Source organism: Rattus rattus, chromosome 1 (genome assembly GCF_011064425.1).
Source record: "Rattus rattus isolate New Zealand chromosome 1, Rrattus_CSIRO_v1, whole genome shotgun sequence".
In the NCBI taxonomy this organism is placed as follows: domain Eukaryota; kingdom Metazoa; phylum Chordata; class Mammalia; order Rodentia; family Muridae; genus Rattus; species Rattus rattus.
In genome coordinates this window covers 35,507,623-35,579,711 of record NC_046154.1, presented here as the reverse complement: position 1 = coordinate 35,579,711, position 72,089 = coordinate 35,507,623, and the positions used below count along the sequence as shown (strand labels likewise).

Here is a 72,089-nt window from a genome sequence, read left to right as displayed (position 1 = left end):
AGAGGTTCATCTCCTTTAACAGATGCTTCAGCCTTGCATCAAAGCTTGCAGAGAGTAATGAGTGCAGGTTGTGTTGTGGTATCTCTTGCACCAGAGCCTGACAGCATGATAACTGCAACTTCTCCCATGAACAGTATGATTACAAAGCACACTGGAAAGAGCTAGGCATCCTATGGGAAAACAGCATTCCAGTGCAGGTCCACAAGGGTGAAAGCTTGAAGTTGTGTAGAAACTCAGTGTGTTGGAGAAATCTATTGAGGCTCTGAGGTATCTGAATGCCTGAGGTGGAGCTAAAGTCAGCATGAGACAAACAGAAAACCCCTGTGTGTCTGAACTGGTGAGGTATTGGGCTTGAAAACGGTAAAAGAGAAAAGAAACTGGGAATACAACAAATTCATAGGAAGAAATATATGTATATTTGAAAATAACAGTCCAAAGTCTCCAAAAAAGGACAGAGTTAGAGATTGAAAAGAGTGTTTTCTGTCTTAAAATGGAGAGAAAAACAATGGTTCAATGCATCTGGACTCCATGTAATATTGTTTTCACTGTCAACATAAAAACAGTAATATGTTCAATAATAATTGTGATTCTTTATATCCCCTTCAATAGAGATCAGAAAAAGATAGACTTGAAGAAGATTGGAGGCCATAAAACAGGGATTAGTAGATACTTCAAATCAGAATAAGGAACCTTTGGAGTAGTTCAATCTGGAACCTATAATAAGAGCAGAAAGAATAGTTTCAGATGAGAGAAGTACACAGAGTTATCCATAATTAGAGTGACAACCCATAGATATGCAATATATTGAGTTAAGAACCCAGATTCTCATTATTGAAAATACCTTAGAACAATGTCATACAATAGATTACATGTTTCATTTTATAGAGATTAGAAAATTAAGATAGGTACATATGTTGATAGGTATTCAAATTCCAGTGGAATTTTGCTCTGAATCCTAAAAAACATGCTTCTGAGTTTGTACATTTATCAGAGATGATGTTTATAATAAAGATACCCTTGAAGATTGGAACTGACAATGCTCATACATATCAATCCATCAGAATGAAACAATATTTTTAGATATCATGGCAAGAAATTTGTTACAGATACAGCTTACAATACTAAAGATTAAGAAATTGTGGAGACTGGCAGAACCTGAAGGGACCAGATCAACAGTTCTCTGTACCCAAATCCCGTGGGAGGGAGAGCTAAACCTTCAGAGAGGCAGACACGCCTGGGAAGCCAGAAGAGACTACACTCTGCCCACATTTCTGACTCCAGAGGAAAACACCTAATGCCATCTGGGACCCCAGTGCACAGGGGCTCCTGGAAAAGGTGGCGCACGCCCTCCTGCTTGCTGCCCTCACGGAGAGCTCAAAAGCAAAACCCACGAGCAAACTTGAGCTGCGGAACCGCAAGTAAGACCAACTTTTCTGCTCCAAGTGACCTGACTGGTGGCCTCAGGACACACAGAGGCAAAATTCCTCTGGGACCAGACACTTCTGGTTTATAGCTGGATTCCCAACGTCGCTGATCCCCGCCCACAGCTCACTGCTCCCAAACCCTGTGGGAGAGAGAGCTCATTGCCCAGACAGGTGGGCACTCCTGAGACTGCAGAGTGGAAGAGACCACCAATACTGCCCACCCCTGCCCACATCCCTGGCCCAAGAGGAAACTGTATATGGCCTCTGGAAACCGGAAGATGGGAGCATTGGAGCTGCAGGTCCCCTGTGCTCCAGACACCACCAGAACCTGAAGGGACCAGATCAACAGTTCTCTGTACCCAAATCCCGTGGGAGGGAGAGCTAAACCTTCAGAGAGGCAGACACGCCTGGGAAGCCAGAAGAGACTACACTCTGCCCACATTTCTGACTCCAGAGGAAAACACCTAATGCCATCTGGGACCCCACTGCCATGCCTTCCTGATTGCTGCCCTCACGGAGAGCTCATAAGCAACACCCCATAAGCAAACGTGAGCCTCGGGACCACAGGTAAGACAAACCTTCCTGCTCTAAGTGACCTGCCTGGTGAACTCAAGACACAGGCCCACAGGAACAGCTGAAGACCTGAAGACAGGAAAAACTACACGCCCAAAAGCAGAACACTCTATTCCCAACTGGATGAAAGAAAACAGGAAAACAGGTCTACAGCACTCCTGAAACACAGGCTTATAAGACAGTCTAGCCACTGTCAGAAATAGCAGAACAAAGTAACACTAGAGATAATCTGATGGCAAGAGGCAAGGGCAGTCACCCAAGCAACAGAAACCAAGACTACATGGCATCATCGGAGCCCAGTTCTCCCACCAAAGCAAACACTGAATATCCAAACACACCAAAAGAGCAAAATCTAGATTTAAAATAATATTTGATCATGATGCTGGAGGACTTCAAGAAAGACGTGAAGAACTCCCTTAGAGAAATGCAGGAAAAATAAATAAACAAGTAGAAGCCTATAGAGAGGAATTACAAAAATCCCTGAAAGAATTCCAGGAAAACACAATCAAACAGTTGAAGGAATTAAAAATAGAACAAGAAGCAATGAAGAAAGAACACAGGGAAACAACCCTTCATATAGAAAACCAAAGGAAGAGACAGGGAGCCGCACATACAAGCATCACCAACAGAATATAAGAGATAGAAGAGAGAATTTCAGGAACAGAAGATTCCATAGAAATCATCGACACAACTGTCAAAGATAATGTAAAACAGAAAACGCTGCTGGTCCAAAACATACAGGAAATCCAGGACTCAATGAGAAGATCAAACCACAGGATAATAGATATAGAAGACAGTGAGGACTCTCAGCTCAAAGGACCAGTAAATATCTTCAACAAAATCATAGAAAAAACTTCCCTAACCTAAAGAAAGAGATGCCCATGAGCATACAAGAAGCCTACAGAACTCCAAATAGATTGGACCAGAAAAGAAACACCTCCCGTCACATAATAGTCAAAACACCAAATGCACAAAATAAAGAAAGAATATTAAAAGCAGTAAGGGAAAAAGGACAAGTAACATATAAAGGCAGACCTATCAGAATCACACCAGACTTCTCACCAGAGACTATGAAAGCCAGAAGATCCTGGACAGATGTCATACAGACCCTAAGAGAACACAATAGCCAGCCCAGGTTACTGTATCCTGCAAAACTCTCAATTAACATAGATGGAGAAACCAAGATATTCCATGACAAAACCAAATTTACACAATATCTTTCTACAAATCCAGCCCTACAAAGGATAATAAATGGTAAAGCCCAACATAAGGAGGCAAGCTACACCCTAGAAGAAGCAAGAAACTAATCATCTTGGCAACAAAACAAAGAGAAGAAAAGCACACAAACATAACCTCATATCCAAATATGAATATAACAGGAAGCAATAATCACTATTCCTTAATAACTCTCAACATCAATGGTCTCAACTCCTGAATAAGAAGACATAGATTAAAAAACTGATTACGCAATGAGGACCCTGCATTCTGCTGCCTACAGGAAACACACCTCAGAGACAAAGACAGACACTACCTCAGAGTGAAAGGCTGGAAAACAACTTTCAAGCAAATGGTTGGAAGAAGCAAGCTGGAGTAGCCATTCTAATATTGAATGAAATCAATTTTCAACTAAAAGTCATCAAAAAAGATAAGGAAGGACACTTCATATCCATCAAAGGAAAAATCCAACAAGATGAACTCTCAATCCTAAATATCTATGCTCCAATAAAAGGGCACCTACATATACAAACGAAACCTTACTAAAGCTCAAAACACACACTGCACCTCACACAATAATAGTAGGAGATTTCAACACCCCACTCTCATCAATGGACAGGACATGGAAACAGAAATTAAACAGAGATGTAGACAGACTAAGAGAAGTCATGAAACAAATGGACTTAACAGATATTTATAGAACATTCTATCCTAAAGCAAAAGGATATACATTCTTCTTACCACCTCGTGGTACTTTCTCCAAAATTGAACATATAATTAGTCATAAAACAGACCTCAACAGACACAGAAAGATAGAAATAATGCCATGCATCCTATCAGACCACCACGGGCTAAAGCTGGTCTTCAATAACAAGAAGGGAAGAACGCCCACATATACATGGAAGTTGAACAATGCTCTACTCAATGATAACCAGGTCAAGGAAGAAATAAAGAAAGAAATTAAAGACTTCTTAGAATTTAATGAAAATGAAGGTACAATATACCCAAACTTATGGGACACAATGAAAGCTATGCTAAGAGGAAAACTCATAGCTCTGAGTACCTGCAGAAAGAAACAGGAGAAAGCATATGTCAGCAGCTTGACAGCACACCTAAAACAAAAAGAACAAAAAGAAGAAAATACACCCAGGAGGCATAAAAGGCTGGAAATAATCAAACTCAGAGCTGAAATCAACCAAGTAGAAACAAAAAGGACCATAGAAAGAATCAACAGAACCAAAAGTTGGTTCTTTGAGAAAATCAACAAGATAGATAAACCCTTAGCCAAACTAATGAGAGGACACAGAGAGTGTGTCCAAATTAACAAAATCAGAAATGAAAAGGGAGACATAACTACAGAATCAGAGGAAATTCAAAAAATCATCAGATCCTACTACAAAAGCCTATATTCAACAAAACTTGAAAATCTGCAGGAAATGAAACATTTCCTAGACAGATACCAGGTACCAAAGTTAAATCCAGAATAGATAAACCATTTAAACAACCCCATAACTCCTAAGGAAATAGAAGCAGTCATTAAAGGTCTCCCAAGTAAAAAGAGCCCAGGTCCACATGGGTTCAGTGCAGAATTCTATGAGACCTTCATAAAAGACTTCAAACCAATACTGTCCAAATATTCCACAAAATTGAAACAGATGGAACGCTACCGAATTCCTTCTATGAAGCCACAATTACTCTTATACCTGAACCACACAAAGACCCAACAAAGAAAGAGAACTTCAGACCTATTATCCTTCTGAATATTGACGCAAAAATACTCAATAAAATTCTTGCAAACTGAATACAAGAAAACATCAAAACAATCATCCACCATGATCAAGTAGGCTTCATCCCAGGTATGCAGGGATGGTTTAATATATGGAAAACCATCAACATAATCCACTATATAAACAAAATGAAAGATAAAAACCACATGATCATTTCAATAGATGCTGGGAAAGCATTTGACAAAATTCAACACCCCTTCATGATAAAAGTCCTGGAAAGAACAGGAATTTAAGGACCATACCTAAACATAGTAAAAGCCATATACACAAACCAGAAGCTAACAACAAACTAAATGAAGAGAAACTTGAAACAATCCCACTAAAATTAGGGACTAGACAAGGCTGCCCATTCTCTTCCTACTTATTCAATATAGTTCTTGAAGTTCTAAGAGCAATCACACAACAAAAGGAGATCAAGGGGATACAGATTGGAAAAGAAGAAGTCAAAATATCACTATTTGCAGATGATATGATAGTATATTTAAGTGATCCCAAAAGTTCCACCAGAGAACTACTAAAGCTGATAAACAACTTCAGCAAAGTGGCTGGGTATAAAATTAACTCAAATTAATCAGTAGCCTTCCTCTACACAAAAGAGAAACAAGTCGAGAAAGAAATTAGGGAAACGACACCCTTCATAATAGTCTCAAATAATATAAAGTGCCTCGGTGTGACTTTAACCAAGCAAGTAAAAGATCTGTACAATAAGAACTTTAAGCCTCTGAAGAAAGAAACTGAAGAAGACCTCAGAAGGTGGAAAGATCTCCCATGCTCATGGATTGGCAGGATTAATATAGTAAAAATGGCCATTTTACCAAAAGCGATGTACAGATTCAATGCAATCCCCATCAAAATACCAATCCAATTCTTCAAACAGTTAGACAGAACAATTTGCCAATTCATCTGGAATAACAAAAAAACCTAGGATAGCTAAAACTATCCTCAACAATAAAAGGACTTCAGGGGGAAATCACTATCCCTGAACTCAAGCAGTATTACAGAGCAATAGTGATAAAAACTGCATGGTATTGGTACAGAGACAGACAGATAAACCAATGGAATAGAATTGAAGACCCAGAAATGATCCTACACACCTATGGGCACTTGATTTTTGACAAAGGAGCCAAAACCATCCAATAGAAAAAAGATAGCATTTTCAGCAAATGGTGCTGGTTCAACTGGAGGTCAACATGTAGAAGAATGCAGATCGATCCATGCTTATCACCCTGTACAAAGCTTAAGTCCAAGTGGATCAAGGACCTCCACATCAAACCTGATACACTCAAACTAATGGAAGAAAAATTGGGGAAGAATCTCGAACACATGGGCACTGGAGAAAATTTCCTGAACAAAACACCAATGGCTTATGCTCTAAGATCAAGAATCGACAAATGGGATCTCATAAAACTGCAAAGCTTCTGTAAGGCAAAAGGACACTGTTGTTAGGACAAAAGCGGCAACCAACAGATTGGGAAAAAGATCTTTACCAATCCTACAACTGATAGAGGGCTTATATCCAAAATATACAAAGAACTCACAAAGTTAGACTGCAGGGAGACAAATAACCCTATTAAAAATGGGGTTCAGAGCTAAACAAATAATTCACAGCTGAGGAATATCCAATGGCTGAGAAGCACCTAAAGAATTGTTCAACATCTTTAGTCAACAGGGAAATGCAAATCAAAACACCCCTGAGATTCCTCCTCATACCAGACAGAATAGCTAAGATCAAAAACTCAGGTGACAACAGATGCTGGTGAGGATGCGGAGAAAGAGGAACACTCCTCCATTGTTGGTGGGATTGCAGACTGGTACAACCATTCTGGAAATCAGTCTGGAGGTTCCTCAGAAGAGGACATTGCACTACCGGAGGACCCAGATATACCTCTTTCGGGGATATACCCAAAAGATATTCCAACATACAACCAAGCCACATTCTCCACTATGTTCACAGCAGCCTTATTTTATAATAGCCTGAAGCTGGAAAGATCCCAGATGCCCTTCAACAGAGAAATGGATACAGAAAATGTGGTTCATCTACACAGTGGGTTATTATGCAGCTATCAAAATCAATGACTTCATGAAATTCATAGGCAAATGGATAGACCTAGAAAATATCATCCTGAGTGAGGTAACCCAATCACAGAAAAACACACATGATATGCACTGATTGGTAAGTGGATATTAGCCCAAATGCTCAAATTACCCAAGATGCACAGACTACATGAAACTCAAGAAGATGACCAAAATGTGGATGTTTCACTCCTTCTTTAAAGGTGGAACAAGAATACCCTTAGGAGGGAATATGGAGGCAAAGTTTAGAACAAAGACTGAAGGATCACCCATTCAGAGCTTGCCCCCTTGTGGCCCATCCATATACAGTCACCAAACTAGATAGGATGGATGAAGCAAAGAAGTGCAGGCTGACAGGAATTGGATGTATATCTCTCCTGAGAGACACAGACAGAATATGGCAAATACACGGTGAATGCCAGCAGCAAACCACTGAACTGAGAATGGGACCCCCATTAAAGGAATCAGAGAAAGGAGTGAAAGAGCTGAAGGTGCCTGAGACCCCATATGAAAAACAATGCCAACCAACCAGAGCTTCCAGGGACTAAGCCACTACCCAAAGACTATACATGGACTGACCCCAGGCTCCAACCACATAGGTGGCAATGAATAGCCTAGTAGGGACAGCAGTGGATGTGAAACCCTTGGACCTGCCAAGGCTGGACCCCCAGTGCACGTTGTTGGGGGAAGGGCAGTAATGGGGGGAGGATGGGGAGGGTAACACCAATATAGAAGGGGATGTGGAGGGACTAGGGGGATGTTGGCCTGGAAACTGGGAAAGGGAATAACATTTGAAATGTAAATAAGAAATACCTAATTTAATAAAGATGGGGGAAAAATCAATGATTCCTCTGTTTGTGTGTGGTGTTTGGTGTGGTGTGGTGTGTGTGTGTGTGTGTGTGTGTGTGTGTGTGTGTGTGTGTGTGTGTGTGTGTGTAAGTTTGAGTGTGTATATGTTTTCTACAGTAGACTGAAAACATGATTAAGTGGTTAAGAGTGTGTGCTATATTACCTGAATATATAAGTTTAAGCCCTGAGGTTCACCTCTGGGGGTTTAACTATATCTTTTAGCCTTTGTAGCCTTTGAACATAAGACATTTACACAAATGTCTACAAATATATATATATATATATATATATATATGCATCTGCACTATGTGTGTGCATGATGCCTGAAGAGAAAAGAAGAGGGTGCTTAATCCTCTGAAGCTGGAGGTATGAGTGGTTCTGAGTAGACCTATGGGATTTGCAAGAGTATCTAATGGTCTTCACCACTCAATAATCCTGCCAGTGCTAGTTAAAAAATTATAAACTTCAATCTGGCGTTGTGGTGTATGCCTTCCTTCCAACATTCTGACTAGTCCAATCTACAGATAAAGTTCCAGGCCAACAGGGTTAGAAAATGAGATGAAGGGGAGGGAAGGGGATGTTTGCCGGAAACCGGGAAAGGGAATAACACTCGAAATGTATATAAGAAATACTCAAGTTAATAAAAAAAAAAAAAGAAAATGAGATGAAATCTCAAAATAAATAAATAGTGTAAGAGAAATTGCTCAGCCTTTAAAAGCATGGAGTGCTCTTCTCAGAAGCTTCTTGGTGGCTCATAGCTATCTGTAACCTCAATTCCAGGGGACCCTTCTCTGCCCTCTGTGGTAACTGATACCCATGGTACATATACATATATTCAGACAAAACGAAAGTTCTTACACATAAAGTAAAAAACAAATGGATCCCAAAAATCATCAGAATAAATAAACAAAATCATTATAAAGGAAATGGGAAAGAATGAAAAACACCTGTATGCAAGAAAATAGGAGATGGCCAACAGCACCTTTGTTCTTTACTGAAATGCAAGGTAAAGCAACAATGTTCTGACTCATGCCCAGGTAGACTTTGAGGACATGGGGCTATTGGGACACTTGTACCCTAATGGTAGAAATGTAGCAACATAACACCTTGTAAAAAGTGTATGGCAGTGTCTAAAACTAAAATTATGTTTATAATTATCAAATGACCCAGAAATTCTGCTCCTACATTTACAATTTAGAAAAATAGAAATATATGTCCAGATAAAACCTTTCACAAATGTTTACAGTAGTATTGTTGGTAGTAGCAAAAGGTTAAAATTATGTGTCTTACTGGATAAGTAACCCGTGGTATATTCATACAATGGAATACTATTCACCCATACATAGAAATGAAGTGCTAGAGTGTGCTTCAATTTGGATGACCCTCAAAACAAGGAAAATAGCATTATACCAAGACAGGTTATCAGATAACTGTCCAAAACCAAATATACCAGAAGAATGGAAAATAGGCTGGAGGTTATCAGGAGTGAGAGGGGTGGGAACAAAAATAATGACTTAAACCATATGGAGAGTTTCCTGGGTGCTGACAAGTCCTGAAACGGGACAGAAGTTGTCAATGCCTCAGCTTGTAATAAGGCTCAAAACCACTGAACTGTGTACTGAAAACAGTAAACCTGATGTTCCAAGAATTTTACCTCAATAGTAACGGACAAAAGAAAATTCATTGTTCTGTACTGCGTATCAGGGTCTAACAATAGTAAGAAGTTCGTGTAGGTTGAAAGAAGTGGCCCCGTTAATAGAGACTTGCCCAGCATGCTCCAGATATTGGATATTGTTAATAGAGTACTTGTCCAGCACGCTCCAGATATTGGATATTGTTAATAGAGACTTGCCCAGCATGCTCCAGATATTGGATATTGTTAATAGAGTACTTGCCCAGCATGCTCCAGATATTGGATATTGTTTATAGAGTACTTGCCCAGCATGCTCCAGATATTGGATATTGTTTATAGAGTACTTGCCCAGCATATTGGATATTGTTTATAGAGTACTTGCCCAGCATGTTCCAGATATTGGATATTGTTTATAGAGTACTTGCCCAGCATGCTCCAGATATTGGATATTGTTTATAGAGTACTTGCCCAGCATGCTCCAGATATTGGATATTGTTAATAGAGTACTTGCCTAGAACACTCCAGATATTGGATATTGTTTTTTTTATTATTATTATTAACTTGAGTATTTCTTATATACATTTGAATGTTATTCCCTTTCGGTTTCGGGCAAACATCCCCTCCCCTCCCCTTCCTTATGGGTGTTCCCCTCCCAACCCTCCCCCTTGCTGCCCTCTCCCCAACAGTCTAGTTCACTAGGGGTTCAGTCTTAGCAGAACCCAGTGCTTCCCCTTCCACTGGTGCTCTTACTAGGATATTCATTGCAACCTACGAGGTCAGAGTCCAGGGTCAGTCCATGTATAGTCTTTGGGTAGTGGCTTAGTCCCTGGAAGCTCTGGTTGGTTGGCATTGCTGTACATATGGGGTCTCGAGCTCCTTCAAGCTCTTCCAGTTCTTTCTCTGATTCCTTCAACAGGGAATTGAAGGAATCTGTCCCGTTCTCAGTTCAGTGGTTTCCTGCTGGCATACGCCTCTGTATTTGCTGTATTCTGGCTGTGTCTCTCATGAGCGATCTGCACTCACATTTTGATCATCCGTCTTGAGTTTCATTTGTTCTAGGCATCTAGGGTAACTCAAGCCTTTGGGCTAATAGCCACTTATCAATGAGTACATACCATGTATGTCTTTCTGTGATTAGGTTAGCTCACTCAGGATGATATTTTCCAGTTCCAACCATTTGCCTACAATTTCATAAAGTCATTGTTTTTGATAGCTGAGTAATATTCCATTGTGTAGATGTACCACATTTTCTGTATCCATTCCTCTGTTGAAGGGCATCTGGGTTCTTTCCAGCTTCTGGCTATTATAAATAAGGCTGCGATGAACATAGTGGAGCACGTGTCTTTTTTATATGTTGGGGCATCTTTTTTGGGTATATGCCCAAGAGAGGTATAGCTGGATCCTCAGGCAGTTCAATGTCCAATTTTCTGAGGAACCTCCAGACTGATTTCCAGAATGGTTGTACCAGTCTGCAACCCCACCAACAATGGAGGAGTGTTCCCTTTCTCCACATCCTCGCCAGCATTTGCTGTCACCTGAGTTTTGATCTTAGCCATTCTCACTGGTGTGAGGTGAAATCTCAGGGTTGTTTTGATTTGCATTTCCCTTATGACTAACGATGTTGAACATTTCTTTAGGTGTTTCTCAGCCATTTGGCATTCCTCAGCTGTGAATTCTCTGTTTAGCTCTGAACCCCATTTTTTAATAGGGTTATTTGTCTCCTTGCTGTCTAACTTCTTCAGTTCTTTGTATATTTTGGATATAAGCCCTCTATCTGTTGTAGGATTGGTAAAGATCTTTTCCCAATCTGTTGGTTGCCGTTTTGTCCTAACCACAGTGTCCTTTGCCTTACAGAAGCTTTGCAGTTTTATGAGATCCCATTTGTCGATTCTTGATCTTAGAGCATAAGCCATTGGTGTTTTGTTCAGGAAATTTTTTCCAGTGCCCATGTGTTCCAGATGCTTCCCTAGTTTTTCTTCTATTAGTTTGAGTGTGTCTGGTTTGATGTGGAGGTCCTTGATCCACTTGGACTTAAGCTTTGTACAGGGTGATAAGCATGGATCGATCTGCATTCTTCTACATGTTGACCTCCAGTTGAACCAGCACCATTTGCTGAAAATGCTATCTTTTTTCCATTGGATGGATTTGGCTCCTTTGTCAAAAATCAAGTGACCATAGGTGTGTGGGTTCATTTCTGGGTCTTCAATTCTGTTCCATTGGTCTATCTGTCTGTCTCTGTACCAATACCATGCAGTTTTTATCACTATTGCTCTGTAATACTGCTTGAGTTCAGGGATAGTGATTCCCCCTGAAGTCCTTTTATTGTTGAGGATAGTTTTAGCTATCCTGGGTTTTTTGTTATTCCAGATGAATTTGCAAATTGTTCTGTCTAACTGTTTGAAGAATTGGATTGGTATTTTGATGGGGATTGCATTGAATCTGTACATCGCTTTTGGTAAAATGGCCATTTTTACTATATTAATCCTGCCAATCCATGAGCATGGGAGATCTTTCCACCTTCTGAGGTCTTCTTCAATTTCTTTCTTCAGTGTCTTGAAGTTCTTATTGTACAGATCTTTTACTTGCTTGGTTAAAGTCACACCGAGGTATTTTATATTATTTGGGTCTATTATGAAGGGTGTCGTTTCCCTAATTTCTTTCTCGGCTTGTTTCTCTTTTGTGTAGAGGAAGGCTACTGATTTATTTGAGTTAATTTTATACCCAGCCACTTTGCTGAAGTTGTTTATCAGCTTTAGTAGTTCTCTGGTGGAACTTTTGGGCATCACTTAAATATACTATCATATCATCTGCAAATAGTGATATTTTGACTTCTTCTTTTCCGATCTGTATATTGTTAATAGAGTACTTGCCTAGCACGCTCCAGATATTGGATATTGTTAATAGAGTACTTGCCTAGCACGCTCCAGATATTGGATATTGTTAATAGAGTACTTGCCTAGCACGCTCCAGATATTGGATATTGTTAGTAGAGTACTTGTCCAGCATGCTCCAGATATTGGATATTGTTTATAGAGTACTTGCCCAGCATGCTCCAGATATTGGATATTGTTTATAGAGTACTTGCCCAGCATGCTCCAGATATTGGATATTGTTAATAGAGTACTTGCCCAGCATGCTCCAGATATTGGATATTGTTAATAGAGTACTTGCCTAGCACGCTCCAGATATTGGATATTGTTAATAGAGTACTTGCCCAGCATGTTCCAGATATTGGATACTGTTTATAGAGTACTTGCCCAGCATGCTCCAGATATTGGATATTGTTAATAGAGTACTTGCCCAGAATGCTCCAGATATTGGATATTGTTAATAGAGTACTTGCCCAGCATGCTCCAGATATTGGATATTGTTAATAGAGTACTTGCCTAGCACACTCCAGATATTGGATATTGTTAATAGAGTACTTGCCTAGCACGCTCCAGATATTGGATATTGTTAATAGAGTACTTGCCTCCCAGATATTGGATATTGTTAATAGAGTACTTGCCCAGCATGCTCCAGATATTGGATATTGTTAATAGAGTACTTGTCCAGCATGCTCCAGATATTGGATATTGTTAATAGAGTACTTGCCCAGCATGCTCCAGATATTGGGTAGGACCACAGGACTGCATAACCTAAGGAAGGTTATACAGATATGGTTCCAGCACTTGGAAGACAGCAAAAGGAGAATTATAAGTTCAATGTTATTCTTGGCTCCTTAGCAAATTAAAATAAATAAATGTTGAAGGGAGGACAGGGGAAGCCAGTTGTGGTGACAAAAGTCTGTATTGTCACCACTGGGAACTGAAGCAGGAGAAATGCAGGAGCAGGGACAGGATCATGAACTGCCTGAGGGACACATCACCAAAGGCTAAAAATGAAAAATAAAATCCCCTGCTTTTCAGATCTGGACAGAGTGACCCATGACACTTTACAAACAGCTAGAGCTTAAAGAGTCTTTCCCTCAAATGGTCAGACTCATGGAAAATAAATGTTGTTATACAACTTGCTACTTAGCCAATAATGAAACCCCTATCCCCTGGACTCTATTTTCTGGCCCACAATTCTGCCTACTTTCCTGGAAGCCACAGAGGCACTGGGGAGCCCAAGTAAGATCCTGCCCTATGCCTGCCATCCCCCCTAAAAACCAACCCAACAGTTGTAAACTACACCTCATCCCCTCACCTCCATATTGCAGCACAAAATTTTGGGAAACCTCTGCATTCCTATAGGCCATTGCCAATTCTAGACCCCAGATGCAACATTGGAACCAAAAGCCCCAAAGATCACATATGTGTACAAAAATAACCTGCACAGACAATGTACTAGATCTGCAACCTCACTAGTGACCAGAACACTGGGACCCTCAGGGCATAAGACCAGAAAGAAGACAGAAACTAAAAATAAAATTCAGAAAACTCCCAGAGTTTAGGCATATCTGAAACTTTTACAGCTCCTCTTGCCTTGGTCTCCTATATTGTGCAGAGTGGAGTGGAGGATACTTTCCTAAACTAGATTTCTACAGGAATTAGCTACAAAAATGGGATTAGAGCAATTTGTTACAAATATAAAATAGGGATATGTTGTTACCCATCTCCTCGCAGGTACCTAGTCCAATTCTAAGTCCATACAATAGTCTTAAAAGTCTCAGCAAATGTGTTCTGTTTCTCTTTCCTTGCTCCCTCTATGTCTCCTTTACTAATCTGGACATTGATAGACCAATTTCAGGGCCCTTCCATCTGCTGCTCCTTTGACCGCACACGCATATGGCCTCTTTTCTCATTCACATCAACTCTGATCAATTTTGTCTCTCTTGTGTGAATCCTGTCCTAGCCTTGCAGTCTACAAGCACGAGCTCACCCCTCAAGCGCTATCTTCTTCCACATGTTACGTTTCTTTCCACTGCACCCATCACCATTTGCCATGATTCCCTCATTTCCTTATAGTATGTTTCCTCAGTGGAAAGCTTGTGCCAAAAGGGCAAAGAATTCAGTCTGCCCCATGCTCAGGTGTAGTGGGTGATGTGAGGTAACTGAAGGAATAAAAGCTTGAGTGTGCTGTTCAGCTCTGTAAGGACAGGCTGGCCTGACTGTGAGATTCTACAGGTTGATTCTATATCTGCTAGGACTTTAACAAAGACAGCATAAATCCCAATAGTACATAACTCTCCCTGAGGACTCAACAAAGACACGGGGCTGCCTTTCCTTCCTTTACAGAGTAGCCCCAAATCCCAAATACTCAAGATAACAGATCTGGTTTTGCTGCTGTGAATCCAGGTGCAAAAGGAAGAGGGTCACTTGCCCTGTGTATGTCTACTGCTCACTCACCTTTCCCATACAAGAGCACAACAGGTAGTTGCCATAATTCTGACTGAAGGTCCTGACATCCTAGGAGCTAGCATTTCAATACCAGGAGAGAAGACAATCAGACAGGAACCATGTTTCACTGTCATAGCTCTGTGAGATGAACAAATGCTTACATCCCTGGCTGGCAATCAGGGTAACTTGCAGGGACCCAGGTGAACATGCCCTGGACCTGGTGCCACAACCCAAGCATTCCCTGCAGCAAAACGATTGCTGATATGTATTTTATTCTGTTCTTACCACAGACCAGGAGCTGTTTTTCTGTTCTTCTGCAATGCTCCCATTTTATACATAAGAACATGAAGGTGACAAGGTTAGTGTCCTCAAGGAACTGAACTCTGCCTTTTCTCTCAGCTGTATCCAACAGAGAAGAGCTATCTGTTCTTTGACAATTGTCTCAAAAGGTCGAATCATTTATATTCCATTAGGTTTTGCTTCCTCCTAATAGAACACCTAAAATTTTGCCCGTAGACCTATGGTCCTTTTCATCCAAAGTAATCCCTACCATAATTGCTGCTACATTGGCATCATTTAGAATCTTCCTTTAAAACAGATTCTAACTCTCCACTCAAGACTATGATATAACCCTCATCCCCCTACACACCTACTTGACCTAGGTCTGACAGATTCCAGAAACCTCACATGACTAAGAGGTAACAAAATGGTATCCAACATGAAGCATAACCTCAACACTCCTCTCCCCTCTCTCTCTCTCTCTCTCTCTCTCTCTCTCTCTCTCTCTCTCTCTCTCTCTCTGTGTGTGTGTGTGTGTGTGTGTGTGTGTGTGTGTGTGTGTGTCTGTAGCAGTTCTGATTGGCCTGCAACTGATCTTGTACATAGGCTGGTCTCAAATTCATAGAGATCCACCTGCATGACTCAGGAGAGTGTGCTTGGATCACACATAACTTCTAAATTGACACTTTAAAACATCTTATATTTTGGCCACTTCTCAGCCTAATAACTGGGATCCTTGTCTTTATCCTTACACTGGATCCCTATATCCTCCCCCATTTACTTTGCCATCTACCACTGACTAGAGACCCACTCTGGCAGCCAGCACCTCTAAATAGAGTACACCACCCAGGTGAGTCCTAAATATCTCTCCTTGTCTTTTCCATGCATACTTCACAGAACTCTGACAGCTTGATGTAACTCCTTAGTCTTACTATAAGTTCTTTAGTCATACAAATTAAGAGATGGTCTTAGTTGCTTTGCTACAAAGATGTTATAATGCTAGAATCAAGAACAGAATATGCCCACTCCTCATATTAGGCAAAGGCTGCATAATAAGAAATACAATGAGCTTTCATGACATACACTAAAAAGAGATATAGAAATGGGACAACTTTGTGTTCAAGGAAAAGCATTAAAGTCCAAAGACAAAGCCACAGTTGTACACTATGATGAAGGAAGGTCAGGAAAAATTGCTTTGAACTCATAATGATCAGTTAGAAGGAAACCCTACTTTGAGCTTACTATCAACATCCTTCTGTAACTCCCACTTTATGTAACATTTTATGCCTCTGAGGTAATTTTCTAAATAACTTTTTGTCTAAGAACTTATAAAAAGAGAAAAGAAATAAAGTTAGTTGGATGGCTTGGCATTCATCCACCCATCCATTCATCCATCCAAATCTATGTCTCTCTAAATGTACATGTATAGATATGTGTGTGTGTGTGTGTGTGTGTGTGTGTGTGTGTGTGTGTGTGTGTGTGTGTGTGTGCAGGCATGCATGAATACTAGTTTTGTGCATGAGACAGGTAGTTTGGCCCAACAATAATGTGAATGTGTTACTATTCCAATAAGAATGTGAATGAAAATGTAAATGTATATATGAATGTTTCAGTGCATATTTGCTTGTGTTAAAGATTTCTGTTCTTTTCCTTTTCTGCCTTTCTGGTTCACAAGGAGTTAAGTAGCCTACTCAGAAAGGCTTCTGGCTGCTTATCAAAGAAAGAAGTCATAGCAATAAATCCTTTACCTAATCCCTCTGCTGTTAGCAACAAATGTCAATAGGTCCAGAGACCTGTAACTTCTGGTTTCAGAGTAACTTAAAGTCAAAAGTATGCCTTATTATAAAGAGCAAACCTAATCTCTCCCAAGACCAAGTCTTGTCTGCACTGACAACTCCTCCTGACCCCATGCTCACTGCCCAGCTAGCAGTTACCTTTAAGAGAGAACCCGAACTCTGGTAATATCCTTCTATTTAAAGGTCAAAAATGTCCAGGCAGCTGCCCTGAGCTCTGCAAAAAAAAAAAAAAAAAAAATGGAGAACTCCATTTCCCAGCAGGGCTTCCTATTCTCTACGTTATCTGCAGAACTAGACCCTTATACTGTAGCTGATGAATATCATGTAATCCTTGCTGAAATTACAGGTCCATCTTCCTGGAATGCACCTCCATGAAAATGAGATGCCCCAGTACCTTAAGCCTTGGCCAATGAAACTTCACACTAAGAAGAAACCCTTCCCACTTTCCAAGGTTTATATAGTCCTTGTTCACCCTCAATAAAGATTGCAAGCCGTTTTGTTGAATATCATCTAAGAGCTGTTTCATTGAATACCATCTAAAAGAGCTGTAATAATAAAGTCTCTGGAGAAGATCTTCTCCTCCTGGCATTCGCTGGACCAGGATCCTGCTAACCGATCCATTCAGGACTTCAACCCATACTTTCCTGCTCAGTATGCATCAACGCTCAGACACCCTGACTGAAGAAGCCAAAAATGTAACCACACTAGTATGGTGATCCAGGCCTATAACCCAGGCACTTTCCAAGCAGAGGCAGGAGAAACAAGAGTTCAACATCAGTCATAGCTACACAGAAAGTTTCAGAACAACCCAAACTACCGAGGCTTATGCAGTTTCTTCCTGAATCTCCCTGTTCTTATTTTTAGAGAAAGCATTTCCAATTAATCCTGGAATTCCCTGTTTTGGTTAGAGTCTGGCAATCATACCTCAGGGATTCCCACGTCTTGGCCTGTGACAATTCAGAAGCCAGGAGTGGTGAGAAATTAGGGCATTTGCTAGAAAATAGGATGTCCCCAGACTTTAACAGACACCTGTGATCCCCTCCTGGAGAGAAGGATTGAACACCAAGCAGAGGAGGGAGTCTCAAAGCAGTCTTCCAGACAGAAGACACTCATTACCTCACATGTTAGAAAATGGCCTCCTCTAAAGATTTAAAAAGCCAAAGATTCCCTCAAGACACAAGTTGTATAATAAAGATGTATGTTTTGTGTATGTGCATGAGACTTGGTAAATGTTGAATTCTAGGCTCCAACAATCATTGTAGTGCAGATCAGACTGCAAGTATTTATGTTTTAAATTTAAAATATAAACTAGGTAAGTCTTTCTAACAACTAGTTTTAATGTTCATGAGCAGATTTGCCTACACTACCTTTTCAAGATGTTGAGAAAGATGCTTTGCAAGCACATGTTGGATGCTGGGATGGTTGGTTTTTAATAAGAGGTTTTGTGGATTCTTCATTGCAAAGGAAAACAATGCCTTATAGTGCTCGACTATGATTTTAATTTAGTCTTTAAAATTAGAAGTAAAAAAAAAAACAAAACTACAAAGGAAATTAAAACCTCAGTAAATTAGTTTTTATAAACATTGTTACCCGAAATTGAGTGGGACTTTTGTGGACTTTCTTCCAGGAAACAAGGACTCCAACCTCAGGCCTATATTAGGCCTGACCCTTGGTGCCCTGTATTTGTACCTAAAATCATTTTTGTGGAAAGTATATTAGTGATTGAAACTTCTAGTACAGTTGGGAGTTCTTTGATTTGAAAACTGTGATATTTGCATGAGATTGTTTGAATAGCCTAGTAAGAGCACCAGTGGAAGGGGAAGCCCTTGGTCCCACCAAGGCTGGACCCCCAGTGAACGGGACTGTTGTTGGAGGTGGGTAATGGGGATGGGGAGGATGGAGAGGGGAACACCCATATATAAGGTAGGGGTTAGGGGGATGTTGGCCTGGAAACCAGGAAAGGGAGTAGCATTTGAAATGTAAATAAGAAATACCCAACTTAATAAAGATGGAAAAATATATTTTATATAAAAAAAATATCAAGAGTGGCTGGGGAGATGTCTCAGTCTTTAAATTGTTTAGTGCAAGTATGCAGAAGTAAGCCTAGAATGCATGCTCCTCCTTTTTTTCAAAAGAAACAATTCCAAGTGGAGCAGTAAACTGGAATATCAGCAGTGAGGAGGTAGAGACAGTAGGGTCTCTGGAGAGATAGCTCAGTGGTGAAGAGTGTTTGCTTCTCTTACAGAGCACTCAAGTCATTCCTAGCCTCACCAATGGGTGACTTACAATCTCCTGTAACTCAAGCTTGAGGTGATGTGATGCCCCTCCTCTGCCCTCTGGGGGCACTGAACTCACATGCATTCATGCCAACTCCAACACACACACACACACACACACACACACACACACACACACACACACACACACACACATAACTAATTTTTTTTAAATTTGCAGCAAGTGGACTGTGCCACCAGACAGAAGAACTGGTAATGTTGAATCAGGTTCAAAACCCTGATAAATCTCATAATTGGGAAAGGCAGGTGTAGCCCAGTTCCCAGCCAGGCTGTACATATCCTGGGAAACATGACCATGACACCCTACCTGGAGGACCATACCTACTAGTCATGTAGGGCAGCACCGGATGCTCTTCCCTATGCAAATAAAGTATCCGTAATATTCAGACTGAGTCAATGGGAAGCATCTACCTCTGGTTCCCACTCACCCCAAAATATACTGATAAGGTCCTTGTCCACAAGGAATAAAGTGCACGTTATTTCACCAAGAATCATCTGAGGGTGCTTGTCTCTCTGAACTGAAACACTCCAGGGAAGAGTTTTCTCTCCTAAAGCATTCATTTATGGACCCTGGCACTGGCCATCAGTCTAGCGACAGATGTGTGCTGCTGTGGTTACAGGATGCCTTTTGTGGCTGATTGTTTGATCGCAGCCACCTCCCACCACTCACCTTGTGGCTCTGGCTAAGGCTTCTAACTGACTGCCATCATTAGCTCTAGGGCTGCCAACTGAGCAGAGATATGGATGGATACAAGCACTGCCCCGGCTTCCCCTTAGAGAACTATAACACTTTGGCCATTCCAGCCAGGCCAGATCCCCCACAGAATCTGTTGTCCCAGCCATGCTACAACATGTCTCTCCTGGGATGCTGGCTAGCTATGCTGTGGTATACCAGTGTTGAGGAAGAAACACAGACTGACAAAAACAATTATAAGTTTTTCTTAAAAGAAAAGGTAGAGCACAACTGAGAAAGACACCCAACATTAACCTCTGACCTCCAATCTCATGTTCACATATGTGCATAGACACAGAGCAACACATGTACACACACACACACACACACACACACACACACACACACAAGCATAAAAACTAAATGAAGTTCCATAAAGTTTACAGAATATCTTAACGATACTATATTCTCAATGATATGGCGGGATCTCAAATTGATTACAGTCAATTTACTTGAATAAAAAACATAAATTTCATGAAAGTGTTACCATAAAACATGACACTTACGGAAAGTTTAGTGCTTCAGACTTGAAAAACAATATAGCCATGTGTCAACTCAGGATCCTTAGCAAGAATCTTATATACATGGGAGGTGACACATAAGACTCTCTTCTCCACATCCTAAAAAGCAAGCAGTGAGCTAACAAAGGATGGGACTGTTGGTAACAGGCTCTTCTCCATGTGGGTTGCTTATTTAGATTGTGTGGAGGTTTGAGGGAGAATGCCCCCTTTAGATTTGGATACTTAAAAATGTGAGTCCCCCAGTCACTTTTGCTGAAGCCAAGAAGGGCTTGTTGACAGGAGTCAGATATGGATGTCTCCCAAGAGACTCTGTCAGAGCCTTACTGGTACAGATGAGAATGCTTGCAGCTACCCATTGGGCTGAGCATAGGGAACCCAATGGAAGAGTTGGAGAAAGGACTGAAGGAGCTAAGGGGTTTGCAGTCCCATAGGAAGAACAACAGTGTCAATAAACCAGACCCCACCAGAGCTCTCAGGGACTAAACCACCAACCAATGAGTACACATGAAGGAACCTATGGCTCCAGCCTCATATGCAGCCGAGAATGGCATTTTCTAGCATCAATAAGAGGAAACGCCCTTGGTCCCCTGAAGGATCATTGAATTGGGAGCGTGTAGGTGGGAGCATACTCATAGAAGCAGGGGAGGGTGAAGGGGTATGGGAGAGGGGGGAAAGTGGATAACATTTGAAATGTAAATACATAAAATATCCAAGAAAAATATTTTTTTAAAAAAGGGTGTTTCCACTATGGAAAAAGCCCTGCATAAGACCTCAGAATGGTATAACCTAGACAATGAATGGGTGCACATTTACGGTCCCAGGACTTGGAAGGCAAAATAAGAAGCACTAGAAGTTCAGAGTTTTACTTGGCTACATAGTAAATTTAAAACACAAAAAACAAAGGAGGAGGCCAGGTGCCGTGACACAAATCTGTTATGTCGTCACTCAGAAGACTGAAGCAAGAAGATTGCCTGGACCAGGATGAGGTACATGAAGTGCCTGAGGCACACACAGGCAAAGGCTAAAAATGAAAAACAAAATCCCCTGGGTTTTGCATCCTGACAGAGTGACCTGTAATGCTTTACAGACAACTAGAGCTTAAAGAGCCTGCACCCTAAATAGCCAGCCTCACAGAGGACAATTGCTTTTAACTGATTCACTGCCTAAAGATAGTGAACTGCCTGCCTCTATCTGCTCAAGGACAATGGGAATACTGAAGCAAGGCAAGGTAGATTCTCTGAACTGCAAAACAAGTGCCCTACTCCTTGCTGAGGCGCAGTTCTTACAGAATCAGCCTACTGTGTTTCTGTACACAGGGTCTATTCTTCATTAAAATTTTACATTAGCGCTGGTCTGGTAAACTCTTTTGCCCCTGCACCAGGAGCTGGCCATTCCCAACATAACACAATTCTCTGAGCAACCAGCTTAGTGCTGTAGAGGGCAGCATCTATCTCACATCTTCTATGAGCCTGGCCCTAGTACCCTGAGATCTGAAGAAGTCTCACAAGACCTGTACATATTAATGGACTCTCAAGCTCTTCTATGACTCTCTTTAACCCACCTTAAAATTCAGCCTCCAACTGCTTCTGTCAGCACTCATACACATGGCTGAGTCAAATGATCAATTCCTAGTCTGCTCATAGGAGACCTAGGTGAGAATTGTAGGCCTCCTGTCTTCCCTTCTGTTGTGTCTGGTGAAGGATTAGTTGTTCTGTTTGTCTGATTGATTGATTTTAGGTGGGGTATCACTCAAGATTATGCAGGAACTCACTGCAATCTCGACACTGACTAGATAATCAAATCCACCTTGGAACTAGCAATCATCTAACTTCCTCAGCCTTGTAGTTGCACAAAATAGACAATGCTCTTGGATTGCTTCCTTCTTCCGGGAACATTTTCTCAAGTGGCTTCTGGGACAATGAACTCTCCTGACCTCACTCCACCCCTCCAGGTGTTCTCTCACTGTCTCTGCTTGGTTGTTTCCTGGTTGTTCACTCCAACTCCAGAAGCTAAGGAGTTCCCACTCCTGGCATAGTCACTCCTGAGGTGACTTTACCCTGTGACAAAACAGGACAGGACACTAAACTATCGTGAGTCCAAGCACTCTGAACTAAGTTCTCACCTGAGGAAAAAATTCTCTATCACCTTCCAGTTGTTTTAAAACAGTATTAGATTAACAGAATCCAAAACTGGGTGTGCCTCACATGTCTTCACATGTCAGTAATCTCAACCTTCCAGAAGTGGGACATAGGATCCTTAATTCTAGGTCATCATGTGCTCCACACTGAGCACTGCAACTCCAAAAGCAGGAATATCAGGAGTTCATCGTTACTTCTGGGACCCTGGACTTGTGGCTTCTATAATCCAAGTACTCAAAAAATGGAATCGAAAGGAACACTAGAGATTTGAGGCTACCATAGACAACATAGTGAGTACCAACACAGACTTGGATACACAGTGAGGGAGATTCTTTATTAACATGAAATAACAGAAAAAGAAAGGAAAATATAGAGAAAGAAAAAGTAAAAGGTCATCCTTGGCTACATATCAAGAAAAAGGACATGCTACAAGGGACACTATATCCAAAAATCAAATTATTTTAGGCATAATATGCATGATTATAACCCCAGTACTTATGATACAGAAGAAGGACGATCAGGAGTGGACATACAAAATTGTAGGTTACTATGGGCTACGGAATTAAAGAAGACAATAGGCGAGGTTGGCATGGCAGTACTGTAGCCAAGCATAAGGACCTCAGTTCAATCCATGAGACACATATAGGGAAAGAAAAGGAATGTATCCCACAAATTTTTGTCAGACCTCTACATCTTCTTAAACCTTATCATTGGGTACATACTGTCTGCTCTTTGTGACTGGGTTACCTCACTCAGGATGATATCACCTAGATCCATCCATATGCCTTCAAGGTTCTTAAAGTCATTGTTTTTAGTTGCTGAGTAGTAACCTATTGCGTGTTCCACATTTTCTGAATCCATTCTTCTGTTGAGGGACATCTGGGTAGTTTCCAGCTTCTGGCTGTTATAAGGCTGCTATGAACACAGTGGAGCATGTGTCCTTGTTATAGCATCTTTTGCATATATACCTAGGATTGGTATACCTAGGTCCCTATGCCCAATTTTCCCAGGAACCACTACACTGATTTTCAAAGTGGATTTACCAGTTTGCAGTCCCACCAACAATGGACAAATGTTCCACTTTCTCCGCATCCTTGCAAAATCTGCTGTCACCTGAGTTTTTGACCTTAGCCATTCTGACAAGTGTGAGATGGAACCTCATGGTCATGTTGATTTTTCTCATTTCCCTGATGACTAAGTATGTGGAACACTTCTTTAAGTGCTTCTCAGAGATTTGAGATTCTATAGTGGAGAATTCTTTAATTAGCTCTGTATTCCACTTTTTATTCTTTTTTCATCTTTATTAACTTGAGTATTTCTTATGTACATTTACTTTTTTTCCCGTTTTTTCTTTATTAACTTGACTTTCTTATTTACATTTCGATTGTTATTCCCCTTCCCGGTTTCGGGGCCAACATCCCCCTAACCCCTCCCCTTCCCCTTGCCAATGGGTGTTCCACCTCCGCATCCTCCCCCATTGCCGCCCTCCCCCCAAAAATCACATTCACTGGGGGTTCAGTCTTGGCAGGACCAAGGGCTTCCCCTTCCACTGGTGCTCTTACTAGGATATTCATTGCTACCTACGAGGTCAGAGTCCAGGGTCAGTCCATGTATAGTCTTTAGGTAGGGGCTTAGTCCCTGGAAGCTCTGGTTGCTTGGCATTGTTGTACATATGGGGTCTCGAGCCCCTTCAAGCTCTTCCAGTTCTTTCTCTGATTCCTTCAACGGGGGTCCTATTCTCAGTTCAGTGGTTTGCTGCTGGCATTCGCCTATGTATTTGCCATATTCTGGCTGTGTCTCTCAGGAGAGATCTACATCTGGTTCCTGTCGGCCTGCACTTCTTTGCTTCATCCATCTTATCTATTTTGGTAGCTGTATATGTAAGGGCCACATGTGGGCAGGCTCTGAATGGGTGTTCCTTCTGCCTCTATTCTAAACTTTGCCTCCCTATTCCCTGCCAAGGGTATTCTTGTTCCCCTTTTAAAGAAGGAGTGAAGAATTCGCATTTTGGCCATCCGTCTTCATTTTCATGTGTTCTAGGCATCTAGGGTAATTAAAACATTTGGGCTAAAGTCACTTATCAATGAGTGCATACCATGTGTGTTTTTCTGTGATTGGGTTACCTCACTCAGGATGATATTTTCCAGTTCCATCCATTTGCCTATGAATTTCATAAAGTCGTCGTTTTTGATAGCTGAGTAATATTCCATTGTGTAGATGTACCACATTTTCTGTATCCATCCCTCTGTTGAAGGGCATCTGGGTTCTTTCCAGTTTATGGCTATTATAAAGAAGGCTGCTATGAACATAGTGGAGCATGTGTCTTTGTTATATGTTGGAGCATCTTTTGGGTATATGCCCAAGAGAGGTATAGCTGGGTCCTCAGGTAGTTCAAAGTCCAGTTTTCTGAGGAACCTCCAGACTGATTTGCAGAATGGTTGTACCAGTCTGCAATCCCACCAACAATGGAGGAGTGTTCATCTTTCTCCACATCCTCGCCAGCATCTGCTGTCACCTGAGTTTTTTATCTTAGCCATTCTGACTGGTGTGAGGTGAAATCTTAGGGTTGTTTTGATTTGCATTTCCCTTATGACTAAAGATGTTGAACATTTCTTTAGGTGTTTCTCAGCCATTCGGCATTCCTCAGCTGTAAATTCTTTATTTAGCCCTGAACGCCATTTTTGATAGGGTTATTTGTCTCCCTGCGGTCTAATTTCTTGAGTTCTTTGTATATTTTGGATATAAGGCCTCTATCTGTTGTAGGATTGGTAAAGATCTTTTCCCAATCTGTTGGTTGCCATTTTGTCCTAACCACAGTGTCCTTTGCCTTACAGAAGCTTTGCAGTTTTATGAGATCCCATTTGCCAATTCTTGATCTTAGAGCATAAACCATTGGTGTTTTGTTCAGGAAATATTCTCTAGTATCCATGTGTTCGAGGTGCTTCCCCACTTTTTCTTCTATTAGTTTGAGTGTATCTGGTTTGATATGGAGGTCCTTGATCCACTTGGACTTAAGCTATGTACAGTGTGATAAGCATGGATCGATCTGCATTCTTCTACATGCTGACCCCCAGTTGAACAAGCACCATTTGCTGAAAATGCTATCTTTTTTCTATTGGGTGGTTTTGGCTCCTTTGTCAAAAATAAAGTGACCATAGGTGTGAGGGTTCAATTCTATTCCACTGGTCTGTCTGTCTGCCTCTGTACCAATACCATGCAGTTTTTATCACTATTGCTCTGTAATACTGCTTGAGTTCAAGGATAGTGATTCCCCCAGAAGTCCTTTTATTGTTGAGAAATAGTTTTAGCTATCCTGGGTTTTTTGTTATTCCAGATGAATTTGCAAATTGTTCTGTCTAACACTTTGAAGAATTGGATTGGTACTTTGATGGGACTGCATTGAATCTGTAGATCACTTTTGGTAAAATGGCCATTGTTACTATATTAATCCTGCCAATCCATGAGCATGGGAGATCTTTCCATCTTCTGAGGTCTTCTTCAATTTCTTTCTTCAAAGGCTTGAAGTTCTTATTGTACAGATCTTTCACTTGGTTGGTTAAAGTCACACCAAGGTATTTTATATTATTTGGGACTATTATGAAGGGTGTCGTTTCCCTAATTTCATTCTCGGCTTGTTTCTTTTTGTGTAGAGGAAGGCTACTGATTAATTTGAGTTAATTTTATACCCAGCCACTTTGCTGAAGTTGTTTATCAGCTTTAGTAGTTCTCTGGTGGAACTTTTGAGATAATTTAAATATACTATCATACCATGTGTAAAAAGTGATATTTTGACTTCCTCTTTTCCGATCTGTATCCCCTTGACCTCCTTTTGTTTTCTGAATGCTCTGGCTAGAACTTCAAGAACTATATTGAATAAGTAGGGAGAGAGTGGGCAGCCTTGACTAGTCCCTGATTTTAATGGGATTGCTTCAAGTTTCTCTCCATTTAGTTTAATGTTAGCAACTGGTTTGCTGTATATGGCTTTTACTATGTTTAGGTATAGGCTTTGAATTCCTGTTCTTTCCAGGATTTTTATCATGAAGGGGTGTTGAATTTTGTCAAATGCTTTCTCAGCATCTAATGAAATGATCCTGTGGTTTTGTTCTTTCGGTTTGTTTATATAATGGATCACGTTGATGGTTTTCCGTATATTAAACCATCCCTGCATGCCTGGGATGAAGCCTACTTGATCATGGTGGATGATTGTTTTGATGTGCTCTTGGATTCAGTTTGCCAGAATTTTATTGAGTATTTTTGCATCGATATTCATAAGGGAAATTGGTCTGAAGTTCTCTTTCTTTGTTGGGTCTTTGTGTGGTTTAGGTATAAGTAATTGTGGCTTCATAGAAGGAATTCAGTAGTGCTCTATCTGTTTCAATTTTGTGGAATAGTTTGGATAGTATTGGTATGAAGTCTCCTATGAAGGTCTGCTAGAATTCTGCACTAAACCCATCCAGACCTGGCTCTTTTTGGTTAGGAGACCATTAATGACTGCTTTTATTTCATTAGGAGTTATGGGGTTGTTTAAATTGTTTATCTGTTCCTGATTTAACTTCGGTAACTGGTATCTGTCTAGGAAATTGTCCATTTCCTGCAGATTTTCAAGTTTTGTTGAATATAGGCTTTTGTAGTAGGATCTGATGATTTTTTGAATTTCCTCTGATTCTGTAGTTATGTCTCCCTTTTCATTTCTGAATTTTTTAATTTGTACACACTCTCTGTGTCCCCTCATTTGTCTGACTAAGGGTTTATCTATCTTGTTGATTTTCTCAAAGAACCAACTTTTGATTCTGTTGATTCTTTCTATGGTCCTTTTTGTTTCTACTTGGCTGATTTCAGGTCTGAGTTTGATTATTTCCTGTCTTCTACTCCTCCTGGGTGTATTTGCTTCTTTTTGTTCTAGAGCTTTTAGGTGTGCTGTCAAGCTGCTGACATATGCTTTCTCCTGTTTCTTTCTGCAAGCACTCAGAGATATGCGTTTTCCTCTTAGCCAGCTTTCATTGTGTCCCATAAGTATGGGTATGTTGTACCTTCATTTTTGTTAAATTCTAAGAAGTCTTTAATTTCTTTCTTTATTTCTTCCTTGACCAGGGTATCGTTGAGTAGAGCATTGTTCAGCTTCCACGTATATGTGGGCATTCTTCCCTTATTGTTATTGAAGACCATCTTTAGCCCGTGGTGGTCTGATAGGACTCATGGGATTATTTCTATCTTTCTGTATCTGTTGAGGCCTGTTTTATGACCAATTATATGGTCAATTTTGGAGAAAGTACCATGAGGTGGTAAGAAGAATGTATATCCTTTTGCTTTAGGATAGAATGTTTTATAAATATCTGTTAAATCCATTTGGTTCATGATTTCTCTTAGTCTGTTTATGTCTCTGTTTAATTTCTGTTTCCATGATCTATCCATTGATGAGAGTGAAGTGTTCAAATCTCCTAGTATTATTGTGTGACGTAAAATGTGTGCTTTGAGCTTTAGTAAAGTTTCTTTTATGTATATAGGTGCCCTTGTCTTTGGAGCATAGATATTTAGGATTGAGAGTTCATCTTGGCCTATTTTTCCTTTGAAGAATATGAAGTGTGCTTCCTTATCTTTTTTGATGACTTTTACTTGAAAATCGGTTTTATTCGATATTAGAATGGCTCCTCCAGCTTGCTTCTTCTGACCATTTGCTTGGAAAATTCTTTTCCAGCCTTTCACTCTGAGGTAGTGTCTGTCTTTGTCTCTGAGGTGTGTTTCCTGTAGGCAGCAGAATGCAGGGTCCTCATTGCATATGCAGTTTGTTAATCTATGTCTTTTTATTGGGGAGTTGAGACCATTGATGTTGAGAGATATTAAAGAATAGTGACTATTGCTTCCTGTTATATTCATATTTGGATATGAGATTATGTTTGTGTGCTTTTCTTCTCTTTGTTTTGTTGCCAAGGCGATTAGTTTCTTGCTTATTCTAGGGTGTTGCTTGCCTCCTTATGTTGGGCTTTACCATTTATCCTTTGTAGCGCTGGATTTGTAGAAAGATATTGTGTAAATTTGGTTCAAAGTTCAAAACAAAACGACCCTGACATTCCACCTTACACCAGTCCGAATGGCTAAGGTCAAAACCTCAGATGACAGCAGTAGGGTAAGAAGTTAGAGCATGTTGTTAGAGGAAGGGATATCCCTAGACATTAAGAGATAGTTGTGATCCTGTCCTAGAGAGAAGGTTTGAGCATAGAATGAATGATAGAGTCCTGAAGTAGTCTTCCAGACAAAAGATGCTCATCATCTCATGGTCAGAGGATGGCCTGATGTTGATGTCTACCCACAAGGGAAGAAATAACTTTATTTTTTGCTAGGGCCAAATAGGGGGAAAGCTAGGTCTAAAGAGAGGGAGAAAGAGAGAGAAGGAGAGAAAAGATGAATGTACAGTAGAATAATTAGGGGGTAATTGGAGAGACATGCCCAACAAGGGTTTTGAAAGTTGCTCGTGAAAGGAAATCATAGGGAGAAAAAATCAGGATACTGGACTCAAATTGCAGGTTGGTTTATTTCAGAGAACCTGAGAAGAGCATACACTAAGCAAGCATGCCTCTCTTACAGACTAAGAACCTTTCCCAAACTAGGAGGAGAAATAGAAAAGAAGAGGCTATTTGAAGGAGCAGGAGACTAAACTCTTCTTTGCAGAGTTGGTCTTTCGCAGTTTGGTTGTATCTTCATAGTTCATAATGCATGCAGAGCACAGCTGTGTTCATGATGTTTGCACATGCCCTGGGTTTGTCTTAGGATCATTCGCTGGCATTTCCAATACTGGGACAAGTTGCTTCAGGACTCTACAAGAGCAATTAAAGGCTAAGATCCATGGAGTCATCTCTTTTTTTTCCACTCCTTTCCCAGCTTCCAACCTCACATGGTAAATTCTTTGGGAGGCACACAGGTTTCACTATATCTGACTGTCATGGAACTTACATTGTAGTCCAAACTGTTCTCAAAGACCTATCCATGTCTGCCTTCTGAATATTGAGATTAAAAGCAGAGATCACTACACCAAGCTTTGGCCATTTTGATCAAACTCTTGCATCAAGGTCTCCATTTACGTAGTCTATTTCTAAACACCAGTTGGTTTCTTGGTTTTCTTTTTCTTTTGTATTTTTTTCATTTTTCTTTCATTTTTGCCACTATATTGTGTATCCCAGGCTAACTTCAAATTCACTTTACAGCCAATGTTGATCCTGAACTTAATATTCTACCTTCTCCATCTCCTGAGTGCTAGGATTAAAGACAGAAACTGCCACCGTCAATTTATAAGCTTCCTCTCTTTAATTGACAAGTATTTATAGGTCACAATATGGGACTTTGCTCTAAAATGTTCTGACCAATGGAAGACTAGATGGGAAAGTTAGAATAAGATTAAGTGTGAATGTGGGTGCTAGGGTACATGTGTAGAGGTCAAGGACAACTTTCTAGACTTGGTCTCTCCTTCCACCAGGGACCTGACAGTCCATGTCAGCTGGTCAGATTTGCCTGGCAACCACTTTTTATCCATTATCCATCTTAAATGAAAACTGAGAAATATTAGCAAGGATAAAAGTAAATACAGAGATATTCACTCTATTACTCTGTGTTTTGTATCTATTTATAATTTCCTCATAATAAAGTTTAAAATAAACATAGTTAGTATATACACTGGAGACTTTTGAGTGCATCCAGCCCTGTTCCCATCCTGAACTTCAGACACATATGTCCTGAAATACAGTACAGTTGTATTTGCTATCTCAAGGACTGTGCTTACAAATGAAATTTACATCAAGTCATTCACACTACATTCAAATTGCCTGCCTTAACAAACTAACACACAGACTGTGTTCCTCTCCAGTGGTTCTGTCTCTGAAAACGTCAACACTATTCAGCAAATTGCACATACTGATAATTGCGGAGTCATCCTTGGCTCCTCTATTTTCTCATCATATTCCATCAACAGATGCATCCTGACAATGACCCATTCTCACCATCTTGCTGAAAGCAGCCTGTCCTGTCATTCTACCCTGAGCTGTTCTAAAAGCTTTCTCATTTGTCTACTCAATTCTATTCTTGTCTCCTCCATTATTGGACAGAGAAGTTTATTTAAGAAAGTGAGTGTGTGTTTGTGTGTGTGTGTGTGTGTGTGTGTGTGTGTGTGTGTGTGTGTGTAGACTGGAGACATGGCTTAGTAGTTTGGTGTGCACGACCCTTGCAGAGAACCCTAGATGTGATCCCATCATGCATTGCAGTTGGTTCACAGATCCTTTTGTGATCTCCCTGGTACCTGTAGGCACATGCTTGCTCTCTCTCTCTCTCTCTCTCTCTCTCTCTCTCTCTCTCTCTCTCATTACTATGTGCCATGTGCCACCTTATTTCAAGGAAATCATGTCAATTAAGTTGGAGGGAAAAATACTCACCTAATTTGCCTGTGCAGCAGACCTTTGCAACACAAGAAACTTCCTACTTCATCTTAGTGGTAACTGGTTTCTTACACAATGCACAAATGAAATTTGACAAGGACTGGTGACAAGGATACACATCAAGCTAGTAAGCATTTTTAAATGAGTGGGTGCTGGTTGTAATTACACATGTTTTTAATCCAGCACCCAGAAGCCTGAGGCAGGTTTGATATTGGTCTTTGAGGCCAGCCTGGGATACAAAGCAAGATTTTATCTCAATGAGGAAACAGAGATTCAATATATTCAGTGGTTCAGTTTAGAAATGAGAATAATATGGATGAAAAAGTGAAAGTTGTGGCTGGAAGAATTCTCAGCAGTTGGGAACTGAGACTAACTTAGTTACATTCCACAGGTCTTCAGTTCAATTCTAGCCACAGATTTGGCAGCTCACAACTGTTACTCCAATTTCAGAAAATCAGACATTCTCTTAGAAATGCATACAGGAAATCCATCAATACACATAAAATCATAAAATAATTTTTAAAAAAGCAGAAGTTACCGTGCAAGGTCTTCATCAACACTAAAATTTGTGGTAGTTAATAGGCATTCCTCAATGACAGCATACCTGGAGAAATCAGACAGAGGTGGTTGCTAGCTCTGAGGGTCACATTGGAATGTATAAACAGTCACCTAACAGATTAAGCTATTTAAGACACCATGGGTCCCCAAACTACAGAGTTACAAGATCTCCCTCCCAAAAATCTAAACATGAATCTTATTGTATAGAACATAAATTAAGAAAGGTAAGAAAGGCCTGGTTGGGGTTGGGGGATTTAGCTCAGTGGTAGAGCGCTGCCTTTGCAAGCGCTAAGGCCCTGGGTTCGGGTCCCCAGCTTCAAAAAAAAAAAAAAAAAAAAAAAAAGGAAGGCCTGGTTGCTGCCGCCACAGAGAGCTCGTGGGCAGCACCCCGCGAGCGAACTTGAGCCTCGGGACCACAGGTAAGACCAACTTTTCTGCTGCAAGAGACCTGCCTGGTGAACTCGGGACACACAGAGGCAGAATTCCTCTAGGACCGGGCACTTCCTGTGTTTACCGGGAGTCCCAAACCCGCGGATCCCGGCCTGCAGCAGCTCTCTGCTCTCAAACCCCGTGGGAGAGAGACCTCACCGTCAGGTCAGGTGGGCACTCCTGAAGCTGCAGAGCAGAAGAGACCACCAACACTGCCCACCCCTGCCCACATCCCTGGCCCAAGAGGAAACTGTATATGGCCTCTGGGTTCCCGTGGAGGAGGGCCCAAGAGCGACAGGACCGCTGTGTCTGAGACACCGCCAGAACCTGAAGGGATCTAACGGATAAACAGTTCTCTGCACCCAAATCCCATGGGAGGGAGAGCTAAACCTTCAGAGAGGCAGACATGCCTGGGAAACAAGAAGAGACTGCACTCTGCACACATCTCTGACGCCAGAGGAAAACATCAAACGCCATCTGGAACCCTGGTGCACAGAAGCTCCCGGAAAGGGCGGCGCAGATCTTCCTGGTTGCTGCCGCTGCGGAGAGCTCATAAGCAACACCCCACGAGCAAACTTGAGCCTCGGGACCACAGGTAAGACCAACTTTTCTGCTGCAAGTGACCTGCCTGGTGAACTGAAGACACAGGCCACAGGAACAGCTGAAGACCTGTAGAGAGGAAAAACTACACGCCCAAAAGCAGAACACTCTGTCCCCATAACTGGCTGAAAGAAAACAGGAAAACAGGTCTACAGCACTCCTGACACAGGCTTATAGGACAGTCTAGCCACTGTCAGAAATAGCAGAACAAAGTAACACTAGAGATAATCAGATGGCGAGAAGCAAGCACAGGAACCCAAGCAACAGAAACCAAGACTACATGGCATCATCAGAGCCCAATTCTCCCAACAAAACAAACATGGAATATCCAAACACACCAGAAAAGCAAGATCTAGTTTCAAAATCATATTTGATCATGATGCTGGAGGACTTCAAGAAAGACGTGAAGAACTCCCTTAGAGAAACACAGGAAAACATTAATAAACAAGTAGAAGCCTACAGAGAGGAATCGCAAAAATCCCTGAAAGAATTCCAGGAAAACACAATCAAACGGTTGAAGGAATTAAAAATGGAAATAGAAGCAATCAAGAAAGAACACATGGAAACAACCCTGGATATAGAAAACCAAAAGAAGAGACAAGGAGCTGTAGATACAAGCTTCACCAACAGAATACAAGAGATGAAAGAGAAATCTCAGGAGCAGAAGATTCCATAGAAATCATTGACTCAACTGTCAAAGATAATGTAAGCGAAAAAGCTACTGGTCCAAAACATAGAGGAAATCCAGGACTCAATGAGAAGATCAAACCTAAGCATAATAAGTATAGAAGAGAGTGAAGACTCCCAGCTCAAAGGACCAGAAAATATCTTCAACAAAATCATAGAAGAAAATTTCCCTAACATAAAAAAAGAGATACCCATAGGCATACAAGAAGCCTACAGAACTCCAAATAGATTGGACCAGAAAAGAAACACCTCCCGTCACATAATAGTCAAAACACCAAATGCACAAAATAAAGAAAGAATATTAAAAGCAGTAAGGGAAAAAGGTCAAGTAACATATAAAGGCAGACCTATCAGAATCACACCAGACTTTTCGCCAGAAACTATGAAGTCCAGAAGATCCTGGACTGATGTCATACAGAACCTAAGAGAACACAAATGCCAGCCCAGGTTACTGTATCCTGCAAAACTCTCAATTAACATAGATGGAGAAACCGAGATATTCCATGACAAAACCAAATTTACACAATATCTTTCTACAAATCCAGCACTACAAAGGATAATAAATGGTAAAGCCCAACATAAGGAGGCAAGCTATACCCTAGAAGAAGCAAGAAACTAATCGTCTTGGCAACAAAACAAAGAGAAGAAAAGCACACAAACATAACCTCACATCCAAATATGAATATAACAGGAAGCAATAATCACTATTCCTTAGTATCTCTCAACATCAATTGCCTCAACTCCCCAATAAAAAGACATAGATTAACAAACTGGATATGCAACGAGGACCCTGCATTCTGCTGCCTACAGGAAACACACCTCAGAGACAAAGACAGACACTACCTCAGAGTGAAAAGCTGGAAAACAACTTTCCAAGCAAATGGTCAGAAGAAGCAAGCTGGAGTAGCCATTCTAATATCAAAGAAAATCAATTTTCAACTAAAAGTCATCAAAAAACATAAGGAAGGACACTTCATATTCATCAAAGGAAAAATAGACCAAGATGAACTCTCAATCCTAAATATCTATGCCCCAAATAAAAGGGCACCTACATACGTAAAAGAAACCTTACTAAAGCTCAAAACACACATTGCACCTCACACAATAATAGTAGGAGATTTCAACACCCCACTCTCATCAATGAACAGATCATGGAAACAGAAATTAAACAGAGACGTAGACAGACTAAGAGAAGTCATGAGCCAATTGGACTTAACAGATATTTATAGAACATTCTATCCTAAAGCAAAAGGATATACCTTCTTCTCAGCTCCTCATGGTACTTTCTCCAAAATTGACCATATAATTGGTCAAAAAACGGGCCTCAACAGGTACAGAAAGTTAGAAATCATCCCATGCGTGCTATCGGACAACCACGACCTAAAACTGGTCTTCAATAACAATGAGGGAAGAATGCCCACATATACGTGGAAATTGAACAATGCTCTACTCAATGATAACCTGGTCAAGGAAGAAATAAAGAAAGAAATTAAAGACTTTTTAGAATTTAGTGAAAATGAAGGTACAACATACCCAAACTTATGGGACACAATGAAAGCTGTGCTAAGAGGAAAATTCATAGCGCTGAGTGCCTGCAGAAAGAAACAGGAAAGAGCATATGTCAGCAGCTTGACAGCACACCTAAAAGCTCTAGAACAAAAAGAAGCAAATACACCCAGGAGGAGTAGAAGGCAGGAAATAATCAAACTCAGAGCTGAAATAAACCAAGTAGAAACAAAAAGGACCATAGAAAGAATCAACAGAACCAAAAGTTGGTTCTTTGAGAAAATCAACAAGATAGATAAACCCCTAGCCAGACTAACGAGAGGAAACAGAGAGTGTGTCCAAATTAACAAAATCAGAAAAGAAAAAGGAGACATAACTACAGATTCAGAGGAAATTCAAAAAATCATCAGATCTTACTATAAAAGCCTATATTCAACAAAACTTGAAAATCTGCAGGAAATGGACAATTTCCTAGACAGATACCAGGTACCGAAGTTAAATCAGAACAGATAAACCAGTTAAACAACCCCATAACTCCTAATGAAATAGAAGCAGTCATTAAAGGTCTCCCAACCAAAAAGAGCCCAGGTCCAGATGGGTTTAGCGCGGAATTCTATCAGACCTTCATAGAGGACCTCATGCCAATATTATCCAAACTATTCCACAAAATTGAAACAGAGGGAGCACTATGAATTCCTTCTATGTAGCCACAATTACTCTTATACCTAAGCCACACAAAGACCCAACAAAGAAAAAGAACTTCAGACCAATTTCCCTTATGAATCTCGATGCAAAAATACTCAATAAAATTCTGGCAAACCGAATCCAAGAGCACATCAAAACAATCATCCACCATGATCAAGTAGGCTTCATCCCAGGCATGCAGGGATGGTTTAATATACGGAAAACCATCAACGTGATCCATTATATAAACAAACTGAAAGAACAAAACCACATGATCATTTCATTAGATGCTGAGAAAGCATTTGACAAAATTCAACACCCCTTCATGATAAAAGTCCTGGAAAGAATAGGAATTCAAGGTCCATACCTAAACATAGTAAAAGCCATATACAGCAAACCAGTGGCTAACATTAAACTAAATGGAGAGAAACTTGAAACAATCCCACTAAAATCAGGGACTACACAAGGCTGCCCACTCTCTCCCTACTTATTCAATATAGTTCTTGAAGTTCTAGCCAGAGCAATCAGAAAACAAAAGGAGGTCAAGGGGATACAGATCGGAAAAGAAGAAGTCAAAATATCACTATTTGCAGATGATATGATAGTATATTTAAGTGATCCCAAAAGTTCCACCAGAGAACTACTAAAGCTGATAAACAACTTCAGCAAAGTGGCTGGGTATAAAATTAACTCAAATAAATCAGTAGCCTTCCTCTACACAAAAGAGAAACAAGCCGAGAAAGAAATTAGGGAAACGACACCCTTCATAATAGACCCAAATAATATAAAGTACCTCGGTGTGACTTTAACCAAGCAAGTAGAAGATTTGTGCAATAAGAACTTCAAGACACTGAAGAAAGGAATTGAAGAAGACCTCAGAAGATGGAAAGATCTCCCATGCTCTTGGATTGGCAGGATTAATATAGTAAAAATGGCCATTTTACCAAAAGCGATCTACAGATTCAATGCAATCCCCATCAAAATACCAATCCAATTCTTCAAAGAGTTAGACAGAACAATTTGCAAATTCACCTGGAATAACAAAAAACCCAGGATAGCTAAAACTATCCTCAACAATAAAAGGACTTCAGGGGGAATCACTATCCCTGAACTCAAGCAATATTACAGAGCAATAGTGATTAAAAACTGTATGGTATTGGTACAGAGACAGACAGATAGACCAATGGAATGGAATTGAAGACCCAGAAATGACCCCACACACCTATGGTCACTTGATTTTTGACAAAGGAGCCAAAACCATCCAATGGAAAAAAGATAGCATTTTCAGCAAATGGTGCTGGTTCAACTGGAGGTCAACATGTAGAAGAATGCAGATCGATCCATGCTTATCACCCTGTACAAAGCTTAAGTCCAAGTGGATCAAGGACCTCCACATCAAACCACATACACTCAAACTAATAGAAGAAAAACTAGGGAAGCATCTCGAACACATGGGCACTGGAAAAAATTTCCTGAACAAAACACCAATGGCTTATGCTCTAAGATCAAGAATCGACAAATGGGATCTCATAAAACTGCAAAGCTTCTGTAAGGCAAAGGACACTGTGGTTAGGACAAAACGGCAACCAACAGATTGGGAAAAGATCTTTACCAATCCTACAACAGATAGAGGCCTTATATCCAAAATATACAATGAACTCAAGAAGTTAGACCGCAGGGAGACAAATAACCCTATTACAAAATGGCGTTCAGAGCTAAACAAAGAATTCACAGTTGAGGAATGCTGAATGGCTGAGAAACACCTAAAGAAATGTTCAACATCTTTAGTCATAAGGGAAATGCAAATCAAAACAACCCTGAGATTTCACCTCACACCAGTCAGAATGGCTAAGATCAAATACTCAGGTGACAGCAGATGCTGGAGAGGATGTGGAGAAAGAGGAACACTCCTCCATTGTTGGTGGGGTTGCAGACTGATACAACCATTCTGGAAATCAGTCTGGAGGTTCTTCAGAAAATTGGATATTGAACTGCCTGAGGATCCAGCTATACCTCTCTTGGGCATATACCCAAAAGATGCCCCAACATATAAAAAAGACACGTGCTCCACTATGTTCATCGCAGCCTTATTTATAATAGCCAGAAGCTGGAAAGAACCCAGATGCCCTTCAACAGAGGAATGGATACAGAAAATGTGGTACATCTACACAATGGAATATTACTCAGCTATCAAAAACAATGCCTTTATGAAATTCGTAGGCAAATGGTTGAACTGGAAAATATCATCCTGAGTGAGGTAACCCAATCACAGAAAAACACACATGGTATGCACTCATTGATAAGTGGCTATTAGCCCAAATGCTTGAATTACCCTAGATGCCTAGAACAAATGAAACTCAAGACGGATGATCAAAATGTGAAGGCTTCACTCCTTCTTTAAAAGGGGAACAAGAATACCCCTTGGCAGGGAAGAGAGAGGCAAAGATTAAAACAGAGACTGAAGGAACACCCATTCAGAGCCTGCCCCACATGTGGCCCATACATATACAGCCACCCACTTAGACAAGATGGATGAAGCAAAGAAGTGCAGGCCGACAGGAGCTGGATGTAGATCGCTCCTGAGAGACACAGCCAGAATACAGCAAATACAGAGGCAAATGCCAGCAGCAAACCACTGAACTGAGAATAGGACCCCCGTTGAAGGAATCAGAGAAAGAACAGGAAGAGCTTGAAGGGGCTTGAGACCCCATATGTACAACAATACCAAGCAACCAGAGCTTCCAGGGACTAAGCCACTACCTAAAGACTATACATGGACTGACCCTGGACTCTGACCTCATAGGTAGCAATGAATATCCTAGTAAGAGTACCAGTGGAAGGGGAAGCCCTGGGTCCTGCTAAGACTGAACCCCCAGTGAACTAGACTGTTGGGGAGAGGGCAGCAATGGGGGGAGGGTTGGGAGGGGAACACCCATAAGGAAGGGGAGGGGGTAGGGGGATGTTTGACCGGAAACCGGGAAAGGGAATAACACTCGAAATGTATATAAGAAATACTCAAGTTAATAATAAAAAAAAAAGAAAGGTAAGAAAGATGATGGATGATGGCTCAGTGAAGTAATTTCATGCAAGGTTAACAAACTTATCATGAACTGGATGCTCCCCTTTTTAAAATGCAAAATAACAAAGCCTAGCCATAATCCAGTAATACCAGCACTTGGCTGCTGAGATAGGAGGGTCTATGGAGCTTATGGTAAGGCACTCTACTCAACAGGGTGCTCAAGTTTCATTGAGAGATTTTTCTTGACATCATCATCATCATCATCATCATCATCATCATCATCATGATGACCATCATCACCATGTTTTTCAGTGGCCACACACTAAGTAAACAAATATAGTGTACAAATTCTATAATACATTCATAAGAATGTGGCATCACATGACTTTAATCTGAACATGCTTGAGGCAGAGGCATGTTTGAAGTGAAATAGACACATTTCCAGAACAGAAAGGATGACATAGGGAAACTCTGTATGGAAAATGCACAGGCAAACAAAAAAACTGAAAGATATCTGTTTATTCATTCACTTACTTACTTAAGAAAAAGAGGGCTGGAGAAATGGCTCAGTACATTCTGCTCTTGAACAAGACTAAAGTTCAATTCCTAGAATCCAAAACTGGTAGCATACAATCACTTCAATCTCAGTTTCAGAGGATACGATGTCCCTGTCTGGCCTCTGTGGCCACTACACTTACATGGGATTATGTCCACCCTCATAAGAGAAAAAAAGAAATGTATCCCAGATATTGTCCTCTGACCTCTACATGTGCTGACCTACACACACACACACACACACACACACACACACACACACACACACACACACACACACACACACACACACACACTTACAGGCAAAGGAAAAAAATAAATTAAGTTCCACAAAGCTTCCTGCTGGCACATCTTTTTTTTTTCTTTTCTTTTCCTTTTTTCGGAGCTGGGGATCGAACCCAGGGCCTTGCGCTTGCTAGGTAAGCGCTCTACCGCTGAGCTAAATCCCCAAACCCCCTGCTGGCACATCTTAAGGATAATTTCTTTTAAATGATATAGGAGAATTTCCAATTAATGTAAATTTATTTGAATACAAGAAATAGCAATTTTATGAAAGAGTTGCTGTGAAATAGAAGAATACTTACACATATCGGAGTACTTCAGGGAATTGAACAAGAATGTGGCTATGCCGCAATAAAGTCCCCTTAAGGAGATTCTTACATATAGATGAGCTGACATACAAGACTCTGTTATCATCATCCTAAAAGTCAAACGATGAGAAATCAAGGGGTGGGACTGTTAAGAACAGGATCTTTTTCCAGCAGCTTGATGATTTTTTTCATGATGGTATAAATGAGAATGTCTCCCTTTTGCTCACACATTTTAAATGTAGTCCCCTGTTAGGGTGCAGTTTGGTGATATTTGGGTGAGGCCAAGATATGCTGGAAGGCTGTATCACTGGGGTGGGCTTCAAGGGTTCACAGCTTTGCCTCACCTCCAGTTTGCTCTCCTGCTACATTTTCAGTTGAACTTGTGCTCTCTCGCCTTTCCTTCTCCTGCTGACACCTCTTTCAGCCAGGATAAACGTTTATGCCTTTAAAAGCATGAGTCCCTATAAACTCTACATACATTGCTTCTCACAATGCTGTTTTTATCAAAGCAACAGAAAAGTAATTCATACAGGCTGAGACCCTCATATGTTCATTAGCATTCATAAGCATGATGACACATGCATGCAATACCAGCACTCAGGAGGCTGGGGCAGGAAAGTCGTTAGAGGTAAGCCTGTGATGTATAGAAAATCCTACATCTAAGTACAACATACAAATCTATGTGGATATAGTTTGTAAGGGGAAGCATTCACATAGCACTCTCTATCCAATCCCTCAGCAAACCCCTCAGGGAACAAGCTGGCATCTTACCTGTGTCACAGCCTTCTCAGTCACAACGGATGGGACATAAGCTTCAGCTTTATTCATTTGAAACACCGTCTCAATGTCATCCACACTTAATGATTCTTCCAGCCATCAAAATCAAGAATGGAAAAATCATGAATCAAAACATTACTTTTAAAACAGTTATTTAATATTTTACTTTGTGTATAGCTAATCTGTGAATACTTTGCAGGTTCTTTCTTCTTCCACCTTTCTCTCAACATTTCAAACCCTTAACTATTTATGAAGAGGAAAATAATATAGAAGGGAAATAGGGTTAATTTATTGATAGACTACTTCCTGCTGGTTTAGGGGTGCTAAGTTCCTTAGAGGCAGTTGATCTTCATCATCAGAACTTCTAATTTCTTCTGTTTGTCTTATCTCCTTTGCATGACCTACAGCAACTAACAACCCATTCTGTCTGCAAGGGCCCTACCATTTATATACTCTGTGAAAAGTCTCCAGAATCCAAAATGGCACACAACTACAGAAAATACCCGCAGCTGGTAAATTACTCCTCTGATATAGGAGGAGGCAATTCACAGTCAGCTGCTGTGGACAATATGAACCAGCCTCATATCCCACCCTTAGGATTAAAATTAAAGCACAGTCCATTTAGTACTTCTGTTTCAAAGAAACCAAACTCCTCATGACATATAAGTGTTTTTCGTACAAGTGTGTCTATGCACCCCTTTTGTGCGGTGGTCACAGAGGCCAGAAGAAGATCTCGGGTTCTCTGGAACTGCAACTACAAACAGTTGGAAACTTCCATATGGTTATTGGGAACTGAACCCAGACCTTCTGTTCTCTTGACCATCAAGCCATCTATCCAGCCCCATCGACAGCAATTTCTAAAATTCAACAAGGCAGAACAATATAATAGAAATGGACAACTTCCAGTTTTTGCCTGCACTGAGAGCTAAAAGCCAATCGCCAGGAGCACCTACACACATGAGAGCAGAGGTAAAACCAATGCTTCTGCTCCACTAAACAGGCTGGTGGCCTTAGGACACATAAAGGCAGAAGTTGTCTGGGACAGGACAATTTGGGTTTCTGGTTCTGTCCAGAGTTGAACCGGCCCCACAGTTCTCTGTACCCAAATCCCAGAGGAGAGAGAGCTGGACTCTCAGAAGTGCTGACAATCCTGAGAGCTTAGGGGAGACTGCCACTTCTGGTCACATTCCTAGCCCAAAAGGAACCTGTCTAGTGCCCTACAGGAATATAGGAGGAATCAGCAGCAGAAACCTTCTGGTGTCTGTCTGCACCAGGAACTGAACTGAACCAGTCCCACAGCTCTCTACACCAGAATTCCATGGGGGAGAGAGCTGGACTCTCAGAAGTATAGACAATCCTGGGAACATGGGGGAGAAACTATTTCTGCCCCCATTCTTGACCCAAGATAAACTGGCCTAGTGCCTTCTGTGCCCTCTGGGCACAGGGACCTAGGAGAAGTCAGGGGAAGGACACTTCTGGTTTCTGCCTGAGTCCACAGCTGAAGGCCAGTCGCCAGGAGCACCTACATACCTGACAGAAGAGGTAATGGCAACCCTTCTGCTCCAAGAAACCCACCTGGAGGCTTCAGGTCACACAAACTCAGGAACAGCTCTGTCCCCAGATACGGCTGAAAGAAAACAGGTCTACAAGACTGCTGACATTCAGGCCTAGAGGAGGGTCAAGCTATTGTCAGAGACAGCAAGACCACATAACACCAGAGACAACCTGATGGCAAAGGTGAGCACAGGAACCAAAGCAACAGAAACGAAAACTACCTGGCATCATCAGAACCCAGTTCTCTGAACTAAGCAAGTAATGGACATGACAACACGCGAGAAAACCAAGATTCAGATTTAGAATAACATTTCATGATGATGATAGAGGACTTTAAGAAGGACATAAGTAACTCCATTAAAGAAATACAGGACACCCCACATGTGGCCCATACATATACAGCCACCCAATTAGACAAGATGGATGAAGCAAAGAAGTGCAGGCCGACAGGAACCAGATGTAGATCTCTCCTGAGAGACACAGCCAGAATACAGCAAATACATAGGCGAATACCAGCAGTAAACCACTGAACTGACAACGAGACCCCCGTCGAAGGAATCAGAGAAAGGACTGAAAGAGCTTGAAGGGGCTTGAGACCACATATGAACAACAATCCCAACCAACCAGTGCTTCCAGAGACTAAGCCACTACCCAAAGACTATACATGGACTGACCCTGGGCTCTAACCTCATAGGTAGCAATGAATATCCTAGTAAGAGCACCAGTAGAAGGGGAAGCCCTTGGACCTGCTAAGACTGAACCCCCAGTGAACGTGATTGTTGGGGGGAGGGCGGTAATGGGGGGAGGATTGGGAGGGGAAGCCCATATAGAAGGGGAGTGGGAGAGGTTAGGGAGATGTTGGCCCGGAAACCGGGAAGGGGAATAACAATCGAAATGTAAATAAGAAATATTCAAGTTAATAAAGATTAAAAAAAAGAAATGGAGGTCAAAGGGATATAAATTGGAAAGGAAGAAGTCAAAATATCACTATTTGCAGATGATATGATGGTACACTTAAGTGACCCCAAAAGTTCCACCAGAGAACTACTAAACCTGATAAACAAGTTCAGCAAAGGGTCTAGATATAAAATTAACTCAACTAAATCAATAGCTTTCCTCTACTCAAAGGATAAACAGGCTGAGAAAGAAATTATGGGAATTACACCCTTCACAATAGTAACAAAACACACATTGCACCTCACACAATAATAGTAGGAGATTTTGGTCCTTTCTCTGAATCCTTCAACAGGGATCCCACTCTCAGTTCCATTGTTTGCTGCTGGCATTCGCCTATATATTTGCTGTATTCTGGCTGTGTCTCTCAGGAGAGATCTACATCTGGTTCCTGTCAGCCTGCACTTCTTTTCTTCATCCATCTTATAAAGTTTGGTGGCTGTATATGTATGGGCCATATGCGGGGCAGGCTCTGAATGGGTGTTCCTTCTGCCTCTGTTCTATCCCCTCCCCTCGCAAGAGTATTCTTGTTCTCCTTTAAAAGAAGGAGTGAAGCATCCAGATTTTGGTCATCCTTCTTGAGTTTCATATGTGCTGTGCACTTAGGGTAATTCGAGCATTTGGGCTAATATCCACTTATCAGTGAGTGTATACCATGTGTGTTTTTCTGTGATTGGGTTTCCTCACTCAGGATGATATTTTCCAGTTCCATCCATTTGCCTATGAATTTCATAAAGTCATTGTTTTCAATAGCTGAGTAGTATTCCATTGTGTAGATGTACCACATTTTCTGTATCCATTCCTCTGTTGAAGGGCATCTGGGTTCTTTCCAGCTTCTAGCTATCATAAATAAGGCTGCTATGAACATAGTGGAGCATGTGTCTTTGTTATATGTTGGAGCATCTTTTGGGTATATGACCAAGAGAGGTATAGCTGGGTCCTCACGGAGTGCAATGTCCAATTTTCTAAGGAACCTCCAGACTGATTTCCAGAATGGTTGTACCAGTCTGCAACCCCACCGACAATGGAGGAGTGTTCCTCTTTCTCCACATCCTCGCCAGCATCTGCTGTCACCTGAGTTTTTGATCTTAGCCATTTTCACTTGTGTGAGGTGAAGTCTCAGGGTTGTTTTGATTTGCATTTCCCTTATGACTAAAGATGTTGAACATTTCTTTAGGTGTTTCTCAGCCATTCGGCATTCCTCAGCTGTGAATTCTTTGTTTAGCTCTGAACCCCATTTTTTATTAGGGTTATTTGTCTCCCTGCGGTCTAACTTTTTGAGTTCTTTGTATATTTTGGCTATCAGCCCTCTATCTGTTGTAGGATTGGCAAAGATCTTTTCCCAATCTGTTGGTTACCGTTTTGTCCTAACCACAGTGTCCTTTGCCTTACAGAAGCTTTGCAGTTTTATGAGATCCCATTTGTCGATTCTTGATCTTAGAGCATATGCCATTGGTGTTTTGTTCAGGAAATTTTCTCCAGTGCCCATGTGTTCAAGTTGCTTCCCTGCTTTTTCTTCTATTAGTTTGAGTGTATCTGGTTTGATGTGGAGGTCCTTGATCCACTTGGACTTAAGCTTTGTACAGGGTGATAAGCATGAATCGATCTGCATTCTTCTACATGTTGACCTCCAGTTGAACCAGCACCATTTGCTGAAAATGCTATCTTTTTTCCATTGGATGGTTTTGGCTCCTTTGTCAAAAATCAAGTGCCCACAGGTGTGTGGGTTCATTTCTGGGTCTTAAATTCTATTCCACTGGTCTACCTGCCTGTCTCTGTACCATTACCATACAGTTTTATCACTATTGCTCTGTAATACTACTTGAGTTCAGGGATAGTGATTCCCCCGGAAGTCCTTTTATTGTTGGGGATAGTTTTAGCTATCCTGGGTTTTTTGTTATTCCAGATGAATTTGCAAATTGTTCTGTCTAACTATCTGAAGAATTGGATTGGTATTTTGATGGGGATTGCATTGAATCTGTAGATCGCTTTTGGTAAAATGGCCATTTTTACTATGTTAATCCTGCCAATCCATGAGCATGGGAGATCTTTCCATCTTCTGAGATCTTCAATTTCTTTCTTCAGAGGCTTGATGTTCTTATCATACAGATCTTTTACTTGCTTGGTTAAAGTCACACCAAGGTATTTTATATTATTTAGGACTGTTATGAAAAGTGTCGTTTCCCTAATTTCTTTCTCAGCTTGTTTCCCTTTTGTGTAGAGGAAGGCTACTGATTTATTTGAGTTAATTTTATACCCAGCCACTTTGCTGAAGTTGTTTATCAGCTTTAGTAGTTCTCTGGTGGAACTTTTGGCATCACTTAAATATACTATCATATCATCTGCAAATAGTGATATTTTGACTTCTTCTTTTCCAATCTGTATCCCCTTGATCTCCTTTTGTTGTCTGATTGCTCCAGATAGGACTTTGAGAACTATATTGAATAAGTAGGGGGAGAGTGGGCAGCCTTGTCTAGTCCCTGATTTTGGTGGGATTGCTTCAAGTTTCTTTCCATTTAGTTTAATATTAACTACTGGTTTGCTGTATATGGCTTCTACTATGTTTAGGTATGGGCCTTGAATTCCTGTTCTTTCCAGGACTTTTATCATGAAGGGGTGCTGAATTTTGTCAAATGCTTTCTCAGCATCTAATGAAATGATCATGTGGTTTTTATCTTTCAGTTTATTAATATAGTGGATTACGTTGATGATTTTCCATATATTAAACCATCCCTGCATACCTGGGATGCAGCCTACTTGATCATGATGGATGATTGTTTTGATGTTCTCTTGGATTCGGTTTGCAAGAATTTTATTGAGTATTTTTGCGTTGATATTCATAAGGGAAATTGGTCTGAAGTTCTCTTTCTTTGTTGAGACTTTGTGTGGTTTAGGTATAAGAGTAATTGTGGCTACATAGAAGGAATTCATAGTGCTCCCTCTGTTTCAATTTTTTGGAATAGTTTGGATAATATTGGTATGAGGTCTTCTATGAAAGTCTGATAGAATTTTGCACTGAACTCATCTGAACCTGGGCTCTTTTTGTTTGGGAGACTTTTAATAACTGCTTCTATTTCTTTAGGAGTTATGGGATTGTTTAAATGGTTTATCTGTTTCTGATTCAACTTTGGTACCTGGTATCTGTCTAGGAAATTGTCCATTTCCTCCAGATTTTCAAGTTTTGTTGAATGTAGGCTTTTATAGTAGGATCTGATTCCCTTTTCATTTCTGATTTTGTTGATTTGGACACACTCTCTGTGTCCTCTGGTTAGTCTGGCTAAGGGTTTATCCATCTTGTTGATTTTCTCAAAGAACCAACTTTTGGTTCTGTTGATTCTTTGTATAGTTCTTTTTGTTTCTACTTGGTTGATTTCAGCTCTGAGTTTGATTATTTCCTGCCTTCTACTCCTCCTGGGTGTGTTTGCTTCTTTTTGTTCTAGAACTTTTAGGTGTGCTGTCAACCTGCTGATATATGCTCTCTCCCATTTCTTTCTGCAGGCACTCAAAGCTATGAGGTTTCCTCTTTTGTGTCCCATAATTTTGGGTATGTTGTACCTTCCTTTTCATTAAATTCTAAGAAGTCTTTAATTTCTTTCTTTATTTCTTCCTTGACCAGGTTATCATTGAGTAGAGCATTGTTCAACTTCCATGTATATGTTGGTGTTCTCTCCTGATTGTTAATGAAGACCAGCTTTAGCCTGTGGTGGTCTGATAGGATGCATGGGATTATTTCTATCTTTCTATATCTGTTGAGGTCTGTTTTGTGCCTGATTATATGGTCAATTTTGGAGAAAGTACCATGAGGTGGTGAGAAGAAAGTATATCCTTTTGTTTTAGGATAGAATGTTCTATAAATATCTGTTAAGTCCATTTGGTTTAGATTCTCTTTTCTAACTCTTGTATTCTCTTGTTGATGTTTATATATTTAGCTCCTGTTCTCTTTCCTAGGTTTTGCATTTTCAGGGTTGCCACCATTTGTGTTTTCTTTATTGCTTATAGTTCTTTGACAACTTTGTTCAATTCCTTAACCTGTTTGATTGTATTTTCCTATATTTCTTAGAGGAATTTATTTGTTTCCTTTTTAAGAGATTCTGTTTACCCATGTTTTCCTGTATTTCTTTCAGTGAGTTATTTATATCCTCTTTAAAGGACTCTATTATCTTCCTGAGATAGAATTTAAGATCAGCATTTTGGTTTTCAGTTGTGTTAATGTGTCCAGGATTGTTGTGGTGGGAAAATTGGGTTTTAATGGTGTCAAAATATATTGGCTTCAGTTGTTTATGGTGTTGTGCTTGCCTCTTGCCATCGGATTATCTCTGGTGTTAACTAGCCTGGGAGTCTCTGTCTAGAGCCTGCCTCCTGTGTATCTGGGTTTCTGCAGCTCTCCTGGGAGGCCTGTGGCTCTGGCTTTAGCAGACTTCCTGGGGGTGGGGGGCATCAGACTATGGGGTCTTCAGAAGAGCAGACAAGCTGATGGTCTGCCCAGGCAGAAGGCACAGCCTTGAAAGTGGGTGGAGTTCTTGCAGAAGGTGGAGTGTAGAGTGGAGATGTGTCCCAAGTCTGCTGGATTCCTTGGGGTTCCCAGGTGTTACAGTTATTTGGGAGGGTTTCTTACATGTGGCCCTAGCTATAGCAGACTTTCTGGGGGACCTTTGAACTGTGGGTCCAAAGAATAGACACAATGGTGGTTAACCAATAGTTTTAAATCGAGTAGGAAGGTCTACATAGCATCATATAGTCTGCTTGAGGATCTTTTTGTTGGGGGCAACAACTTATTGGGGGACCAATATTTACTATCCGAATATATAGCAGAGCCAGACCGACCTACTATAATCCAGAACAAACAACTTGACATAGATGAAAATCAAATCTCCCTTTGCCAGTTCCAACAGAAGGTAGAGTTTTGTCTTCCTTCCTCAGAGTCTTTTCTTCTAATTATAGCATGGTGCTGAAGACCTTGTTGCCTCTGTGGACCCAACCTAATGTCTCACATGGACACACACTGAAATGAAAATGCTTAGAGGTTAAGACAGCTGCAGCTAAGCACTATGTCCTGACTTCAATACCAGAAATGAGAAGCCCGGATGGGTGAGAAATTAGTTAAGGCATCTGTTAGAGGATGAGGCTTCCCTAGCCATTACCAGAGACTGGCAATCCTCAAGTGTTGAGCATGGAGCAGAAGAGGAAGTCCCAAAGCAGTCTTCCAGACAGAAAACACTCATCACCTCACAGGTCACATGATGGCCTCGTATTGGATATGTGACTGGAAGTCTTGAAAGACCTTTTTTTCTGGAGCCAATTAGGAGAAGAAAACTGTGGGGGAGTAAGGAGGATAGGAAAAGGAGGGAAGGAGGAATAAAGGGAGGTAGGGAGGAAGGGACAGAGAGAAAAGAGGAAGGCCAATGGATTAATTAGGGGGCAGTGGGGGCTGGAGAGATGGCTCAGTGGTTAAGAGCACTGACTGCTCTTCCAGAGGTCCTGAGTTAAAATCCCAGCAACCACATGGTGGCTCACAACCATCTGTAATGAGATCTGACGCCCTCTTCTGGTGTGTCTGAAGACAGCTACAGTGTACTTACATATAATAAATAAACAAATCTTTTAAAAAAAATTAGGGGGCAGTGGAAGGAACAAGCCCAACAAATGTCTGGAATGTTACCCATGCTAGGACCCAGCAGTCTGGAGGAACAGGTACTTGGCCCCAGGTATTCTGTAATCCTCTATCCAGGCAGCTGACAGAGGAAGGCTGTGTAGGAGAAAGTAGGGGAGGTTCAGAGACAGGGTGGAACTAATTCAAGACACCTCAGGCATTTTCCAAATAGTAGCTGGGGATACTCCACTGCTGCTCATGCTCCCTGGCTTGCAAGAGGGTCCCCTGCTCCAAGAACATGTTCTGGAGTTGACTACCATGTTAAGAAGTCATGTGGAAAAAGAAATCAGGAGACTGGACTCAAAATGCGGGCAGGTTTATTTCAGAGACTCTGAGAAGAGCTCACACTAAGCAAGCATAAGAACCTTTCCCAAGCTAGGAAGAGGAAAGAAGGGAGGGGCTATGTGCACCAGCAGGACTTTTGCAGTAGATTGTGTCACAAGATTTCAGAGTGGGTACAGAGCACTGCTGTGTTCACAGTTTTTGCACAAGTCATGAGTTTGTCTTCTGACCATTTGCTGGAGTTTGATACACCTGGAGAAATCGCTTCAAGCCTCTGCAAGAACAATTAAAGATTATTAGCTACTGAGCCATTTCTCCATCCCACCCCCTCCCCGACCTTGAACCTCAGCCCTTAGGGTGTTTTGGGGGGGGGGACAGAAGGCCTCATTATGTATTTCTGGCTGTCTTGGAAATCACTCTGTAGACCGGGCTGTACTCAAACTCTAAGACTTGTCTGCATCCCAATTATTAGAATTAAAGAGACATATCATTACATCCAGTTTGACTGATTATTGGTCAAACTCTTAAAACAGGGTGTACAATCAATAGACTATTTCTAAACCCAAGTTGGGTTCTTGGTTTTGTTTTTTGACCAACTCTTTTTTGTATCCCAGGCTAGCCTCAAATTCATTTTGTAGCCAACTTGATTCTGAACTTCAGATCCTACTGCCCGCTCCATCTCCTGAGTGCTGAGAGTAAAGTCATGTGCCACCACAGCCAGATTAAATGCTTCTTCTCTCTAATAAACAAATATGTATGGATCACAATATGGGACTTTGCTTTGAAATCTTTTGACCCTGGGAAAGCAGGTGGGAGAAATGGGATCAGATTGAGTGTGAACGTGTCAGGTCACATGTGCAGAGGTCAGAAACAACTCTCTAGAGGGTAAGAACAAAGATATCTATTCTATTGTTCAATGCTTTTGCGTATACTTATAGTTTTCTTATAATAAATGTTGAAGTAAACAAAATTAATGTATATACCGAAAACTTCTAAGTGCATGAGGCCTGTTGTCATCTTAAATCAGACATGTATTTTCAATGGCCTGACATACAGCTCTACTTGTTTGCCATCTCAATGAGTGTGCTTACAAATGAATGCTACCTCCTGTCCTCTCATACCACAGTCTAACTGCCTGCCTAAACAAATGAACATACGCACCCTCTGCTCCTCCCCAGTGGCTCCCTGTCTCTTCAAATGACAATACGATTCAGCCAGTTGCTCATACTGATAACTTAGTGGTCATCCTTGACTCCTCTATTTTTCCTATCATATTCTATCAACAAACACATCCTGACTCTGACCCTTTCTCATCAGCCTTCCCTGTCATCCTACCCTGAACTGTTACAAAAGTCTTCTCACTGGTCTCCTTGATTCTGTCCTTGTCTCCTCCACAAGCATCCAGAGGAGTTCATTTAAGATCATCACCCAGGGTGTGTAGATGGTACAGCAGGGAAAGACATCTGCTGCCAAGACAGACAACCTGGCTTCACTCCTTGAGTACCATATGGAAGAAAGACAGAACTGACTCCCTAGATCGTCCTCTCACCTTCCCAAGCACACAGCACTATGTATGTGACCACACACAATAAATACATAAATGTCATGAAAATCAATTTTAGGAGGTGGTGATATGGCTTAGGTTAGTGTGCACTGCTCTTTCAGAAGACCCAAGTTAGGATCCCAACACGCATATCAGTTGGTACACAGATGCCTGTCCTCCAGTTTCAGGGAATCTGACACCTTCTTCTGGTCTCTCTGGGACCTGCAGCATATGTACACACTCATACACTGTTCATATACTACCTACCACATGGTTGGAACCTTTTTACTTTCCTGAAACCCTGTAAATTAATTTGGAGAGATGGCCACCTGGTGGTTTTCCTGTGACACGGAGCTTTACAGTCCCAAGAAACTTCCTACTTCCTCCTTAGTGATGCTAGTTTGTGCGGTTGATTAGTGCACACATCAAACGACTAATGTTTTTCTTTAAATGAGTGGGTGCTAGATATGATCACACATATTTATAATCCTGGCACTTGGAAGGCTAAGGCAGGAGTGTTGCTAGATTCTGAGGTCAGATTGGGATACAGAGCAAGACTTGATCTCAATTAGAAAACAGACAATCAAAATATCAGGTGGGTGCAGGTTATAAAACTAAACCATGGGGATAAAGAAGGGAAAGGTGGTGCTGCTGACAAGCTCAGCACTTGAGAGCTCAGGTTCTCGAGTCAGTTAAGTCCCACAGGCCTTCAGTTTCATTCCCAGAACTGACGTGGCAGCTCACAGCTGTTCTCTTAGACATGCCTCAGGAACAACACCCATATTCAGAAAGTAATAAAAAAAATTTTTTTCAAAAGCAGACGTTACCTTAAAATTCTCCTAGCAGAAACTGAGATCACATCTCTCATGACAGGGATTGGGCATCTCTGAGCCAGCAACCTCCTGGAACAATCAAAGTTGCCTGTCAGCTCGGATGGTCAGATTAGAATGTTATCTTCGGTCACTTTACAGATTAAGCTGCTTTTAATACACCATAGGTACCCAAACCATAGAATTGCAGAATATTCCTCCCCTAATGCTGAATACAAGTCTTATTCTATAGCAGATAAAACAAGAGAGGCTGGGTTATGGCTCAGTCAGTGAGGTGCTTGTTATGCAGTCATAAGGAACTGGATTACATGCTCCACTTTAAAAATAAAAATTAAAAGAATTAAAATTAAAAATCCAGGCACAATAGCAATCTGGTAATATTAAGACTTCAGAGGTAGAGACAGGGGGTTGGTCTCTGAGGATCATTTATCAGTCAGTCTAGCTCAGTAGTTCACTCCAGGTTCATAGAGAGACATTCTTTATCACCCTCCTCTACTGTCCAGCAAGCACAGTAAGTAAATAAATACAGTTTAAAATCTTAAAGTAAAGTAGAAGGCTGGACAGATGGCTTAGTGGTAAAGAGGATGTTATGCTCTCGCGGAGGACTCAAGTCCAGTGACTAGCAACCATAGTGGATGGATAGCTAGCAGTCAACTGAGACTCCATCTGGAGGTGATCTGATGCCCTCCTCTGGCTGCTGTGAGCACTGCATTGACATGTGCCCATGCCAACTCCCCATCCCCATAACACATACACACACAATAAATAAACAAAAAAAATCTTCTAAAAATTTAAAGTACAAAGCAATTGAAGAAGACACTGAACATTGACCTCTGACCTCCACACTCATGCTAACACGTGTGCACAGAGTGAGGGGGGAGAGAGAGAGAGAGAGAGAGAGAGAGAGAGAGAGAGAGAGAACACAGACACACACAAGCACAAAAACAAAAAAAATTAAGCTCCACGAAGATTTTTACAGGAACATCTTAAGGGTAACTTCTTTGCATTGGTATGGGGGATCTCTAAATAATTACAGTCAGTGTATGTGAATAGAAGAAACAGTGATTTCTCCAAACTCTTACCATGTAAAAGAAGGATACTTACAGGAACTTGAGACTCTTGGAGAATGCAACAGCAATGTAGCCCTCCTGCAATCTAGGATCCTGAGCAAGAATCTGACACACTTCAGAACTGGCATCTAGGACCTTGTTCTCCACATCCTAAATAAAGGAGCAGTGAGAAATGAAAGGATGGGACTGTTAATAACTGGATCTTCTCTCAGAGGACACTAACTTAAGTTGTTTGGGGGGGTTGGAATGGGAATGTCCCCCCCTAGGCTGAGGTATTTAACATGTTAACATGTGGTTCTCAGTTGGCGGTGCCTTCTGGGGATGTTATGGGGAGGTTCAGCCTTGCTGAAAGGAATAGATCACTGCGGTGGAGTTTAGGGATTCACAGTCTTGTCTCACTTCCTGTTTGCTCTCCTGTTTTGTGCTTACAATCGAAACTCTTCTCTCTCACTCTCTCACATTCTGCCACACCTTTCTGCCAGGGTGAACTCTTATCCCTTTGGAGCCATAAACCCCTAGAAACTCTATAGAGGTTGCTTTTCATCGTGGTGTTTTTAATCACAGCAACAGAAAAGTCACTCATACAGGCTGATACCCTCATCTGTCCATTAGAGTTCATAAGCATGATGGCACATGCCTGCCATGCCAACACTCGGGAGGCTGGGGCAGAGAGATAAAGATCCAGGCCAGCCTGAGCTATAGAGAAAAACCTGGCATTACAAAACAAAATAAAACAAATCCAGTGGGGATCTGTTTTGCAAGGTGGAGCTTTCAAATAGCACTGTCTGCCAAAGCCCTCAGCAAGCCCCACAGTTGACATCTTACCTTCATCATAGTCTTCCCAATCTCCATCGGCAGGACATAAATTCCAGGAACTGCCTTTTCAACAATCTTTTTAAAGGCATTCATGCTTATGGTGTTTTCTAGCCAACAAAATCAATAATAGATACACATGAATCAAAACATCATTTTTCAAAGATTTATTTAACTTACTATTTTTTGGTGTATGGGTATTTTTCCTACTTGTATATCTGTGCATCCCTGTGTGCAGTAACCACAGAGGCTAGAAGAAGATTTCAGGTCCTCAGGAACTAGAGTCACCGTTGTAAGTTGCCATGTGAGTGCTGACACCTGAACCCAGGACCTCTTGTCTCCTAACCATTGAGCTGTATCTATCCAGCCAAGAAAACAACAATTTCTAAAATCTGACATTGCAATATAATATAAAAGAAAGAGATGTTAATTTAGTATTGACATACTGAAGAAATATTAAAAGTTCTTGATTCTTGTAATTAAACCACTGTTTCTATAAGAGCATGAACTTTGTATGCCCAATAAAAGATCTGGAGTTCATAACACACATCCATCGGCCTGCAGCTACCTGAGCAGAGTGTCTGAGGCTACAGTGGAGTGGGAGATGCGCACACTGCCAGGACAATTTCGTCCACTTCACCCTTGAATTTGAATTAATGTTTGGCCACTGTGTGTTCAGAATACTATTGCCACGTTTTTCTCAAGCTCCACAATCAGTTCCATGATCCACCATGCAATGTGGCTGGAACCCTAGTGGATGAGGCTACCCTCCAGACTAAAGGACAGCATTGTGAAACATAAATCTGAGATCAATGTCCAAAAGATATAAAAAAAACTTACAATATAGCAAGAAAACAGTATAATTAAGAAATGATGTATAAGTGTGTGTGTGTGTGTGTGTGTGTGTGTGTGTGTGTGTGTGTGTGTGTGTGTTAGTGGTGGTAGGTAGGTAGGTAGAATGAAGAGATGCTTAAGTGGTTAATAGTATGTATTGCTTCTTCAGAGAACTTACACCCCAACACTAAGGTCAGGTGACACACAACCACCTGTAACTCAGACTCTTGGGGTTCAACTATGTCTTCTAGCCTCTATGGGTACATGCGCACAAATACATATACATAAATTAATTTTTTAATTGTTTTAATTTTTATTTTATGTGTGGGAATGTTTTGCCTTCAGTTATTTATGTGCACTCCCTGAATGCCTGGTGCCTGAAGAGTAAAGGAGGGGACACTGAATCCTCTGGAGCTTAAGGTACAAGTCATTATGAGCTCCCATGTGAGTGCTAAGATCCCAGCCTGGGCCCTTTGCAAGAGCATCTAATACACTTAAGCACTCAGCCATCTCTCTAGACCCAGGAGAAGAAAGCAACCACAAGGGGGGGAGGGAGGGATGGCCAGGGGAGGGAAAGGGGACGGGTTGGGGGGAGAGGGGAATATGCTCTGGTATTGGGTGGGGGGGAAAAAGTACTGAAGCCCTGAGGGCCAGCAGAAAGAATGGAAACAGGCAACCTTGGGAGATAAGAGGTGGGGGGACCTCTAGAATGTACCAAAAACCTGGGAGATGAGAGACTCTCAGGACTCAAAGGGAGGGACCTTAGATGAAACGCCCTATGGTGGGGAGAGGGAACTTGTAGAATCCACCTCTGGCAGAAAGACAGGGCATCAAGTGAGGGATGGGGTTGCTATTCCACAACCAAAGCTCTGATTCAAAATTCTTCCTGTCTGAAAGAAATTCAGGGATGGAAATGGAGAAGAGGCTGAGTAAAGGAAGATTCAGTAACAGGCCCAAAGTGGGTTCCAGATCAAGGGGAAACCCCAAGACCTGACACCATTACTGAGGCTATAGGGCACGCACAAAAAGGGCCCTACCATGACTGCCCTCCAAAAGACCCAACAAGCAGCTGAAAGAGTCAGATGCAGATATGTGCACCCAACCAATGAACAGAAGCGGCTGACCCCTCTGGTTGAATTAGGGAAAAACTGGAGGAAGCTAAAGAGGAGGGCAACCCCTATAGGAGGATCACCAGTCTCAATTAACCTGGAACCCCTGAGATCTCTCAGACACTGGATCCAGGCAGCATCCACCAGCTGAGATGAGGCCTCCAACACATACACAGCAGAGAACTCCCAGGTCTGGATTCAGTCAGAGAAGATGCACCCAACTCTCAAGAGACTGAAGGCCCCAGAAAGTTTAGAGGTCTGGTGGGATGGGTGGGGTGGGGACATCTTTGTGGAGAAGGCAAGTGGGGTTGGGGGAGGAGGTATGGGTTGTGGAACCCTCAGGGAGGACCAAGAGGGGAATAAAATTTAGAGTGTAAAAATAAAGAAAGAAAGAAAAGAAGGAAGGAAGAAAGGAATAGAAAAAAATTAATGCAATCTTGCATAGTGATGGATGCCTGTATTCCAACCTTCTGAAAACAGAGGCAGGGAAGTCTCTGTGAATTCAAGGCCAACCTGGTTCTCCATATCTAGTTCCAGGCCAAACAGGGCTAGATTGTGAGACCCTGCCTATAAATAAATAAATAAATAAATAAATAAATAAATAAATAAATAAATAAGGCTAAAGAAATGGTTCATCAGTTAAAAGCAATGATTGTTCTTCCCAGCACAGACATGGTGGGTTACAGTTATCTGTAACTTCAGTTCCAGGGCATCTATCACCCTCCTCTGGTATCTGTGGGCATTGCATGCACGTGGTGCACAGACATAAATGCAGACAAAACACTCATACACACAAAACAATAAAATTACTAAACTTCAATATAACATCGAAATTAATAAAGAAACTTATTTTTAAAATGGGAAATGAAAAAAGAGACACGTCTGCAAGAAAGTAGACAATGTCCAGCAGCACCATTGGTCTTTACTGAAGTGCAAGGTAAAACGCGAAGTTCTGACTCATACACAGACAGGCTTTGAGGACATGGAGAAATAGGAACACTTGTGCCCTGTTGGTGGACAAGTAGCAATGCAACCCCTGTGGGAAAGTATGGCAGTGCATGAAAAAAAAATAAGCATGTATTTATCAGATGACTCCATAATTCCACTCCTAACTTTATACTCAAGAAAAATGAAAACATTTGCCCACATGAAACCCGACACGAATGCTTGCAGTGGTATTCTTGGTAATTGCAGAAGGTTAAAAAAGAACCAAAGTCTGTTACTGGATAAATAACCTGTTGTGCTTTCATACAATGGAATACAAGTCCCACGTAAACAGGAATAAAGTACTGGGAGATTCTAAAACCTGAAAGACTCTCAAAGCATGTTCTTTAAAATAAACCTATACAAACGTTATAAATTATGTAATCTCTTTTATCTGCTGTGTCCCGACTAAGACCCCACAAGCATAAAAGATACCCTGGGGGTTATCAGAAATGAGAGGAGAGGGAAGGAAACAACTTGAATCATAAGACAGTGTTCCTGACAAGTCCTGAAACCAGAGAGAAGTTCTGGATGCCTCAGCTTGTGAACAGGCTCAATGCCCCATTCTGTACACTGAAAACAGTGAACCTGGTGGAACATGAATTTCTCCTCAACAGTAACAGACAAAAGAACACTTCTTGCTCGGCTCTGTCTTTCGGGCTCTACCAAGCTTCGGAAGGTCACATGGGGCAGGAGAGTAGCCCACTGATAGAGTACTTGCCTAGCACGTACCAAGCCCTGGGTAGAACCTCAGCACTGTATAACCTACACAGGAGGTACACACATATGGTCCCACACTTGGAAGTCAAAGGGAAGCGGATTACAAGTTCAGTTCAGGCTATTCTCCACTACTTAGCAAATTAAAACAAAACAAAACAAGAAAAAGGGAGCAGGTAGGGTGACACAAATCTGTAACATCATCACTGGGCACTGAAGCAGGAGGATTATCAGGACCAGGATGAGGTACATGAAGTGCCTGAGGCGCACACAAGCAAAGGCTAGAAATGAAAAACAAAATCCCTTGCTTTTCGGATCCAGCCAGAATGACCGTGACACTTAACAAACAACTAGAGCTTAAAGAGCCTCCCACCCAAATGTCCAGCCTCATGGAGCTCAAATGCTATTACATGAGTCACTGCTTAACATATAGTGAGCTGCCCACTCTGTCTGCTCAAAAAGCACACAAAATGCAAAGCGAAGCAAGGCCAGATAACTTCCCTTAACTGTGTTACATGCGCCTCACTCCTGCTGGGATGTGGATCTCTCTAAGAACCAGCCTCCTGTGCTTCTGTCCACAGTGTGAACTCTTCTACCCCTGCACCAGGAGCTGGCCATTCCCAGCACAGCACGACTTCATGAGTTCTGGAGAGGGCAACATCTATCGCATATCCTCTTTGAGCCTGGCTCTAGTAACTGGGGTCTGAAGCAACCTTGCCAGAGCTGTCCACTTCTCTGACTCTCTGTGGTTTTCTTTAACCCACTCAAAAAATATTAGGCTCGAACTGTTCTGTTACAATGGACACTAGTCTTCACGTGGCTAATTCCAATGATCAGTTCCCAGACTGCTCATAACTGACCGATGGACATGTGGTTTCCTTTTATGGTGATGGTGTGATTTTTGTTGTTTTGTTGCTGTTGTTGTTACTTATTGAGGTGGGGTATCATTCAAGTCTCTCTCACTAGTGACTAGATAATCCACCCTGGCCTTGAACTTGCACGAATCTACCTTCCTCCACGTCCCCAGTCCTGTGACAGTAGGTGTGAACCATCGCACTTGGCTTGTTTCCTCCTTCAGGGAACATTTTCTTCAGTAGCTTCCAGGACACTGAGCTCTCCTGACCTCTCTCCACCCCTCAGGAAGTTCCCTCGCTGTCTCTGTCCTGAGCTGTTTCTTGGTTGGTCACTCCTCGTCCAGAAGCTGAGGTGTCCTTATTCCTGGCACATTCACTCCTGGGATGATTTCACCCTGTGACAGGGCTTTAAGTCAGCCAGAGGCCAGTGGATCTGAACTGAATTCCCCACCTGTGCAAACACCTCTGTAGATTGTCCAGTGGTGTGAAAAGGGAATCAGATTGATTCATAAACTGGGTGTGCCATCACATGCCTTCATCCCAGCACTCCAGAGGTGGGACAAAGGGATCCTGTGGTCACATCAGACTGGACTATACACCAGTGAGCCTGGTTTTAGGACAAAGTGCCCCTCCCCCAGAAAATAGAATGATCTGGTCATAGTGGTACACTTTGTTTAACCCCACAACTTGGAAAACAGAAGAGGATCAGACGTCCAAGGTTACCTTTAGAACCCTGGACTAGTGGCTCCTGTAATGCCAGCACTTAGAAGGAGGAGACAAGAGGATCACTGGGAATTTGAGGCTAGCCTGGACTACATAGTGAGCACCAAGATAGCCTAGGCTACACAGTGATACCCTGTCTTAAAATGAAATAATCAATTCAAATAAAATAGACAGAAAAAGGAAAGAAAGACATTCTTGGCTGTATATCAAGGGCAACCTGTGCTACGTAACACACTATCTACAGAAATCAAGTTAGCCAAGCATAGTAGCATGTGATTCTAAACCCAACACTTGGGAGGTAGGAGTGCAAGGGAATCCTTGGCTACAAAGAAAATTCTAGGTTACCACAGGCTATGTGGGATTAAGAAGGTAAGAGGCAAGGCTGGCATGGTGCTACAATGGGTAAAGACTTGTGCTGCCAACCATAATTGGCCTGAGTTCAATCCCTGGGACCCACATGTGAAAAGGAAAGAATTGACTCCCCAGAGAGGTCCTCTGATCTCTACGTGTGCTGATCTGTGTGTGTGTATGCACGCATGCATACACACACACACACACAAACACACGCGTGTGCACAGTACACCTCAGATGGGACACCCTCCAAGCTACCCCATCTTGATTAAAATGACTTCCCTTTCTAATTGTCCAAGCCAAAACCTGTGGCACCATCTCTGCCTCCATCTCTCAGGGCAGATCTAATTCCTTGATGTCACCTTAAGTATGTCAAAGTCCCACCACGTTTCATGATACCACACAGCTGTCACCATACAGCTCTGAGCCACAGGCATCTCTGGGGTTTAAGGTCTGTAGTATCCCCCTGTGACATTTACAATCTATTCTCAACACAGCAGCTACCACAGAAATGAGGACACTGTGAGAAGACAGACAGGTTCTCATGCCTATAAGTCATAAGTCCTGATTCTATATCACCTCTCTCCTCCCTTGCTGCAGTTCCTGGAAGGTGCCTGACTCTGATCCCTCTTCACCTGTTACAGGAAGAAAGAGAAAAAGCAACTGACCAGCTACAGAGATAAAGCCAGGGAGTCCAGGACAAACAGGCCACTGAGCTGAATCTTACACTGGGAATCTTTCTTCGAGAAGTGAATCTTCACAGCTAATAGATCTGAGCCCATCAAGAAACCTGAGAAAATGCCTGTTGTTCCTGTCGACAAGCATCAGAACTCCCTGTGATCTCAGCTGACTGTCCCACTATCCCTTCCTTTCTAATGACAACTTCTCCCAGAGCTCACAGTCACAGCTTTTGTTTAGGTGACCACTGGAAGGGTCTGCATGGCCACCTAGTGTCACAAATGAACAATCCTTACATTTTATTTTAACCTTATAAGAGAGTGTCTCCTCATGTAGCTATGGCCAACCTGGAATTCAAGCGTAGATCAGGCAGGTCTCAATTTTACAGAGACCATCCTGTCTCTGACTTCTTTGTGATGGGGAATTACTTTCCTAAACTAGCTCTCTATAAGCACTGGATACCACAATGGGCTTAGAACCGTTCTTTATAAATGTAAAGTAGGCACATGCTGCTACCCATCACCTCACAAGTTCCTAGTTCAATTCCAAGTCCTTACACTCGTCTTTAAAGCCCCAGCACATGTGTCCCCCCTCCCTCCCTTGCTCCCTCTGCTCCTGTTACACCGATCTGCACACGGATACACCAAGCTCAGGGCCTTTACATCTGCTGCTCCTTTGACCACACATCCATATGGCATCTTCCCTCATTCACATCAGCTCTGCTTAGTTGTCACTATGGGTGAATCCTGTCCTAGCCTTGCTTCGTAGAAGCACAAGCTCACACCTCAGGCTCTATCCTCTTCCTGGCGTTATGGCTGTTTTCACTGCACCTATGGCCATTTGACGTTTCCCGTTTCTTTATACTATGTTTACCCCATTGGAAAGCATGTTCCAGAAAGGGGGAGAATTCAGTCTGCTTCAGGCTCAGGTGTAGCAGATGCTGAGAAGTAACTGTATGAAGAACATGCAGGTGCCTGGTAGATCTCTATTCAGACGGAATGAAAGCCTGGGTGTGCTGCCCAGCTCTGCAGAGACAGGCCGGCCTGACTGTGAGATGCTACGGCTGCTAGGATTTTAACAAAGATTTGCATGAGCCCGCAGCTGTGCATAATTCTCCCTGAGTGTTCACCAGAGACACCTGATTGCATTTCCAGCAGTGCAGAGAAGCCCCCAAATCCCACATCCTGACCTTTCCAGCTTTGGCTTCACAGATGTGAATCCACAACAGAAAGGAAGAAGGCCACCTGCCCTGTGACCATCTACTCCTCACTCACCTATCTCACTCCAGATCACCAAAGGTAGTGGGCCTGGTTCTGAATCAGGGTCCTGAAGCCCCAGCTCCTGGGCATCACAGCACCAGGACAGAAGGCAGACAAAGAGGAGCCACAGGGATCGAGGTAACACCATCTTAGCTCAGTGACACCAACAAGTGCTTGTGTCCCTGGCTGGCAATCAGGGTGCCTTGCAGGGACCCAGGTGACCACACCCCTGCAGGGCGGGTTCCATGAGCATTCCCTGCAGCAAAACCAATGTCACAGGTATTTATTTTGTGCTTACAATGGACAGGGAGGTGCTCTTCTGTCCTTTAGGGACTCTTATACAATGCTTCCACTTTATATATAATGACATCAATGTGACTTTTTAGGATCCTCAAGGAACTGAACTGTGCCTCTTTCTCTAGGCTGTGTCTTAGCAGATAAGAACTATCTGAATGACTTTTGCCCTTAGTTATTTTGTACCCCTCCAAACAGAAGAACTAAAATTTTGCCCAGGACCCATGCCCCTTTCATCCAAAGCAATCCTGAGTAAAAGGGACGCTACACTGCATCATTTGAAATCTTCCTTAGAAACAGCTCCTGGCACTCTACTCCAATCATATGTTGCTCGTTCCTCTACATGCCTGGTGTGGCCCTGGATGGGACAGAGTGACAGGACCCCAGTGTGAGCCTCCATGAGTGTCAATGGCTGCTCTGGGCAAAAGGCTTGTCTGTGTAATTGTGTACAGGTTTTCTGGGCCCACTAACAGTGGAAGACTCTTTCCTTCTGAGAAATAACTTCCCTGTTAATGTTAATGACTCCATGATAATTACAAACAGCACAAGTGGAGGGGTTGAGGCTGTGGCTCTGTCTCAGCAAAATGGGGAGGGCGCAACCTTCAGGACAGCCCTTAAGACTATGAAAAAGAACTCTAAAAGCCCAAGTTTAGAAATATATAATTTCTCAACTATGCAAAAATTAAGAACGCAATATAAATTTTATGAGAGTTTTACAAATCTAAAGGAACAAATGCAGCTGCACTGTGAGCCAACTCATTAGAAAATTGCTAGGATTCCAGGACTAAGCAACTACCCAAAGATTATACATGGACTGACCCTGGGCTCCAACCTCATAGGTAGCAATGAATAGCCTAGTAAGATCACCAGTGGAAGGGGAAGCCCTTGGTCCTGCCAAGACTGAACCCCCAGGGAACGTGATTGTTGGGGGGAGGGCGGCAATGAGGGGAGGATGGGGAGGGGAACACCCATATAGAAGGGGAGGGGGATGTTGGCTCGGAAACCAGGAAGGGGAATAACAATCGAAATGTAAATAAGAAATACTCAAGTTAATAAAGATGGAAAAAGAAAAGAAAGAAAATTGCTAGTAAAGAGATAAAGAGATTTAGGGAGTTGTGACCTCAGGAGACACCACCCAGCTAAAGATTTTTGTTTATGTTTCCCATGGCAGGTAGATTCCTGAGTTCAGGGCCAGCCTAAGACAGAGTAAGGTTAGGCCCAGGCAAGGTGGAAATGGTAATTTCAAGACAGGGTCCCACCCAACTAGCTTATTGTTAGTGCTTACTAAGGTCAACAGAACTCTGAATTCCTTTGTAACATTAAGAAAAAAAATATATGCTTGCTGTCCCCTAAAAATCAAAGGACTGAGGTTATGGGATGCTGATTCATAAGATAATCAAAAGGAAAACCTGGAGTAAATGACTGGATTGATATGTAAAGTAAAAGAATAGACCTGGGTTCAGCAGGAGATGAGCTAACCAGAGAATTTTTAAGATAAAGAGAGAGTCGCTGTTCCCAACCCACAGCTCCCTGCTCCCAAACCCCATGGAAGAGAGAATTCATCGCCCAGACAGGTGGGCACTCCTGAGATTCCAGGGCAGGAGAGACTGCCAGTACTGCCCACCCTTGCCCACATCCCTGGCCCAAGAGGAAACTCTATAGGGCCTCTGAGACCAGGAAGATAGGGGCACTCAAGCTCCAGAAGCACTGCAGTCCAGATTGTGCAAGGATATGAAGAGACTTGGTCAAACAGTTTCCTGCACCTAAATCCCATTGGAGGGAGAGTTGACCTTCAGAGGGGCAGACATGCCTGAGAAGTCAGAGAAGTCTACTCTCTGCCCACATCTCTGACTCTAGAGGAAAACACCTAGCGCCATCTGGGACCCCTGTGCAAAAGGTCCTGAGAGAAGGCTGGGCAGGCCCTTCTGGTTGCTGCCCTCACAGAGAGCTGAAACCCAGCTCCGAGGAGCGACTTCAGGCCTGAGACCAGAGGTAAAACCAACTTTTCTGTTCCAAGTGACCTGCCTGTTGGACTCAGGACACACGCCCACAGGAACAGCTAAAGAAGAATAAACAGGAAAGACTACACGCCTGGAAGCAGAACACTCAGTTCCGATAACTGGCTGAAAGAAAACAGGAAAACAGGTCTACAGCACTCCTGACACACAGGCCTAAAGGACAGTCTAACCACTGTCAAAAATAGCACAACAAGGTAACACCAGAGACAATCTGATGACAAGAGGCAAGCGCAGGAACCCAAGCAACAGAAACCAAGACTACATGGCACCATCGGAGCCCAATTCTCCCACCAAAGCAAACACTGATTATCCAAACACGCCAGGAAAGCAAGATCTAGATTTAAAATCACATTTCATCATGATGATGGAGGACTTCAAGAAAGACATAAAGAATTCCCTTGGAGAAATGCAGGAAAACACAAATAAACAAGCAGAAGCCTATAGAGAGGAAATGCAAAAATCCCTGAAAGAATTCCAGGAAAACACCATCAAACAGGTGAAGGAATTAAAAATGGAAATAGAATCAATAAAGAAAGCACAAAGGGAGACAACCCTGGATATAGAAAACCAAAGGAAGAGACAAGGAGCCGTAGATAAAAGCATCACCAACAGAATACAAGAGATAGAAGAGAGAATCTCAGGAACAGAAGATTACGTAGAAATCGTCGACACAACTGTCAAGATAATGGAAAATGGAAAAAGCTACTGGCCCAAAACTTACAAGAAATCCAGGACACAATGAGAAGATCAAACCTAAGGATAATAGGTATAGAAGAAAGTGAGCAATCCCAACTCAAAGGACCAGGAAATATCTTCAACAAAATCACAGAAGAAAACTTCCCTAACCTAAAGAAAGAGATGCCCAGAAACATACAGGAAGCCTACAGAACTCCAAATAGATTAAACCAGAAAAGAAACTCCTCCTGTCACATAATAGTCAAAACACCAAATGCACAAAACAAAGAAAGAATATTAAAAGCAGTAAGGGAAAAAGGTCAAGTAACATATAAAGGCAGACCTATCAGAATTACACCAGACTTCTCACCAGACACTATGAAACTCGGAAGATCCTGGAGAGATGTCATGCAGAACCTAAGAGAACACAAATGCCAGCCAAGATTATTCTACCTGGCAAAACTCTCATACATAGATGAAACCCAGATATTCCATGATAAAACCGAATTTACACAATATCTTTCTACAAATCCAGCGCTACAAAGGATAATAAATGGTAAAGCCCAACACAAGGAGGCAAGCTACACCCAAGAAAGAGCAAGAAATTGATCGTTTTGCAACAAAACAAAGAGAAGACAAGCACACAAACATAATCTGACCTCCAAATACAAATATAACAGGAAGCAAAAATCACTATTCCTTAATATTTCTGAACATCAATGGATTCAATTCCCTAATAAAAACACACAGATTAACAAACTGGCTACACAATGCAGACCCAGCATTTTGCTGCCTACAGGAAACACACCTCAGAGACAAAGACAGACACTACCTCAGAGTAAAAGGGTGGAAAACAATTTTCCAAGGAAACGGTCTGAAGAAGCAAGCTGGAGTAGGCATTCTAATAACAAATAAAAGCGATTTTCAACCAATAGTCATCAAAAAAGATAAGGAAGGACACTTCATATTCATCAAAGGAAAAATCCACCAAGGTGAACTCTCAATCCTAAATATCTATGCTCCAAATAAAAGGGCACCTACATACATAAAAGAAACCCTACTTAAGCTCAAAGCACACATTGCACCTCACACAATATAGTAGGACATTTCAACACCCCACTCTCATCAATGGACAGATCATGGAAACAGAAATTAAACAGAGACATAGACAGACTAAGAGAAATCATGAGCCAAATGGATTTAATAGATATTTATAGAACATTCTATCCTAAAATAAAAGGATATACCTTCTTCTCACCACCTCATGGTACTTTCTCCAAAACTGACCATAAAATTGGTCATAAAACAGGCCTCAACAGATACAGAAAGATAGAAATAATCCCATGCTTTCTATCAGACCACCACTGACTAAAGCTGGTTTTCAATAACAATAAGGGAAGAATGCCCACATATACATGGAAGTTGAACAATGCTCTACTCAATGATAACCTGGTCAAGGAAGAAATAAAGAAAGAAATTAAAGACTTCTTAAAATTTAATGAAAATGAAGGTACAACATACCCAAACTTATGGGACACGATGAAAGCTGTGCTAAGAGGAAAACTCATAGCTCTGAGTGCCTGCAGAAAGAAACAAGACTATACGTGGACTGACCCTGGACTCTGACCTCATAGGTAGCAATGAATATCCTAGTAAGATCACCAGTGGAAGGGAAAGCCCTTGGTCCTGCTAAGACTGAACCCCCAGTGAATGTGATTGTTGGGGAGAGGGTGGCAATGGGGTTAGGGTGGGGAAGGGAACACCCATAAAGAAGGGGAGGGGGAGGGATTAGGGGGATGGCCCAGAAACCGGGAAAGGGAATAACACTCGAAATGTAAATAAGAAATACTCAAGTTAATTAAAAAAAAAAAAAAAGAAAGAAAAGAAAAGAAAAGAAAAGAAAAAAGAAAAGAAAAGAAACAGGAGAGAGCATATCAGTAGCTTGACAGCACACCTAAAAGCTCTAGAACAAAAAGAAGCAAATACACCCAGGAGGAGTAGAAGGCAGGAAATAATCAAACTCAGAGCTGAAATCAACCAAGTAGGAACAAAAAGGACCATAGAAAGAATCAACAGAACCAAAAGTTGGTTCTTTGAGAAAATCAACAAGATAGATTAACCCTTAGCCAGACTTACCAAAGGACAGAGAGAGTGTGTCCAAATTAACAAAATCAGAAATGAAAAGGGAGACATAACTACAGAATCAGAGGAAATTCAAAAAATTATCAGATCCTACTACAAAAGCCTATATTCAACAAAACTTGAAAATTTGCAGGAAATGAACAATTTCCTAGACAGATACCAGGTACCGAAGTTAAATCAGGAACAGATAAACCAGTTAAACAACCCCATAACTCCTAAGGAAATAGAAGCAGTCATTAAAGGTCTCCCAACCAAAAAGAACCCAGGTCCAGATGGCTTCAGTGCAGAATTCTATCAGAACTTCATAGAAGGCCTCACACCAATACTATCCAAGCTATCCCACAAAAATGAAACACATGGAGCACTACTGAATTCCTTCTATGAAACCACAATTACTCTTTTACCTAACCCACACAAAGACCCAACAAAGAAAGAGAACTTCAGACCAATTTCCCTTATGAATATCAATGCAAAAATACTCAATAAAATTCTGGCAAACCAAATCCAAGAGCACATCAAAACAATCATTCACCATGATCAAGTAAGCTTCATCCCAGGCATGCAGGGATGGTTTAATATACGGAAAACCATCAACATAATAAATTATATAAACGGGGTTGGGGATTTAGCTCAGTGGTAGAGGGCTTGCCTAGCATGCGCAAGGCCCTGAGTTCGGTCCCCAGCTCCGAAAAAAAAAAATAAATAAATAAATTATATAAACAAGCTGAAAGAACAAAACCACATGGTCATTTCATTAGATGCTGAGGAAGCATTTGACAAAATTCAACACCCCTTCATGATAAAAGTTGTGGAAAGATCAGGAATTCAAGGCCCATACCTAAACATAATAATTGGCATATACAACAAACCAGTCACTAAATGGTGCATTAAACTAAATGGAGAGAAACTTGAAGCAATCCCACTAAAATCAGGAACTAGACAAGGCTGCCCACTCTCTTCCTACTTATTCAATATAGTTCTTGAAGTTCTAGCCAGAGCAATCAGACAACAAAAGGAGATCAAGGGGATACAGATTGGAAAAGAAGAAGTTAAAATATCACTATTTGCAGATGATATGATAGTATATTTAAGTGATCCCAAAAGTTCCATCAGAGAACTACTAAAGCTGATAAACACCTTCAGCAAAGTGGCTGGGTATAAAATTAACTCAAATCAGTAGCCTTCCTCTACATAAAAATGAAAGAAGCCGAGAAAGAAATTAGGGAAACGACACCCTTCATAATAGTCCCAGATAATAAAAAATACCTCGGTGTGACTTTAACCAAGCAAGTGAAAGATCTGTGTGATAAGAACTTCATGCCCCTGAACAAAGAAATTGAAGAAGACCTCAGAAGATGGAAAGATCTCCCATGCTCATGGATTGGCAGGATTAATATAGTAAAAATGGCCATTTTACCAAAAGCAATCTACAGATTCAATGCAATCCCCATCAAAATACCAATCCAATTCTTCAAAGAGTTAGACAGAACAATTCGCAAATTCTCCTGGAATAAAAAAAAACCAGAATATCTAAAACTATCCTCAACAATAAAAGGACTTCTGGAGGAATCACTATCCCTGAACTCAAGCAGTATTACAGAGCAATACTGATAAAAACTGCATGGTATTGGTACAGAGACAGACAGATAGACCAATGGAATAGAATTGAAGACCCAGAAATGAACCCACACACCTATGGTCACTTGATTTTTGACAAAGGAGCCAAATCCATCCAATGGAAAAAAGATAGCATTTTCGGCAAATGGTGCTGATTCAACTGGAGGTCAGCATGTAGAAGAATGCAGATCGATCCATGCTTATCACCCTATACAAAGGTTAAGTCCAAGTGGATCAAGAACTTCCACATCAAACCAGATACACTCAAACTAATAGAAGAAAAGGTGGGGAAGCATCTCGAACACATGGGCACTGGAGAAAATTTCCTGAACAAAACACCAATGGCTTATGCTCTAAGATCAAGAATCGACAAATGGGATCTCATAAAACTGCAAAGTTTCTGTAAGGCAAAGGACACTGTTGTTAGGACAAAAGGACAACGAACAAATTGGGAAAAGATCTTTACCAATCCTACAACAGATAGAGGGCTTATATCCAAAATATACAAAGAACTCAAGAAGTTAGACCGCAGGGAGACAAATAACCCTATTAAAAAATGGAGTTCAGAGCTAAACAAAGAATTCACAGCTGAGGAATGCTGGATGGCTGAGAAACACCTAAAGAAATGTTCAACATCTTTAGTCATAAGGGAAATGCAAATCAAAACAACCCTGAGATTTCACCTCACACCAGTGAGAATGACTAAGATCAAAAACTCAGGTGACAGCAAATGCTGGTGAGGATGTGGAGAAAGAGGAACACTCCTCCATTGCTGGTGGGATTGCAGACTGGTACAACCATTCTGCAAATCAGTCTGGAGGTTCCTCAGAAAATTGGACATTGAACTGCCTGAGGACCCAGCTATACCTCTCTTGGGCATATACCCAAAAAATGCCCCAACATATAACAAAGACACATGCTCCACTATGTTCATAGCAGCCTTGTTTATAATAGCCAGAAGCTGGAAAGAACCCAGATGCCCTTCAACAGAGGAAAGGATACAGAAAATGTGGTACATCTACACAATGGAATACTACTCAGCTATCAAAAAACAATGACTTTATGAAATTCATAGGCAAATGGATGGATCTGGAAAATATCATCCTGAGTGAGGTAATCCAATCACAGGAAAACACACATGGTATGCACTCATTGATAAGTGGCTATTAGCCCAAATGCTTGAATTACCCTAGATGCACAGAACATATGAAACTCAAGAAGGATGACCAAAATGTGAATGCTTCACTCCTTCTTTAAGAGGGGAAGAAGAATACCCTTGGCAGGGAATAGGGACACAAAGTTTAGAACAGAGACTGAAGGAATGCCCAATCAGTGCCTGTCCCACATGTGGCCCATACATATACAGCCACCAAACTAGATAAGATGGATGAAGCAAAGAAGTGCAAGCTGACAGAAACTGGATGTACATCTCTCCTGAGAGACACACCCAGAATACAGCAAATACATAGGCGAATGCCAGCAGCGAACCACAGAACTGAGAATGGGACCCCTGTTGAAGGAGTCAGAGAAAGGACTGAAAGAGTTTGAAGGGGCTTGAGACCCCCTATGAACAACAATACCAACCAACTAGAGCTTCCAGAGCCACTACCCAAAGACTATACATGGACTAACCCTGGGCTCCAACTGCATAGGTAGCATTGTATAGCCTAGTAAGGGCATCAGTGGAAGGGAAAGCCCTTGGTCCTGCCAAGACTGAACCCCCAGGGAATGTGATTGTTGGGAGGATGGGGAGGGGAACACCCATACAGAAGGGGAGGGGGAGGGGTTGGGGGATGTTGGCCTGGAAACCAGGAAAGGGAATAACAATTGAAATGTAAATAAGAAATACCCAATTTAATAAAGTTGGAGAAAAAAAGATAAAAAGAGAGAGCTGCTTGGAGACTTCACACACACACACACACACACACACACACACACACACACACACACACTGAAGCAGGACATGGACAGAGAGATATTTTAGACTAGCAAGCAATCTGAATATAGACAGAGAAATCTCTAGAGAGTAACCATAACATAGAAAGAGGCAGACTAAAAAAGCTGTATCAAGTAGAACACAGGTCATCAGCTTGGATCCATGATTTGACTTTGAGTTGTTCTTTTTGCTGCTCCCAGACATCCTTCTCTCAGAATTCCTCTCCAAACCAAGGCTGGTCATTGGCACAGATCTATAGAACCTAGGTCTCACAGATTCTAGAAACCTCAGATGACCAAGATGGGACTAAACGATCCCCAACATGAATCCTAACCTCAACACTGTTTCTTCTTTCTCTCCCTCTCTCCCCTCTCCCTTTCCCTTTTTCCCCTTCCCCCTTCTCATCCTGAAAGACTTGAAACTGACCATGTAGACAGGCTTACCTTAATACCTCAAACTCACAGAGATCCATCTGCCTCAACCTCCTGAGTGCTTGGATCACCACCACACCTAGCTTCTAAACTGACACAAACACCTTATTGTTTGGCCACTCCTCAACCTAAGAACTGGGATTCTTATCTTTACCTTACATTGAATCTGTATATTCTCTTTGTGGATTGAAACCATTTCCTTTGCCCAACTACCTCTGTCTAGCAACCCACTACACCAGCCAGCACCTCTTCATAGACTCTACCAGCTAGAATACCCACTACCCAGCCATGTACTGGCTCCAAGTTAGGGTCCAAGAATAGCACACAAACCTCTCGGACACCAAGCTCACTCAGGTATCAATGGTTGTTGGAAACACAACCCAGATCTGATTAATCAGGGTGCAGTCAGGAGTTGAGATTCAAGAAAGTTAGGGGATCTCCAAAGTCCATGAGGCTCTGTGACAAAGTACAAGTTGTTTTTGTCATGGCAAGGAACAATAGGTCAAGTTAAGGTTATGCACTACCAAATGAAGGTTGAAGGAATATGGCAGAGCTATTGTCAAATTTTAATATTTAATATTCCCCCCTTGAGTTGTATATGGTGTCAAATCATTGACTCCACAGTGTCCTCCATGAGCAGGGGATGATATTGCGTCTTAAGATCCATGAGCTGTGCAGCAGAAATTCTTTTCTTGACAAAGGAAACCAAGGCATTACTAGTGCAGGTCCCAAAGCTTAGCATCAGAAAAATAAGCACCGGGGACCAACCAAGGCTGTGATGAGAGAAGTTAACCAAGGGGACCAGTTAAGAAGGGTTTTATACCAGCTCCATTGACTGCTTTCTCTGTTGTTCCCTATGGAGGAGGTTACACTCTAATTCCAGGTGTCCCTGATTGCCTCAGAGTGATTAACATAAAAACAATATTGTTCTCCAAGGGTTATAGATAATCCTCCTTCCTTTAGGGACAGTAAATGTATACCCTTCGATTCTATAGGACTACTTCAACTAAGGAGTCTACTTGATTCTCTAGGAAGGAGGTGGCTGAGCGAACTGGATTAAGTCTTTATCAACGTGTTCACTGAGATGTTTTATATTGCTGATGTCCCATGACTAGAGCTGCCATACCATGCACATCAGAGCCTGCAATCCCCAATCCTACTAGTACCTGTATCAGAATAGGGGTTGTATATTGTTGTGGCAGGAAACCTGTGTGAATGCATCATCCTGCAGTACCTTCATGACAGGGAACCTGGGGTAGAATACGTACCAATATGCACAAGTCAGGGTTTGCCCAATGGTTAAATCGCTAACAGAGAGATAAAGAGTAAGTCCTGAAGTACAGGCAAACCAAAACCCTCCTGGTGCAGCCAGGAGATTTTTCTCTTTTAGCCTGATAGTATTAGAGGCCTGTATCAAAGGCACATTGGAATCATGACATATTTGAGAATAAGGTGAAGTAGGTAGGGAATATCTATTTGACCTAAATACACTTCCCCATGTCTCCCCTAAGGTAAAGGGAGTATCTCAGGAACATGATATGCTATCATTGAGGGGAATCAGCTTGAGGATCTGGAAAGGTTTGGTATCTGTTGCTGCTATGTCTGTATAGTAGGAGTCTTAGGGTCTGGGCAGAGCCAACGGTCCTCTGTTATATTGGGCTAAATGCTGTTTTAAAACTTAAAGGTAGGGCTGGATAGATGGCTCAGTGATTAAGAGCACTGACTGCTCTTCCGGAGGTCCTGAGTTCAAATCCCAACAACCACATGGTGGCTCACAACCATCTGTAATGAGATCTGATGCCCTTTTCTTGTGTGTCTGAAGACAGCTACAGTGTACTGATATATAATAAGTAAATCTTTTTTAAAAAGTTAAAACTTAAAGGTAGCCAAAATAATGTCTATTAATGGGGACCCAGGTGACAAATAGAGTCTGGGAAGTCCTAGGGAAGGGGTTGTGGAAGACAAATTTGTAGTTCCTGATCCAGGGGGTACAAAAGAACCCTTGTTGGGAAGAAAAGCCTTGGGAATTTCCACCAAAGGTCCTATGGGTCTAAAGAGATAGACTTTGGTTAACCTTTGAATGGTGAACATGGTTCCTGGATATTGGCCCTTGTCCCCGCCAGCGGGGACCCAGTTATTAAGGGTCCTGAAGAGGCTTTCTACCTGTGGGCCAAATGGGGGTGAAGAGAAGAAGGAGACCAAGCAAAAGTTCTGTTGTCAAGGTCTCGTTTATTGGGATGAACATTACAGCTTTTAAGGCTTTCAGGTAGGGGGAGTGACCTTTGTGAAACATGAAGGAGGGGGAGA

At 41.7% G+C, this 72,089-nt stretch overlaps 1 protein-coding gene across 1 annotated transcript; it reads right to left on the bottom strand.

The window, feature by feature from the left end:
- Positions 1–38,744: 38,744 nt before the first annotated feature.
- Positions 38,745–60,831, bottom strand: LOC116904947 (palmitoyl-protein thioesterase 1-like). Its single transcript, XM_032907984.1, has 7 exons — positions 60,685–60,831; positions 53,173–53,270; positions 52,382–52,497; positions 51,275–51,349; positions 41,995–42,131; positions 40,459–40,553; positions 38,745–38,864 (listed from the first exon to the last, which is right to left on the bottom strand). The coding sequence occupies exons 1-7, from the start codon at positions 60,815–60,817 to the stop codon at positions 38,745–38,747; spliced, it is 774 nt and encodes a 257-aa protein (XP_032763875.1). The 5' UTR covers positions 60,818–60,831.
- Between the last annotated feature and the right edge of the window lie 11,258 nt (positions 60,832–72,089).

Bases quoted from the DNA above. Each gene is read 5' to 3' on its own strand.
- LOC116904947 (XM_032907984.1), bottom strand. From the start codon at position 60,817: ATGGTGTTACCTCGATCCCTGTGGCTCCTCTTTGTCTGCCTTCTGTCC. The intron at 52,498-53,172 runs GTAAGATGTCAA...TCCTTTATTTAG, and splicing joins TTGGGAAGACTATGATGAAG to GATGTGGAGAACAAGGTCCT. The intron at 51,350-52,381 runs GTAAGTATCCTT...TGATTGTTCCAG, and splicing joins TCCAAGAGTCTCAAGTTCCT to GAGGTTGCTGGCTCAGAGAT.